This window comes from Pygocentrus nattereri, chromosome 24, assembly GCF_015220715.1.
Source record: "Pygocentrus nattereri isolate fPygNat1 chromosome 24, fPygNat1.pri, whole genome shotgun sequence".
NCBI lineage: Eukaryota > Metazoa > Chordata > Actinopteri > Characiformes > Serrasalmidae > Pygocentrus > Pygocentrus nattereri.
This window is the reverse complement of record NC_051234.1, coordinates 3,807,078-3,879,166: the sequence shown is the minus strand read 5'-3', so window position 1 is coordinate 3,879,166 and position 72,089 is coordinate 3,807,078. Positions and strand designations below refer to the sequence as shown.

General features: G+C 42.2%; 3 protein-coding genes across 7 annotated transcripts; all 3 read left to right on the top strand.

Moving 5' to 3' along the window:
* Positions 1-25,615: 25,615 nt before the first annotated feature.
* On the top strand, positions 25,616-32,905 carry LOC108433882. Its single transcript, XM_017708729.2, has 3 exons — positions 25,616-26,354; positions 28,774-28,870; positions 30,663-32,905. Exons 1-3 carry the CDS (start codon positions 25,751-25,753, stop codon positions 30,817-30,819), a joined length of 858 nt encoding a protein of 285 aa, XP_017564218.1. The 5' UTR covers positions 25,616-25,750; the 3' UTR covers positions 30,820-32,905.
* Positions 32,906-38,435: 5,530 nt separating this feature from the next.
* Positions 38,436-52,560, top strand: rpz (rapunzel). Of its 4 annotated transcripts, none has more exons than XM_037533881.1 (3): positions 38,436-38,454; positions 43,495-43,587; positions 48,490-52,560. In XM_037533881.1, the coding sequence occupies exon 3, from the start codon at positions 48,528-48,530 to the stop codon at positions 49,209-49,211; it is 684 nt and encodes a 227-aa protein (XP_037389778.1). In that variant the 5' UTR covers positions 38,436-38,454; positions 43,495-43,587; positions 48,490-48,527; the 3' UTR covers positions 49,212-52,560. The 4 variants fall into 4 exon arrangements, with proteins under 4 accessions (XP_037389778.1, XP_017564214.1, XP_017564217.1 ...); XM_017708725.2 differs by lacking the exon at positions 38,436-38,454 and adding an exon at positions 39,572-39,653; XM_017708728.2 differs by lacking the exons at positions 38,436-38,454; positions 48,490-52,560 and adding exons at positions 39,572-39,653; positions 46,671-47,862.
* Positions 52,561-59,542: 6,982 nt separating this feature from the next.
* On the top strand, positions 59,543-63,142 carry LOC108433879 (protein rapunzel-like). 2 transcript variants are annotated; one of them, XM_017708723.2, is made up of 3 exons: positions 59,543-59,811; positions 60,335-60,374; positions 60,693-63,142. In XM_017708723.2, exons 2-3 carry the CDS (start codon positions 60,356-60,358, stop codon positions 61,877-61,879), a joined length of 1,206 nt encoding a protein of 401 aa, XP_017564212.1. In that variant the 5' UTR covers positions 59,543-59,811; positions 60,335-60,355; the 3' UTR covers positions 61,880-63,142. The 2 variants fall into 2 exon arrangements, with proteins under 2 accessions (XP_017564212.1, XP_017564213.1); XM_017708724.2 differs by lacking the exon at positions 60,335-60,374 and having other exon boundaries at positions 59,547-59,811.
* The last annotated feature ends 8,947 nt before the right edge of the window (positions 63,143-72,089 follow it).

The following is a 72,089-nucleotide window of genomic DNA, read 5'->3' as shown; positions in this document are numbered from 1 at the left end:
GGGTTTTTTAAAAATTTAATCCCACTAGATGTATTTTTCCATTTTTCCTAAACTCTAGTTCGTCTTAAAACAGAGAAAACTCTAAATGAAAGAAAAAACGAATTCGAAGTTTCTGAAGAAATAGCATAGATGCTTGTTTGGTTTGTTTTGCCTTTGAAATTCTTCGTTTCCATTGCTGACGTGCATTTGCGGCTCATTTTTACACAATAACAAATATCCAACAGACAAATTCAGACTCAACTGATAACTGTACAGTGTCCAACATGACAGACTGTATTACTTATCTGGTTTAACGGAATGGCCATGCGAAGCAGGCAAGTGAAGACGCTCTTAAGAAGCGTCACTCCTGTGGTGGGAGAGATATTTATGGTGTCAGAAGTGTGATAGCGCTCCCTAGCAGCCTGGAGAGGAATGGCAATTCCATGAACTCAAAGGCAACTGGCGGAGAAGACCAAGTCTGGTCAAAGCTGGCAGCAAAGATGAGGGAAAAAGCAGCGTGGCAAGGACCGCCGGTGAGGATGGCAAAAGAAGCAGTGAGATGATGCTCAGCAGTGTAGCCTGGATGGCAGATGCTTGGATCTGGACACTGGCCATGGCCCTCCAGCGACACTTCGAGTGGGTGCTGGCACCATGGGTAGCCAGACAGCTGCTTCTTAAGGAGCAAACGGGCATGCTGGTGGTGGTGCTGGGTGTGATGACTCAGCAGGCATGTCCAGCATTCAAGAGGGCAATGAAGCTGAGTAAAGGTGTTCCTTATAAACATGGAACCATTTAATTTCCCCAGTTAGCCTGTGTGTGAACTAAAGGGAAAGAGATCCGTCTTTAGGAGGTATAGAAAGGGGGAATACTGGCCACATTTCTCCATAAGAGAAAGGGATAGATTGATTATACTATGAGAACATACATTTCAGGGTATGTTCTAAAGGGGGTATAGGAATGTACTGCTCTGAGAGAGGATTGGAGCCATGTGTAGATGGAAGCATTTGTTTTGACCAGGACAGTGAACATTCCGAAGCCACTGCTGCAGAGAGACCTGACACTGCTCAAACTTGTGAGGTCACTGGGACAGCTGACCTTTGTTGGGAGGACTATGTAACATCTCGCTACTGGCTTATGCTGACGTAGGAGCAAAAGAAGCGTGGCCATACAAAGACACTCTCTGGAAGCGCCACACCTGTGGTAGGAAAGACGTTTATTTTAAACAAAGTTGTTGTTGTTAGCTTAATGATGTGAACGTGTGTGATTGTGTCATTCTGTGCTGCGCTGCGGATAGTGAGTGTGGTGTCAGTGTCTGCCATGAAAGGGAAGGGTATGGACAGAGGTGACCTGCCTGTTTCCCAAATGTTTCAGCCAGGATTGAGCGGCAGTCGATGACTGTTCAGTAAAAGAGCATTCACACAATGTTTCCTGAATAATCTTCTTTCCTGACACCTCAATATTTATGTATGTGTATACACACTGACCAGCCACAAGCAGTTCTTCTGTCTATACTCTTTCCATTTTATCAGCCCCACTTACAATTGTAACCATATCTGCACTTGTAGTTCTACAATTACAGACTGTAGTCCATCTGTTTCTCTGCATACTTTGTTATCCCCTTTCCCCTCTGTTTTTCAATGGTCAGGACCCCCACTGGACCTCCATAGAGTAGCTATGACTTGGGTGGTGGATCATTCTCAGCACTGCAGTAACACTGACATGGTGGTGGTGTGTTAGTGTGTGGTTGCACTGGTATAAGTAGATCAGACACCGCAGTGCTGCTGGAGATTTTAAACACTGTGTCCACTCACTGTGCACTCTAATAGACACTCCTACCTTGTAAGTCCACCTTGTAGATGTAAAGTCTGAGACAAACTGTGCTGCTGTACAGTTTGTATTGGTCATCCTCTAGTCCAGAGGTATTTGATTAAAATTCAATAAGATCCAGTCAAAGAAAATGTCCTCAAGCGAAGGTCCGGAACATCATAATGTCTAACTTGCATTATGATTCAGTGCCATATACTGTTGACTGAAGTAGCCTAGTAGGAATATTAACATCTTATACCGTCAACAACTGAATATCAAATCAAATAAAGTCCAGTTCGGTCAGATTTCAACAACATTTATGGTCAGTTTTCTGTTTCTAGGTCACTTCCCTCTGACTCACTTTCTTCTCTGACTGCTGTTTCTCGCCTCATCCCTTCCCTGTGTGCGTCACTCACTCGAGTCTCAGTGCTCAACGTAATGCATAGATCTGATTGGCTGAGTAGCGTCACGTGTGAGATTAACAATTAATGCGATTGGTCTGTGAGTTTCCCGGGCTGCTAAACCTACCATAAAGGCTAGAAAAGCTACGCAGATTAAAACAGGACCACCCGGTCGAAATTAAATAATTCTCTTTAGTTCATCGGTTATAAGTCCAGGTCCGCATAGGACTGTCTCTGGGTCTGGACTCGGACCGCAGCCCACCTATTAGTGACCTTTGCTCTAGTCTTTCATCAGTGATCACAGGATGCTGCCCAGAGGACGCTGTTGGGTGGATATTTTTATTTGGTGGATGATTCTTAGTTACACTAAGTGACACTGAGGTGTTTGAAAAGCACTGTTGGGCCTGATCCATTCTTACCAGCACAACACATACTAACATGACACCACAACGTCAGTGTCACTGCAGTACTAAGACTTTGAACCGCTTTGGTAGAATGACCCATGTAGAATCATGACAACTCAAGGAACCTTTCATCGCAACCAGCGTTACCTAGTGTTCTTCTACATGTTGCGTGCAACTACACCTTTCCACCAGAGAGGTCTCCAAATCCCCAAATCTTCTATAATGTAGCTTCATTTTCAAATAGCCTTTGAAAATGGTTCCATATAGCACCAAAAAGGACCCCACTGTTGTTATCTTTTGTGGTACAATATAGAACCTTTATTCTATACATAACGTTGAGGTTTTTCATTCTGAAAGAGAGTTAGCTAATATTTATCAGCATGTTAAAATCTTTGAATAGTCTTAATTCAGAAATACAAAAACTGGGGCATCTACACCCCAAGGTGTGATATGATAGTAGAATTTCCCTTTCAGAATGGAAGAACAATGCAAGGCTTTGATCTTGATAATGGCAGCACCATGTGGGCTTTAATGGTCCAAAAAGCTTGCATTCTATGGGAACAACACCAGCACCCTGGGCCTCCAGTGTGACCCCTTGACTCGTGCGCCGAAAGCTTCTTTGGAAGGAGGGATGGGACGACCCGGCCAGGACAACAGAGAGAGCACAGCAGCTGATATTGTCCCCTCTGTCCCACATAACTTACAGGCTATTTGTTTTGGCAGAAACGGCTTGTGAAGTGGGAACACTCTGTCCAAAAGCCTTGGACAGGAAAGCTCTGGCTCTTCACGTCTCTCTGGCGGTAACCAAAGTGCGAAAGAAGCATCAGGGGGATCAGTGTGATGTGTTTTCATGTTGTCCTTTAAACAAAAAAGTAGCTCACATGAACCTTGTTTGACTTTACACCGAGATAACAAGCAGAATCCAGTGCAAACAGGGCACAGTGCTCTTTTCTGTAGTTTTCAAAGTCGTTTCCAGCTGCACTCTGTCATTGGTCATGACATTCTGCCAAAATCAATCCATCATGATAAAAACAACAGCATTCCCCATAAATGTTGCTCCTTGGAAGCATCCTCAAGGGAAAATAACAGTTGTTTAATACTGCACATGTTCAATTACGGTCTTGATCTGTAAACTTTACCAATGACTTTGCACAAGTGGTAATGGGAGCTTTTTCAGATTCTGAAAGCAGGCAGATTTGTGCTGGTTCAGGACATCAAAATCTTCCTCTAGAAACTCCTCTCGTCCCATTTTTCCCGGTGGATTTGAATAAAATATCACAGAAAATGCTGAGACATTCACTCAGAGAAATGAGCGTTAAATGAAAACACTCAGATATTCATCTGAATCGTGAAATAAGTATGACCATAAAAATAGCCCCCTCGTTCACTCTGCTTGACCCAAATCTGAGCAATATATAAATCAAAGAAGCTTTTATACTGTTTTCTCTCTTACCCACCTCAAGCCCTTCATGGTATATGACTGACATAAAGATAGCGACCAGGCACCGGGATGTTTACAGTGCAATTATACACTCACCGGCCACTTTATTAGGTACCTAATAAATTGCTTCAATTTCAGTTGCTTGGTCACATGCATAGGTAATCAGCCAATCACACGGCCACAACTCAATGCATTTAGGCATGTAGAGGTGGTCAAGACAACGTGCTGAAGTGCAGACCGAGCATCAGAACGGGGAAGAAAGGGGATTTAAGGGGCTTTGAACGTGGCGTGGTTGTTGGTGCCAGACGGGCTGGTCTGAGTATTTCAGAAACTGCTGATCTGCTGGGATTTTCACACACAACCATCTCTAGGGTTCACAGAGAACGGTCCGAAAAAGAGGAAATATCCAGTGAGCGGTCAGTTGTGTGGACGAAAATTGATGTAAGAGGTCAGAGGAGAATGGGCAGACTGGTTCCAGATGATAGAAAGGCAACAGGAACTCAAATAACCAACCGGAATCTCTGAGGAACCTTTCCAACACCTTGTTGAAAGTGTGCCATGAAGAATTAAGGCAGTTCTGAAGGCAAAAGGGGGTCCAGCCTTTTACTAGCAAGGTGTATCTAATAAAGTGGCCAGTGAGTGTATGTTATAGTTGAACAGTGATATCATTTCAGTGCTAGGAATGCTAGCTTATGCAGAGACCTTGTAATTCGTAACAAAGAAAAGTCATTTATTTTTCTCCATAGAGAAAATCTGCTCAGACCAGACGTTCGTAATATGGGCACAACACTGACTATAGACAAACATAACAATGAACTAAATGCTATTTTATGCTAAAATGCTGCTTCAAGACTTATTACAGTGCCCTCCACAAATATTGGCACTGCTGGTAAACAAGAGCAAAACATAAATGTAAACAATATAAATGCACACAATGTGGACTCTCTTCTTCAGCTCCTTCCACAGGTTTTCTGTGGGGTTTAGATCAGGGGATTGGGACAGCCATGGCAAACCCCTGATTCTGTGCTCAGTGAACCATCTTTTGTGTTGATTTTGAGGTGTGGTTTGGATCGTTGTCCTGTTGAAAGATCCAGCCACGGCCCAGTTTAAGCTTTCTGGCTGGGGCAGTCAAGGTTTGATCTAATATCTGCTGGGAGTTGAAGTCCATGATACCACGATACTACACTAAACAAGTTGTCCAGAGCCTTTGGAAGAAAAACAAGCCCATAACATCACAGATCCATCACCAAACTTCACGGTGGTCTCATCTATTTTGGTTTCGTCTGATCATAGAACATGGTCCCGGCGTGACAGTAATGTCTGTCAAAATGTAGGTGCTTGCGTTTGTTGGTCCTTGACAGCAGTGGCTTTCTTCTGGCAACCCCCACAAACAACTTGTGGTTGTGTGGGTGACATCTGATTGTGGTTTGGGAGACAACAAGACCAAACATATGTCTGCAATCCCCCTGGAGATCCTTTGGTCACTCAAACCATCCTCCTCACTGTGCGTGGGGTCAGTATAGACAGGGTCAGGTTCTTAACATCTCCAGCTGCTTTAAGCTTAATTATTGCCCTGATGGTGGAAATGGGCATTTTTGACTATTTAGCTATTTTCTTGTGGTCATTTCCTTCTTTGTGCAGCTAAAAAAACTTTTCTGACTACATTCTCAGGTCTATCTTGTAGTGATGGATGACCGGAGGAATTTGGCCTGTGTTTCACTTCATATTTATACCCCGATGAAACAGAAAGTCATGGCTCACCAATGAAGTGTTTCTGGTCACTCAGGTGAACTTTAAAACATAAAATACACACATTTCTTTGATATTAATTCATGATGTGATTTATTTGTTCTTTAAATCATTGTATTTCAAAGAAAGATTAGGTTTTCTTAATATTTTGACTGAAAGATATATAATAATAAGAATAAGCAGCGATAGTTTTTTTGCTCTGGTTTACCAGTGATGTCAATTCGTCAAGGACACTATATTCAAAAGGTCCTATGAACTATTCATTATTTAATGTGAAACTAATATGTACGTTATGTTTACGGCTGTTAACGGATGAATTCGTTGAAAATTGTGTGTTACTGGTGTGTGTGCGAGTGTGTGTTTTGTATCTAGCGCATTATCAGAGGCCTGTGTTGAGTTTTGCTCCGCTCCGTAGGGCAAGAATCCCATTCCTGCTCTCCTTTCTCACCCCGGGGCTCATATTTGCCCCACTTCACATGACCAGCACCGGTGCCTGATGGAACCCTCAGCTTTTCATGTGAGAATGGCCCACTCTCCTCCCCGCTGACATTTTGCAGCTGAATGCCAAACGGAGCCGAGGATGGTATGTTCGACACTGACCTGTCCATGACCCCTCGGCTGCACTTTACACTCCCCCATTGGGCGTGTCAGAGTGGGCCAGTTTAAAGGCTGCAGTGAATGTGTGATTGGTGAAGTGTTACTCGTGTATGTGTGTGGTGTATATGTGTGTGTGTGTGTGTATGTGTGTCAAAGAGAATGTGTGCTTTTGTGTGTGCATGTCTGCACTGTGCTTCACTGTTTATGGGTGCTGGGGGGGGGTGGGGGCGGTGGGGGTGGGGGGCGGGATTGTGTGTGTTTCCTGGACAAAATGTTCTGACTGCAGGAGAACCAGAGAAATTTCTTTTTAATAAAACTGAAAGGACACAACATTAACTTTTGGTTACTTTTAGATTTAGGATAAGTTAAAAGTTGCTATTACTTATAGCTACTATATATATATATATATATATATATATATATATATATATATATATATATACATATACACATCTTGGACATGTTACATATAGGTTCTTGCATGTATAATACAGTATACTTACATACTCTACAATGTAAAGGCCTGAAACCACCCTATTGAATTTCCAAGTAAAATTAATTTCAGCCACTTTAAAACTAAATCTAATATGATTTTTTCAGTATGTAGTGTTCCCACACTTTATCTTCATTACAGCTTCCGTTCTTTTTGGGTGACTCACCTTCACGTTTTTCAGGTAAAATGAAAATTTCAGTGTAAATATTTTTTTGCTCTTTTATTTATGTTTATATGGTTACCTTATGTGAATAGACTTTATGTGAAGGTTGTGTGAACGTTATGTCACTGCTGTTGGAAGAAAACCTTGCATCTCCATTTTTGTCGTTTTTCAGTTTTTAACTTAATTTGAAAATACCCGTCGCCCTCTACATTGTGTGTAAATTTCATGGAGAATGGACCAGAAGAAGCAGCCCAAAACGGCTTGGAAACGATTCTGGTTCCATTGACTTACATTAAAAGTAAAGTAGGTTTTTTCCTTCTCCTGTAAAGTTACCCGACAAGCTTTTTCGCCAACAGCAGCGATATATTATCCATACAGTAATAAGTAACAAACTGTACCCTTGTTAAGATATTATCTTATCTTATTTCAAACCCACAACATCGAGTCATCTTCTCACAGCAGAAGGATGGAAGATACACCTGTGGATGTTTTCAGATCTGAAGCAGCTTGATTTTCTCCTCTCTCTCAAATATGAAAGCTTTAAGTGCTGTTTATCTGATGGGGGCAGTTTTGGTGGTCTAGCAGGTCCTTCTGGTGGTGGATAGAAGCCTCATTGTATTTTGTAATATTTCTTTTGAAATTCTTTTTTTTCTCACTAATTTCCTGTGACTGTCTCCTTCCTTATGCATGTGAATGATCTCATATGTATTTTATTTTTCAGAAAAATGAATGCTTAATGGTGGGTTTGCAATGGTAATGAAATAAATAATTAAATAAAACGGTGGTCTCTGACATTTGCGCAGTGCTGTATGTATGCATATCCATCCATCCATTTTCTAAGCCGCTTCTCCGTCAGGGTCGCGGGGGGCTGCTGGAGCCTATCCCAGCGGTCATCAGACGGAAGGCAGGATATATGCATAGAAAACATTTGCACATCATAAATGTATTTCTGGGTGAAGAGAATGTGGCTTAGAGAATGTGCATGCTTCTGTGAATGTAGAGCGCTGTGAAAAATTAGAGACCACTCTTTTTTAGGCAGGGTCGACCTTCATGCCTTCAGATGACTACCCTTGTGTTTGTACGTGTTTGTGTCTTTGTTTGTGCGTAAGTGTGAGAATGAGAGTGTGTGTATGTGTGTACAGTGTGTGCGAGTGTGTGTTACATGCCTGTGTGTTGGTCCCAGCGTCAGGCTCTGAGGGAGATGTGTGACCGGCCATCCTCAAGTTGAGGGTTCATCCTCAGTTCAGAGGGAGTTCAAACACCGGTCAGCAGGATACTTTCTCTCTCTCTCTCTATCTCTCTCTCACTCACTCTTTTTTCCCTCCACTGTTAAGCAATCAGGCTGCACTAATACACTGATGTATTAAAATCTACAGCTAGCTTATTTTTACAGCCCCTGCCAGTATGATGGTCGGATCGTTACAGTTATCCTCTGTATACAGGACGCAGGAGCAGATCGAAGCACACTGTACATATAAAAATCTAATTTACATGGATTATTTTCCCCTTACCTCAAATGTAGTCAGTGAATAATGATGTTTTGCACTGGAGCTTTGGGGCTAATAGCCAACAAGCAATGAAATCTTCTACCTTTTAGATGAAATATTGACAAAAGTATATAATTGAAAAGTATGCTACAAGTAAAAAGCTACAGTATCTCACAAAAGTGAGTACACTCCTCACATTTCTGCAAATATTTTATTACATCTTTTTATGGGACAACACTATAGAATTATAACGTAAAGTAGTCAGTGTACAGCTTAAGTGACCTTTATTAGTCCCACAACAGGGAAATTTCACCAACCCATCTGTTGAAGTGAAACACCACATACACACTAGTGAACACACACACTAGGGGCCAGTGAGCACACTTGCCCGGAGCGGTGGGCAGCCCTATCCACAGCACCCGGGGAGCAGGTGCCTTGCTCAAGGACACCTCACTCATGTACTGTCAGCTCTGGTGATCAAACTGGCAACCTTCCGGTCACAGGGCCAGTTCCCTAACCTCCTGCCCATGACTGCCCCAAGCTTGTAGAGCAGTACAGATTTACTGTCCTCTGAAAAGAACTAAACACACAGCCATTAATGCCTAAATAGGCAACACAAGTGAGTCCACCTCACAGTGAACGTGTCCACATTGTGCTAAAAGTATCAATATTTTGTGTGACCACCATTATTATCTAGCGCTGCCTGAACCCTCATGGAATTCACCAGAGCTGCACAGGTTGCTACTAGAATCCTCTTCCATTTCCATGATGACATCACGGAGCTGGTGGATGTTAGACACCTTGCATTCCTCCTCCTTCCACTTGTGGATGCCCCACAGGTGCTCAATTGGGTTTAGGTCTGGAGACACACTTGGCCAGTCCAACACCTTTACCTTCAGCAAGGCATTTGTCATCTTGGAGGTGTTTTTGGGATTGTTATTGTGTTGGAAAACTGCCATGCGGCACAGTTTCTGAAGGGAGGGGATATGCTGTGCTTCAGAATGTCACAGAACATGTTGGAATTCATGTTTCCCTCAATGAACCACAGCTCCCCAGTGCACTCATGCAGACCACGATGCTACCACCACCATGTTTGACTGTAGGCAAGAGACAGTTGTCTTGATATTCCTCACCAGGGCACTGCCACACAGGCTGGACACCATATGAGCCAAACATATTTATCTTGGTTTTGTCAGACCACAAGACATGGCTCTAGTAATCCATGTTCTTGGACTGCTTGTCTTCAGCAAACTGTTTCCGGGTTTTTTTGTGCATCAGCTTCAGATGAGGCTTCTTTCTGGGACGATAACCATGCAGACTGAGTTGATGCATTGTGTGGCATATGGTCTGAGCACTGACAGGCTGACCTCCCACTTCTTCAACCTCTGCAGCAATGCTGGCAGCACTCATGCATATATTTTTTTAAGACAACCTCTGGATATGACGCTGAATACTCAACTCAAGAAGTGGACTCAACTTCTTTGGTCGACCCTGGCGAGGCCTGTTCCGACTGGAACCTGTCCTGTAAAACCGCTGTATGACCTTGGCTACCATGCTATAGCTCAGTTTCAGGGTGTTAGACGTCTTCTTATAGCCTAGGCTTCTTTGTGGAGACCAACAATTCTGATTCTCACGTCCTCAGAGAATTCTTTGACATGAGATGCCATGTTGGATATCCAGTGGCCAGTATGAGTGAATTGTACCCAAAACACCAAATTTTACAGCCCTGCTCACCATTCACACCTGGAACCCTGAACGATGACACTAGGGAGGGACAACGACACAATTGGGCACAATCTGGACATGTTCACTCTGAGGTGGACTCACTTGTGTTGCCAGCTATTTAAACATTAACGTCTGTGTGTTGTTCTTTTCAGAGGACAGTAAATCTGCACTGCTATACAAGCTGCTCACTGACCACTTTGTTATATCCAAGTTTCATTTCTATGGTGTCGTCCCATCAAAAGATATAATAAAATATTTGCAGAAATGTGGGCGGTGCTCTCACTTTTGTGAGATATTGTATATACTTTTGTTTTAAGCTATGCTAACACTATTTATCTACGCATACAGTGTCAGAAATCTCATAAGTACATCTGTTTACTTACAATTTGACCTGTAAATGCTGCAGTTTGTATGATGCAAATTCATAGCTAGAGCTTCCATTATTTGTTAGCTACATTAGCCTCCTAGCTCAAAGCAAAACAGAAGAAGCACATTTTGGACAACAAATGCTTGATCTGATTGACTGTGTTTGGGGTAAGAGTGACATTTACTAGCCATGAAAACTGTATTTGCTAACGGTAATAATTTTCAAAAACATGGAAAACTAAATCAAAACTACAACGTCCACTGCAAAATGAACAAAAACGAACTACTTTTATGCAATAATGTTTATATTTTCACTGAAGAATAGTTTAGAAGTGGATTAAAAACTAGTCCTGACCTTATCAAGCCGGCGGGCTGATATGCTTGCTGTCTGAGTAGTATATACAGTGTATAACAATGGTGTTGTGGAGATCTCACTAGCAGTGTATAGCTTTGTATAACATGCATGATTTATATAGAAATCATGTGTTTTGGAATGTTTATCCTACTCTTGTACAGCTTTTAGAATAACTTTAAAAATGAAAATTAAAGCTGAAACCAATCAAAAATGCAAATATATGCTTTTCATAAAATAATAATAATAAAAACATTATAATAATAAAATTTCACCAAACCTTCAACTTGTTTTGCAGTTTTGTTCTGCATCGAAATCACAGAGAAGCAATTAGTAAGTGACATCACTCCGCTGTCATGTGGATGGTTGTGTACATGTACACATTACTGATGTGGTCCTCAACAAAAGCATGTGCTTAATTCTGCCACTCCGGTTTTTCCACCAGTTTTGACAGGGCACAATAGAAAGGTTGAGGTGCAATTTAACAGATATGTCCCTCTGCTAATCAGTGTCCTATGAGGCCATTTGAAGTCTTGGCTAAAAGCAAAGGGCAGATCTTCATTCAAAGATGAAAACCAGAGAAGAATAGCACAAAATTCTTTGGGACCTACAGTGGGAGCTGCACACAATCAGCAATTCACTTTCCTCTTTCTAGCAGCTGATTGGCTGGCTGGTTGCTTGTTGTTCACTAGCTGCTGTATTCCTTGTGCATTTGTGTCCCTCTTACAATGCGCTATGTCAGGTTTATCACAGGCAAACTGTTAAGTGTCGCCCTGTTTTTGCCAAACAAGGTGTAGCCAAAGTAAAAGGAGCACTATTCTCACATGCGCTGGGCTACAGTCATGATCTTTGTCTCATTTGAAAGAGAACAGTCTCACGTTTTTCCCAACACTCAGAAAAAAGGTATGAATTACTGACACGGAGTAACAGAGGCTAGAATGGTGGACTGTATTTCCACCTGGCTCACAGATCTCTGAACTGATCTCTGACTCTTGCCGTGTTATGAAGACCACACGTTTTGGATTATGATGTCTCGAGGACAAGGATCCCACAGATTTGCTAGCGTTGTCTGCATTGCACATTGCTGGACAATTTGATGCATCAAAACGACGGTACAGTGATCTAGGTGAGTTTCACTAATGATGAAAACCAGCAGCGAAAAAATTTGCCTGTTAACTACATTAGAACAAAAACAAGTGTTAAAAAACATGAAAGCCAAATCAAAACTAACTAAAACAAAATAAAAACAAGAAGTAATGAACTTCAAAGGTATAATAATCCTGGCTCCATTTAGCATCAATGGCAACAATCACTATGTTGGATAAATTCAGCCGACTTCTCCAGGCTCCGCCCACAAATGTGTTCGTAGCTACTGTTGCGAAGTTTAACAGAACATTGACAAAGTCTCATTGAACCTAATGAAGAATTGTATCATGCAACTACGATTTTGTCTACGAGTGCCTTTAATTTCATCCATCCATCCATCCATCCAACCATCCATCCAGCCATCCATCCATCCATCCATCCATCCGCTTCTCCGGGGTTCGGGTCGTGGGGGCAGCATCCTAAGCAATGAGTCCCAGACCTCCCTTTCCCCAGCCACTTCCACTAGCTCTCCAAGGGGGATTCCGAGGCGCTCCCAGGCCAGAACCCTCCTTTTAAAGAGGGTATTAAACTAACACTTTATGTCTTTAAATGAGTAATTCACAGTAAAACACGTTTTACTCCAACTACTGTACCTTGATCTTGTTCGAAAACAGATTTAAGGTGGCCTTTTGATTAAATGCAACAAAATGCATTTTTGATTTTTAGCCATTAGAAATCATTATGGTACAATATTTAAATATCATTACATAAACGCTTATTTAATGATGCAGTTAGAGACTGAAATACATCAACGCTTTGCATCACATCTAGATTCTTTAATGACAGGTTTGAGTCTGCACTTCATTCAACATCAATGACAAAACCGTGTAAAAATGTGAAGGATTGAAAACTGACCCGTACACGCCACAGTAACAAATGTGCTATGAAATTGCATTAAATTCCTCCGCTCATGTCAACGAGCCAGAAGTGAAAAATAATTAAGAAAAATGTAAGACGAGGCATTTTAAGGCATTTTGAAAGGAGGACCTTGGCTGGCTGTCCACTATTGCTGTAACGTGCTTGTATGAAAAGCACCCAAGCCAGCACACAATTACATGGACCCCAGCAGTATACAAACGTGAGTACTGCAAGATTAGCCGGTGGTTGATTGCGATGTACCCGACGCATCGTATTTGAATAAGAGCTTGCAAACCTGGCTCTTTGCCTGGCTGCCTTCAATGTGTATTGCTGAGTTTCTTTTTGCATGACAGATCGAAGCTGTTCTTTATGGTCTGAGTGCGACCTTTGTCAACCCGGCGAATTAGCTAGAAGCATATCAGCTGCGCTGGCCCTTTTCTGCACTGTCCTATTAGCTGAGTAAAGCAAAGCGAGGGTCCCCCTTAAGTAACCTTATCTTGTAATTGGGTTCAAGGTTAAGTGACCCGGGAGCAGCGAGGTGCAGGGTTAAGGTCGGGGTGACACGGGACAGGGCAGCATTTAATCACGGAAATCAAGGCCCAAAGCTTCGGCTGTCTGAGGTAGCCCAGGGTCCGGTCTGAAGGGGCTGTTGCCGAGCAACCTGTGCTCCAGACAGGGTCTGCTAGGCTTTTAACCTCGGCCCAAATCGATACAGACAGCACCGTGGCTAATATTCATCTTACAAATGGGAAAATTAAGCGAGGGCAGGTCCCAGACTTTCCCCTTACTTGCCCCGAGACTTTCACCCAAGCCGTCTAATTGAAACGTATGCGGGGTAAAGAAGGGGGACGATGAATGGAACGTGGCCCTGACAGCTTTTCACTTGAATGACTCCACCACATTAGCTGCCCACTGAGAGATGAATGGCTAGCGGTGACTTGGGTTCAGCCGGAGTGACCCGAGGGCTGTTCCATGGCCAAGGGCGAGGAAATAGAACAAGAATAAAGTGGTGGAGAATAAATAGATCATAAACATCTGCCTCGTAGGCCAATCCATCCCACTATGCCTCCATCTGTTGCTCTGCATCTGGATCATAGAAAGTAGTTCAAAAAGAAAGAATAGTGCAAAATAATAGTATTAAACTATTCTACAAAATTCAGTAGACTTGTACCAGATATAAGACTTTTCAGTGCAGTCATGGCTCTAGTATGCTTAGAATGCTGTGGACAAATACACGGGTCAAACTTGGTCAATTATATTCCATAACGCAAGCACGCTCAGCTCCTGAATACAGCTCAGTGTAAATGATAGCAAAGTAGCTTTTCTGCTACCTACTGTCTACAGCAACATATGTAATGTATTTAACCAACCGCATATTTAAATAACATATAACAAAATAAACTCTTCATTATTCCAAAAAATCTTAAAACTCCGAAAAGTCTTAAAAAAGACTGGCCCCATGTTTGGGAGATCATGGGTCAACCCTCGGCGATGCCACGATGTGACATCAAAACAAACTTGCCACTTCTTCTCTAAGCAAGCTGAGCTGTCCAAGAGGGGTAGACCTAGCTACCAGGGGGAATAGGCAAGAAGAATTGATGATAAAAGTGGCTAAAAACTTGTATTTTATAACTTTACAGAAGAAGGAAAAAACATACTTTACTTTTAATGTAAATCAATGGAACCAGAATTTTTTCCAAGTCATTTTTTGGTCCATTCATCAAGAGTTTTACACACGATGTAAAAAGCAATAGATGTTTTTTGAATTACGTTAAAAACTGAAAAACAACAAAAATGGAGAGGTCTTTGTTCTGACATTTTATATAAATATAGCATTAGTTTTCAGTGGTGGACAGTAACTGAGTAACTGAGTAAATGTAATTAGTTTCTGTACTTTAGTATTGTTGGTGTATCTGTGCTGAAGTTTCTCCGTTCTGGGCGACTTTCTCCTTTCACTCCACTACATTTCAGAGTCTAATATCCGACTTTTTCCTCCTACATTTTGAGAAATCTGTGGTTCCTTTTGGTTTCTGTGTGTATAAAAACGTAACATGTCAAAACGAAAGAAGCGCAAAGCCAGAGCACCAATCAGGGCCCAGCGGTCACTTTGTTTAGAGCTGGTTTTGACCTGTTGGTCATACCGACCCAGTGCAGCACACGGTTCAACGTCAGCGCAGCAGCGTAAAACTTTGGGAGAGTCTGTTCAACATAAATGATGAACTAACCTAACTTTGTGTAAATAGAGCTCAATATAGAAATATGTCCACATATGCAGTCGAGACTGACGCGGCTTTTTTCTGAATTTCTACAAACACCATTTCATTTTATAGTAAATGAGTTTGGGCTGGTTTATGTTTATGAACAGACGCCTACAGATCAACATAGTAAAGGAGTTCATCTGTGATCCTGAGTTTAAAGCCAGTTTTTATTCAACTTAAACTTGGAACTAAGTTGTAAATAAATCTGAAACTGAAACTTTGCTTGTGTGTAAAAAGTGATTTCAGAGCCACTCGGTTCTCCCTGATGGAAACTGTTTACCTTCAGTGTTTTGTGCTTATGATTATTTTAATAGACGTCAGCGTCACTAATTAATGACGTTCTATTAAAAGACTGGTTTACCAAGAGAGACGCTGGAGGACTTTCACCTGAAATGAGTTCATGAAGCCAGTCTGGTTATAAAAATGATAACAGGACATCAGAGCCAGAATTACTCTTTTAGTACTTTTACTTTATACTTAAGTACATTTGAAGGGAAATACTTTAGTACTTTTACTCAAGTGGAGGTCTAAAGGGAGGAACTTCTACTTTTACTGGAGGAATATTTACCTTGGGTCTCTCTACTTTAACTCAGGTACATGGTTAATTAAAGTAGCCTTGAACAATAGCTGATAGTGCTAAATATAAGCAACATGCCATTGAGCCAACCGCAATAGATCGGTATCAAATAAAAAAAAGGTAACAATGCAGACAATATCAATAAACACAATATCAGTTCATGGTAAGAAGCCTATTGCCTGTATGTGTTTGAAGTTGCCCTCTTTAAAACTGTAAATCAATGTCAGTAAAAACTGAAATTCTGGCTGGAAAAGTGGGGCGAAAACAACACAGGATGATGCCTCTCTATCCCTCGTTTTGGGGATGTTAGAAACAAATTCTGGTGACTGCCAATTGCCAGCCTTTGTCAGGGCATTAATTAGTGATTAACCCTCATTAACGGTGAGCTGCTGACATCTGGTCTGTGTTCTAGTCACTTAACGTACATCTACTGTTATCCTCCCATGATGACAGTCCACAGTCTGCATCACTGCGAATCACTTGAATGTCTTATCAGTTGGTCCGTTTGTGCCAAAGCTACAAAAAGCAAGTCCTTGATAACAGAAAATCATGGATAAAACCATAATAATAATAATAATAATAATAATATGTTCAATTTATATAGCGCTTCTCACGAACATAAGAACACTTTACAGTGGAGGGTAGAAAAGGCCTAACACTTTGAAGAAGAGTAGTGAGCAATAAAGAGGAAGGTTTTAAGCTGAGCTTTAAGAGAAGAGAGAGTCAAGCAGACACGAAGAGACTGAGTTTGAGAATTCCAAACTTTGGGAGCAGTAGCAGCCTCCACAGTGGAGAACCTCCGCACCTTCCGAAGTCTGAGAGTTTTTGTGAGCGATTTCCAAGACAGGCTCAGTATGTCTCCCTGAAGACGGTCCATATGAAGCTGAAGACCAGTTACATGCTTACCTTGTGAAAGTGTAGAAAGCCTTATTAGTTGCAGCGCACGCAAAACCTGGAAACTGCAATCAAGCCATGTGAGGTTCTGAAATAAGGTATTGATTTCATTGAAGTTCACGTTATCCTAATGAATGACGTTCATGCAACATTTCTACATCAGCATGTACAACAGTTACACAGTGTGGTCCACTGGACAGGCTGCCTGTCCATCATAGGGCACGCACACACACATACACACACACACACACACACACACACACCTAGGAGCAATTTTGCATCTCCATGTCTTTGGGACTGTGGGAGGAAACCCACGCAGATTTGGGAAAAACATGCAAACTCCACACAGAGAGGACCCTGGTCACCTGGCCGGGGAGTCAAAACCAGGCCCTTCGTACCCACAAATCAACAAAACGTAATCTGACCAGGGGCGCCCAAACTTTTGCACACTCCTCTTCAACACTGTTTTTAGAATTCAGATCAACTGATCTCCAGAATCTCCGATCTCAGGAAGGTTTCAGAGTTAGATTAAGCATTGCCTAGAGCTTAAACATTTTTACCATCATCAGTGGCGATTTAGTCCAACACTAGCCGTGACCTTGCTTGTAATGTATAATAAGGTCAGCTCCTGACCTCTATCGTTTCCCTCGTTTACTGGCTGCCATCTTTGGCCAAAACACTGACCCCTACCTTAAATACACTTCACTGAAGCTGACATATTTATTTCACTATAAATCACAATAAATCTCCCAAATTCCTGCTGCCCAGAGATGGGCAATGTCGGGGGGTAAAAAACAAATTATGAACCCAGGTTAACACAGCAGGTGCCACACTGGCCTCAGCACATCACACTTTTCAAGGAGGCCTCAGAAAACAGCTGCAAACACAGAACCCTCTAATGAACATGCAGGTTCAAATCTGGAAGATCTCTGGGGGTTATACTATCTTCCAGAGTATACAGGTCTAACTGAACTGGGCTGAGCCCCGAGTCACACACCCAGCTGATGTACAGTGCTGTGCGAAAGTTTTAGGCATCTAAGCACATTTTTAAACAGTTGACCTCCGCAGTGAGTTTATCACAATATACATTAGAATAAAGTCGTATTCATAATTCAAATAAACAGAAAAACAATAAAAAGGAACAAGAATTTCTTGGGTCCATATTTTTCCTGGACACCTTCACAGCCGCCACAGAGACTCGTTAATATCATCAATTACATCATGAGCTCAATTTACTGAGCACTGATTGGTCAAACCAGGAGCTGCTTTTTAACTACATATAATACTGGGCTTCCTCGAGGAGAGGCTTGGAGATGGGTCAACACACACAAACATCCACAAAATCATCAATCAATACATTTTGTTTATTCAAATATTAACACTTTTCTCAGCCAATAACCACAAACTACACAAATGAATAGATTTTGAAAATGAGTATTAGGTGCCTAAGACTTTCACACAGTGCTGTATATTAGAAAAAGAGCAATCTACAGTAAGATTTCCTACTTTTCCTTCTTTTGGTAACAGCTGACAGGCTGGTCCAGTTAAAGCAGGTGGAGAGCAAGTGGTTCATTTGATTTGTGCACGCAGTCATCCAATGGGACAGCTTTGCCATGACCTCTGAACTCAAAGGTTTCCAGTTGGCTGGATGGGGATGCCACCTTCACTTGACCCCTTAAACTCTGTATGGTAATTCCACAGTCGCGAGGCAGGACGGGGGCCACACAGAGCGCTTTCGAGGCCAGTGCTTAATCACAGTTCCATTTACCTTCACGACCTTCTTCTACATTTCTCTGTTCTTCAGTACAGCCCACCTCTGATGTATACCTCATCTAATATCTGATATTGAGCAATACACCCAGACGATGTACGTGCATGTAAATGTAGTTGATCTGCCAGGTTTAATCCTTCACAGCTGGCTTCTTTAGCTTTGCACTGGAGATCTATGAGGCTGATGTAAATAGCAAGCAATGGATTCTCATAGAGCATCAATCAGCTTTGTGAAAACTGCAGGCCTAAATCGCCGAACCCTTCAAACGGCACTGAGTGTTTAAACAAAGTTTGCAAATTGAGGTTGTGTGTTCCGTTATGGTTAGAAACATTAGTCTTCAAACTTCAGACACTGATTGACTACATTTGAGGTAAGGGTGGGGGAAATGATGTACAGTACTGTGCGAAAGTCTTAGGCACCCAAAATACACACTCACTTTATTAGGTACACCTGTTCAATTGCTTGTTAACACAAATAGCTAATCAGCCAATCACAGGGCCACAACTCAATGCATTTAGGTATGTAGAGGTGGTTGTGGTTGTTGGTGCCATATATATATATATATGTAATAAATAATGCTTTTCTGGATGTGAGTGTGTTTGTTGACCCATCTCCAAGCCTCTCCTCGAGGAAGCCCAGTATTATATGTAGTTAAAAAGCAGCTCCTGGTTTGACCAATCAGTGCTCAGTAAATTGAGCTCATGATGTAATTGATGATATTAACGAGTCTCTGTGGCGGCTGTGAAGGCGTCAAGGAAAAACATGGACCCAAGAAATTCTTGTTCCTTTTTATTGTTTTTCTGTTTATTTGAATTATGAATACGACTTTATTCTAATGTATATTGTGATAAACTCACTGCTGAGGTCAACTGTTTAAAAATTGCTTAGATGCCTAAAACTTTCACACAGTACTGTGTATATGGTAGTTTTACCAAACTTTCGCTTTAAGATGGTCATACCTGCTCCATGGACCCCCCAAGCAGGCTTTAAAAAGTTCAAAGATGTTAAAGATGAGAAACTGCTGATGTGATCAGACGCAGTGGTCAGCTACCGTTTGGAGGAAACCGATGGGACTGCGGTTAAATCCGCCTTAGCTTACAGCTGGATGGATTAAAGGGGCTTCCTGTCCCCTGGCTGACCTTCAAAACCAGGGCAGATGTCCTGCACCCCTCGAAACAAAGGCTTCAGGTGACGCTTCTTAACTAGAAGGCCTCTTGGTATCCCATCTAAAGAAGGATCTTTTTTGAGCATCATCTTTCAAGACATATGTGATGGTCACACAGCTAAAATTCTGATAGCCAATGCTGGTTCCTCTCACTCTGAGCTGCATCAGGGCGTTTCCTAAAGAAAGGCTGAAGTTTGTCCTCACTACTTTTGTCCTTTTCATAGATAAATGTATGTAAATAGTGCTAGAAAGCAGATCAGCAAGTCTAAGATTACTTGTGTGTAATCTACAATGTGACAAGATTTAAGGCAAGTTTGTGATGATTTTGTAATTAAGCCTGCGTTACTTGTTAGCTATGTTAGTTTTGTAGGTCCAGTGTTAAATTAAGAAGCAAATTTCAGGCACCAAACATGTCTTGGCTTCACTTGGGGTGACAGGGAAGTGGAAAAAAGTGTACATTTATCTTTCGCTATTACTTTTGCTTAAAGACTGTGAGATGTTTTCACATGTCTAAGCACTCAACAGTGGACAGGCCACCCAAATAGGTCCCCATTGATCAGGGAAACCACATGAGGAGATGCAGGGATTAGGTGCTATTCAGGGTCAGATTTAGTACTTAGAAGGCTTTGTACTCTCAAGCACATGCAAAGTCCCGTACACCTAACAAAGGACAAACATCATTGTCTATATACGTTCAGTTCACCACACGGTGTAGAACTGGAACTTTGCTTTAGCGGCTTTAAATATGTGAGAATGCCCAGTTTGTATAAGATGACCACCAGACCCTTCAGTATTTCCGTATGTGGTCACTCTCTCTCTAATGATGCAACACCATTTGAAAAATACCAGGCTTTCATTTGGATGTGTTTCCTAAGTTGCTTTGACACGTTTAATCCGCTCATCTCCGAGCATTCTTCAGACCTTCGGCTGTTTGCGCTTCGCCCACTCGCACCATCTTTTTATCCATCCCCTCATTCTCCCTCCTTCTCTCTCTGTCTCTCTCTGTCTCTCAGTAGAAGGCTGTCAGAGTTTTTTAGAAGGCAGCGAGCTGTGAAATCGCACAAATTGCTGTTGCTTTACGTCTGGCCCCGGCGAACAGAGGGAGAGAAAGAAAAACGGAGGGAGAGAAAGAGGAGAGAGAGAGAGAGAGAGAGGGGAGATTTTCTGCTCCAACACTTCTGAACCTTTCCTGCCTCCCCCTTCTTAATCGCACACACGCACAGCTGCAACATGGCAACCCCCCCCACCCACCCACACACACACACACACACACACACACACACAACACCCTCCCCATTCCATCCACTCTTAACATACAAGCCCCCCCACAACCTCCAACACACACACACATCGACACGCACCCCCCGTTCCCACTTCACAACACCTCCACCACTTTGCTTTACAATTCGGGTCACTTCACAGAACAACTTGGCAAAGCAGCCTCGAGAGTGATAAAGCCCTCAGAGCTGCGAGTGCATCTGATAAAAACCAACACTTCCACCATCCACTACGCAAAGGCCACACAGCCCTCACTGGGAACTGTGCACGGAGGCCCCGCGCCTGAATTCTGCCCTCTTCAGCACAATCATTAAGAATTTCACATATGCTCCTGCGTTCAAAGGTTTCACACTGTTGAAAAAAAGTCTTCTCCTCGCCTCCTCAAGAGCACCCATTAGCTGTACTGACATTCTGTTAGATGATATGATCAGTCAAAACACTGTTTAGGGGTCTCAATAGTAAAGTCATGCACTTATTAGTACATCTAATAGCAGCGTCTGCTCTAAAACACATTTTCCAAGCATGCGTCCTTTCCTGCCCTGAGTTTAGTGCACGCTACACACAATATTCCTCCAGTAACACACACTGTTCCACAGCGTGAAAAGGCCTGTTATCACTATAAAACGCAACCAAACGAACAGCTGCCAGTTGAACGTCACTGGGTGCTGATGCAGGATCAGTTTAACCTCCACATTCTCTGTAACCGAACCACGTTCTGCCCTCGCTACACCCTTAAGATGGCTATTCAAGGGCTCTTTAGTAAAGGCAAAGGTTCAGGTGTTCTGAGCAGAACCATTTCATCACCATATATAACCTTTGTGAAAATGGTTCTATACAGCACCAAAAAGGGATTTTCTACTGATGTCATTAGAAGAACCTTTCTGGTGCCTTTCTGATTCAAAGAATAATTTAAGCAGGCCATCGATTCTGAATCATTGCCTTTACTTACTTAAAGAGCCCTTGAATAATCATCTTAAGGGTGTAGTGAGGGCAGAACGTGGTTCGGTTACAGAGAATATGGAGGTTAAACTGATCCTGCATCAGCACCCAGTGACGTTCAACTGGCAGCTGTTCGTTTGGTTGCGTTTTATAGTGATAACAGTCCCTTTCACGCTGTGGAACAGTGTGTGTTACTGGAGGAATATTTTGTGTAGCGTGCACTAAACTCAGGGCGGGAAAGGACGTAAGCTCAGGCGTACAGAGTGACGTTAGCTCGGAAAAAATGTTTTAGAGCACACGCTGTAATCAAATTCACTAATAAGTGTATGAATTTAATATTTAGCCCCTGGTTTAAATCAATACGTTATCTCACAGAATGCCATTACATCTAACAGATGATTTTGAAAACGTGTGTAAAGTTCGGTTTTTCAATGATGTGGAACTTTTAAATTGAAATGTATGTGAAGTTCTTAATGATTATAATGAAGAGGGAGGAATTCAGGCGCAGGGCCTCAGTGCACAGGTCCCCCTTTTTCAGTATGTAAATGAGGTCAGCAGGTTAGCTAATAGGCCAACAGGTTGCTTCAATAACATTAAATTAGATTAAGTGACCCTTATTAGTCCCACAACGGGGACATTTCACCTCCGCATTTAACCCATTCCTGCAGTGAAACACCACATGCACACTAGTGAACACACACACTAGGGGGCAGTGAGCACACTTGCCCGGCGCGGTGGGCAGCCCTATCCCACAGTGCCCGGGAGCAGTTGGGGGTTAGGCATCTTGCTCAAGGACACCTCAGTCATGTACTGTCGGCTCTGAGGATCGAACCAGCGACTTTCCGGTCACAGGGCCGGTTCCCCAAGCTCAAGCCCATGACCGCGCCATTAAGAAACAGATAGAATTGCATAGCACTGGCATTAAATGTGACTAAACCAACCCACTGACATCATCTTATAAATTTGCTTTAACCAACCGTTTGATTTTTCTCCTCCTGTTAATCTTTTGCAGAAACTGACCTTGAAAAATCTCATTGTGCTTTTTTTTCAATGTTTTGCTGGTATATTTTGTCTGTTCCAATTTGTTTGCAAACCTAAGAAAAGCACAAAGAATGAAATATAGTGTTATTTTTTTTACATTTAATTGACACTTTTTATATATAGATGTAAAATGACATGGTAAAGAAAACATATGACCATAAGACCATTAGTGCAAATTATAAATGAAGACTAAACATTTCAGCCATCAAGCGTCCCTGGAGTTGAAGTTCCATCACATGTAAGCAGCCAAAGGGTCAACAGACTGCTAGTTTGCCTGTCAGATGGCGCCCTCTGAAGGACAAATACGAATGGGGCGAATTAAAGAAAAGACATCACCATGGGTAAACTATGACTTTTCAATCATTCCATAAGATCTCATTTTAATATGATTTTTTCATCATTTCCCTGCTAGAAAAAGCAACACAGACAAGCACGGCGGATCACTAAAACCAGCAAATCGCTGTTGTCAGAAGAAAACCTTGTATCTCCATTTTTGTGGTTTTTCGGTTTTTGACAGAATTTGAAAAAACGTGTCACCCTTTACATGGTGTATAAATTTCATGAAGAACGGACCAAAAGAAACGACCCAAAATGACTTGGAAAGAATTCTGGTTCCATTGACTTCCATTAAAAGTAGAGTAGGTTTTTTCTTTTTCCTGTAAAGTTACAATTTTGGAGATACAAGTTTTTCTTCTGACAACAGCGATACACTGTGTTTTGATGCTGATATGCTGGTCAACCAGCATGACCATGCTAGGGTGACTAGCTAAACCAGCACCAGACCAGCATAAACCAGCACAGATCAGCTTGAAATGCTTGCTGCTCAAAACCATTTTATTAGTTTTATTATATATTCCTTTTATCAATATCAACCAGGTGTGAGGATACTGATACCCTAAAGTGCCATTGTGAAAAAATGGCTTTGCCGGGAAGACAAATTTATTAAGGTCCCACAATGCCATTATGTTTTCTGATTGATTTCAGCCTTCCCGATTTGAATGGTGTGACTTTCTCAGTTTTTGGTCACTAATGAAGCCTCAGTCTGTAATATTATCTCTCTCACTTGTTCGGGTGCTGGTCATTCAATAAAAGCCAGTGACTTACAGACATGAGCACAAAGTCCTGCTCCTTAACGTAGTATAAAATTTACGTTATCTAGAAAGCACACATAAATACGGAAGTCCCATATGGAGCTCCGCTGGTGACATCCTCTGTAAATAAAAATAATGTGTGGCCACGACTTAGTAAGGCATGAGAACGAGAACACAGCTTAGTAAAGCATGGCCACGCATTAGGATCTCGTTCCTATGCTTTACTAAGTCATGGCCACGCATTAGTTTTATTTATATGGGGTGTCACCAGTCCCAAGTGGCCATTAGGTAGATTTTTCTGGGATTCTTATCTTGAGATAACGTGTTAATTATCTTGTGATCTCAAGATAACAAAGTTGTTAGATTCACTTTATTCACTATACGAAACCACCGGTGACATACATCATCAGCGTCATGTGCGTTTTTATATGTAATGTTATATGTAAGCTTTTATATGTAATAACGGTAAAGTAGTCATAAATCTGAGAATAATATTTATTTGTCTCTCTGCCATGAATGGATTAATATAAATGGATGAAAACACATTTTAAGCCACAGTTTTATCATAAAACTATCATAAAATCTGATTAATAGACACTGCAATATATACACTATTACTGTAAAGACACTTTTCACTGTAACACTGATGCAGCTCAGAGTTAGTTAGTCTATAATATGTGCTGTTAGACCTCACACCACTCAGTGCCAGCTGGCTGTAAATACAGCGACTCTCATATGACATGTAAATATGTAAATATACTTTTATACTTTATTTAATTTCACTTGTACTTTAACTTCTGTCTAGATTTATTTCTATTTTCTATTTTTCTGCATAGTTTATGTGTCATTATATGTGTTGCTACTGAAACACTGCAATAAACTCCAGGATCATTGTCTGTCTGTCTGTGTGTCTGTGTGTCTGTCTGCCTGTCTGTGTTTCTGTCTGTCTGCCTGCCTGTCTGTCTGTCTGTGTTTCTGTCTGTCTGTGTGTTTGTCTGCCTGTGTGTCTGTCTGTCTGTCTGTTTGTCTGCCTGTGTGTCTGTCTGCCCGTCTGTGTTTCTGTCTGTCTGTGTGTCTGTCTGCCTGTGTGTCTGTCTGTCTGTGTCTGTCTGCCTGTCTGTCTGCCCGTCTGTGTTTCTGTCTGTCTGCGTGTCTGTCTGTCTGTGTGTCTGTCTGCCTGTGTGTCTGTCTGTCTGTGTGTCTGCCTGTCTGTGTGTCTGTCTGTCTGCCTGTCTGTGTGTCTGTTTGTCTGTCTGTGTCTGTCTGTTTGTGTGTGTGTGTGTGTGTGTGTGTGTCTGTCTGTTTGTTTGTCTGTCTCTCTGTCTGTCTGTGTGTCTGTCTGTAAAAGTGAAGGGACATCAAGCAGCTCATATCTAACTGCTTCATGCAGTGACTCTCTGTGAGGGAGCTTTTAGAGGTGGACGTCTGGTTCCTATCACCACCATTGTGAAGAGTTCTGACCGTGTAAGTTTCTGTAGAGCGAAGCGCTTCACACCAAAGCTCTCAAAATGAGTTCGTTCACATCCCAACCATTTCATTATGTAGGTTGTTTGTAAATTAGGTGGAGTTCCCCTTTAAAAACGGGCTATCTGCTGTTCCTCGCTAGGTGGCGCAGCAACGCAAACGCGGCACAAACCCTCCGGGCACCGGAAGTAAACAAGGCACCCGTCAAACGCGGCAGGTGGGCTTGAGGAAAGCCGTGAAGCTCGTTTAACGGAACTTTCTGTCGTTCCAGGTTTCTGAAGAAGAAGCTGAGCTAACTCGCTGAAATGAACGCGGCGCCAGACACAGACGCGTCGTCGCTTTTCGGCGGCGGCGGCGAGGCCGCGGAGGTGGAGGCGGCCGTGCGGGCAGCGGTCATATCCATCATGAAGGTGTTCGTGGAGCTCAGCGACAGGAGGGCGAGGAACTACCAGCTGAAGCTGGCCGAGGTGGAGCGGGAGAACCTGCAGCTCAGGCTCAGGTTAAAGGCGGCTGAACGGCGGCGCTCGGCGTCTTCCGGGGAAAGCTACGAAATCTCAGCTAACCTGACCTTCTCACCTGAGTCCAGCCAGAGCCTCAGCACGGGGGTGGACGGAGAAGGAGAAGGAGGAGGAGAAGCGGGCTTTTCTCACAGTGTGTCGGAGCAGGAGGCTTCGGACTGCAGGCTGTATAAGGAGGAGGCCGCGTATGAAGACACGTTTTGGATCAAGAATGAAATTACAGACGAGAACCCCGCAGTGGACTTTGAGTACCATGTTCTAGCACACGTGGGCAGGACAGTGAGTGGTCAACCACAGCAGCAGACCATGTCTGTGGAGAGATGTGGGGCGTGCAACAGCTTCAACCACTGTGTTCAGGAGGGAGATGCAGCCCTGACGAGCCTGGAGAGAAGTATGCACACACACACACACACACACACACACACACTCCACTTACTGTAGACCTGCACTCTGTAGTTCTACAGTTACAGACTGTAGTCCATCTGTTTCTCTGATACTCTGTTACCCTGTTCTTCAGTGGTCAGGACCCCCAGGGACCCTCACAGAGCAGGTACTATGGGTGGTGGGTCATTCTCAGCACTGCAGTTACACAGACATGCTGGTGTGTTAGTGCGTGTTGTGCTGGTATGAGTGGATCAGACACAGCAGTGCTGCTGGAGTCTTTAAACACCTCAGTGTCGCTGCTGGACTGAGAATCGTCCACCAACCAAAAATATCCAGCCAACAGCGTCCTGTGACCACTGATGAAGGACTAGAGGATGACCAACACAAACTGTGCAGCAGCAGATGAGCTGTCGTCTCTGACTTTACGTCTACAAGGTGGACTGACAGGGTAGGACTGTCTAGTAGAGTGGACAGTGAGTGGGCAGTGTTTACAAACTCCAGCAGCGCTGTGTGTATGTAGGTATATATGTATGTATATTTTTCTATCACCCTGACAATTTATGGTAATGAATTTTAGATTAAAATACCAGGTACTGACATTAATTGAAACGTTCCAGTTTGGGAAGCATCGGTTATAAATTTTATGGCCAAGTCCAGTTTTTTATAGCCAAATTGATATTACAGCCAGATTCTGTGAGCCTTTTTTAAACCGAAAGATGCTGTTTCCGTTAATTTTTATATTAAGAATTGCTAGAATTAAACTACAGCGAAGTCAAATGAGCACATCCGTCAGTTATTTGTTTGGAGAAAAAAAATAATCTGCCTGTTTTAAAATCTTGGCCGGTTTGGATTGTGCTTCCCTGTTAGAAATGTCACGATGAAATCGCTCACCTTGCTGGTGATTATTCCTCAAAGCACTGTATGATTCCAGTAGATCCCCACTGCTTTACAGTTGTGAGGTTTATGGTTTCCCAAAGAGTTCTAGGTGATGTTCTTGAGGGTCAGCGGTGCTTGACTTGCCTTGTTCTCAAAAATCCACGTTATTTTACTTCTCTAATCTGAGAGCCCACGAAAATCCATTCTTTGATCTTGACATCACTCATCCTGGGACATGTATTCTGCTGATATGTCAGTCTAAATCCAGTGCTAATTTGATCCGTCTTGTCAAGGTTCTTCATCAGGACAAATGTAAACGCACGTTCTCCTGACCAAATGCTTACTTGAGTATAAACGGAGAAGCAGAAGTTAAAATAAAAACACAACCACCACTCAAAATCGGACTGTTTGATTTCTGTGTGTATAAAAACGTAACATGTCAAAACGAAAGAAGCGCAAAGCCAGAGCACCAATCAGGGCCCAGCGGTCACTTTGTTTAGAGCTGGTTTTGACCTGTTGGTCATACCGACCCAGTGCAGCACGCGGTTCAACGTCAGCGCAGCAGCGTAAAACTTTGGGAGAGTCTGTTCAACATAAATGATGAACTAACCTAACTTTGTGTAAATAGAGCTCAATATAGAAATATGTCCACATATGCAGTCGAGACTGACGCGGCTTTTTTCTGAATTCATACAAACACCATTTCATTTTATAGTAAATGAGTTTGGGCTGGTTTATGTTTATGAACAGACGCCTACAGATCAACATAGTAAAGGAGCTCATCTGTGATCCTGAGTTTAAAGCCAGTTTTTATTCAACTTAAACTTGGAACTAAGTTGTAAATAAATCTGAAACTGAAACTTTGCTTGTGTGTAAAAAGTGATTTCAGAGCCACTCGGTTCTCCCTGATGGAAACTGTTTACCTTCAGGGTTTTGTGCTTCTGATCATTTTAATAGACGTCAGCGTCACTAATTAATGACGTTCTATTAAAAGACTGGTTTACCAAGAGAGACGCTGGAGGACTTTCACCTGAAATGAGTTCATGAAGCCAGTCTGGTTATAAAAATGATAACAGGACATCAGAGCCAGAATTACTCTTTTAGTACTTTTACTTTATACTTAAGTACATTTGAAGGGAAATACTTTAGTACTTTTACTCAAGTGGAGTTTGAAAGTGTGTGTGTGTGTTTAATTCAAAGTAATTGAGTTGAAGAAAATTGCTTGTTACCACATTCATTTTATTAGGCTGAACGTATTTTTCCTTGTTTTATTATTTTTTTAGTTCAATCTGATTTTGTGCTTCTCTTTTGCAGTCACCCATCTTAATATGTTTAGAGCAACCTGTATCACAATCTGAAGGTGACTGGAACATACTAAGCTTGGAGATTGCAGTAAGAAGGCAGTCCCAGTCCTTTTGAGATCAAAGTACAAATGTGGGTCACCTTAAAAAAAGTGCACTGTTAGTTTTTGTAATTCTTCTTCTAAAAAAAAAAAAAAAAGGTGTGAATTGTAGTGAAAGTAGTGATGATTTGTGATTATGTGCTTACAGGGAGGCTGAACAGCAGCGAGAGAGTGAGGCAGTACAGAGCACGGATCCGTGCCGACCCCGAGAAGTACCTCATCTTAAAGGAGAAGGAGCGCTTGAGGTAGTGATGTCATTAAATAACACCAGTCTTGGTTCTCAGTCTTGGTCCTGGAGGCAGGCCTGTCATGATCATGACATTTCAGCTGATAATTGACAAACTGACGTGATTGCCATTAACCGTTAAGTTGTCTCTTTTTGTTCTTTATTAAGAGTTCAAGCCAGTGGAGGCCAGATAGTTTTGCTTCCAAGCTGTCGCCACTGCTCTCTAAAGGTGTTCTTCACAAACTGCTGCCCTCTAAAGGCATTAGAGCAGTCAAAAATTAGAAGTGTCTAATTTTTCAGTCTTTACATATATATCACTGCTGTCGGAACAAAACCTCGTATCTCTAGTTTATGATGTTCATTTTAAAAAGCTTTACCAAAGAAATGACTCAAAGTTAGATGGGGGGGAAAAAGTCTGGTTCCCTTGACTTACAGCACTGGGCGAAAGTCAAATGAAATTTTCAAAATCTATTTATTTGTGTTTATTTGCTGAGAAAAGTGTTAATATTTGAGTAAACCAAATGTATAGAATATTAATTTGTGGCTGTGTAGGTGTCAAGGAAAAATATGGACCCAAGACCTTTTGTTACTTTTTATTGTATTTATGTTTATTTGAATTATCTTGGTGTGAAAGTAGAGGAGGCAGTGGACAGGGCAAGATGGAGGCAGATGATCCGCTGTGGCGACCCCTAAAGGGAGCAGCCGAAAGAAGAAGAAGAAGAAAGATATTTATTTGAATTATGAATACGACTTTATTCTAATGTATATTGTGATAAACTCACTGCTGAGGGAAACTGATTAGAAATTTGCTTAGACGCCTAAAACTCACACAGTACTGTAAATTAAAAGAACTGCTTTTTTCCTTTTTCTGTGAAGTTACAAATTTAGAGAAGAGATTTTGTTCCGACAGCGGCGATATGTTTATATGTATTTGTTGGGGCAGTCGTGGGCTGGAGGTTAGGGATCTGGCCCTGTGACCGGAAGGTTGCCAGTTCGATCCCCAGTATCCTTGAGCAAGACACCTAACCCCCAACTGCTCCCCGGGCACCGTGGATAGGGCTGCCCACCGCTCCAGGCAAGTGTGCTCACTGCCCCCTAGTGTGTGTGTATTCACTAGTGTGTATGTGGTGTTTCACTTCACGGATGGGTTAAAAGCTGAGTCCCAGGTTACTCCCTGCTCCTTATAGTGCACCACATATTAAAATAATTACTCCTGCACCCATAAAGTGCATAACATGGCTTAAGACTGCATGTAAGTGACATAATCAATATGCAGATACCTGCATGTGACTGGATAAGCTGTAACACAGGGCTGCCCCAGAAGCCACGCTGCTGTGTATATAGTGCTCGGTTCTGACAGTTGACGACTTCTGCTCTTTAGCGTTGTGCAACTGAGGCCCGTGAGCCAATTGAGACAGACCTTTGTAGTGTTTATCCTGTTCTTACACATCCAGTTCACCTCAGTAAGGGCTTGTTAATTAGTTCATTGGTTGCATCAGGTGTGTTTGGAGCAGGACAGTCTGTAGAATGTGCAGACCAGTGTTCCTCTCTAACTCCAGCACCAGGACTGAGAACCACAGAATTGCATGACAGAGTCATGGCAAACTGGCAAAAGGGAATCTTTTGAAGTAGATCTTTTGGAGTATTTTATGGTTTTATATATATCTTAATATCTGTACATCTTAAATCAACTAAAAAATGATTTCTTCTCATTTTGGTTTTATTATGCTCTGTGGAAAAATAATTGATGACAAGTGGCAAGAAGTGGCTCTGTGATGTGCTGGGTGTTTGAGAGTCTGCTCACTGTCCAGGTATCTACAACGGAGAAAGACCATTGCAGATCTATCTGAACCCATGAAGAAGCTGAAGAGGAAGGCTTGGAGAGAGGCTGCAAGGCGTCACCGTGCCAGGAAGGTAGCCCAGGCTACTCTCGCTCACGCCCACGTGGCAGTGCAAAACAATGTGTGACAAAGACGCTTTATTTATTAACACTTTCTCTGCACTGTAAAGACGACCTGTGCTTAATATGTCCAGGAACACAAACGAACAAGGTCAGTTTTATTTCAGGTTGACTTGGTGCTGCGGTGTAGACTGTGTGTTTGTGGAGTCTGTAACCACTGGGCAAAAGTGCACCAGCATATTGTTGCTGTTGAGACAAAACCTTGTATCTTGTAGAACCCTGCATAGGTAAGAAACGGTGAAACCAAGTGATTGAGGTGAAAAAAGTCCAACAGTGTTCACTAAACCGTGAAACTTCAGTGTCAGTGCTTTGTGCATTTTATACAGAAGCACTTAATGGAACTAAATCTAGTACAAGATATGATGTAGAACGTTTGAATCTCGAAACGTTCACGATTGTCTCGCAGGTTTCCAGCAACTTTTTACATTGACTTCCATTATAATTTAGTGGATAATTAATTAATTAATTATAAGTTAATTATAATTAACTATGATTTCTTGTTTTCTCCTTCCCCTGAAAAGTTCAACAGTAACAATATATAAACTGGTAAACATGTTCCCAATAATAAGGTTGTACATACGTGTTCATACTTGCTGTGTGAAATCTAGTTGCATATGACATTGTTTAATGAAAGCCTTTGGACCCCCAACACATGCATGACTTCCAAACACAAACCTGTTTGATACTGTATAGTACTTTGTGTCCTCTGACGAAAAAAATGTTTCTTTATTTAAAATGTATCGGATGATCCTTTTATGATTATTCTCCAAATCTAGATATTGGTATGATGAGATTTATGATTTTGAAGGTGTCAAATATCCATACCATGACGTATTTCAGAGTGAAACACAGTACACTGCAGAAAACGGTCATATAATATACTCAATAAATCAAATTTGTCCTGTTGAGATTCTCGTAAGCTTAAGATTATTTACCTTCTTACTAGACATTTTTAGTTGATTTAGTTGATTTTATTTAGTGTAATTCTCAATACAGTGTGATTTCAAAAAGATTAATCTGATTTCCAAATGTTATTTCACTTGGAAATCATTACAGAACAATGCAGTGAACTGTAAATGACTTAATGAGCATAAAGGTTATGTAATTTCATAAGTACTCAATATGAACCTCCTCCAGCTGTACCAACAGCATCGACTCCACAGTCAAACTCATCCCGTACTGGATTGAGCGTGTCGGGTGTCGCTGACGGCTCTTTCCGTGCGATTTCGGAGATCATCCAGTGCTGTGGAACCAACGACGAACGCTCTGAGCTGTTGGAGCTTCACTGCCCACGAAAATCAGGCTGCACAGTTCTGACGGATTCACTCTTATTGACGTGGGGAACGCAGAACGCTCTGCTCAGGGGTCTCAGCTCCTCTCAGACTGAAGAGAGCCATCATCCAGTGACCGTCAGAAACTCTCTGCCCCCCCCTTTCAATTAGTATGTGATTGGTTCCTAGGCACCTCACGGTTGTAAAAGCATGGCACATTAAAATCAGATTAATCTTTTTTGAATTGTATATTGGCAGGTAATATTGCTTGTTCTAGAAATGTGCTTAAAACCAGCAAAAGTATCTGCCAGTGTTGAGAGAATTTAACTTGATAAAATTACCTAAAATAAGTAAAAATGTCTAGAAATAAGCTAGATTATTTTATAAGTGCACAATCATCTCAAAATGTGAAATATTAGATATATTGACTAGATCGAAGATCATTTCACTTGATGATTCCAATTTTTGCAGTGTAATAACAACATCTCTCGATGATAGGTGGGAAGGGGGCATGTAAACATTACAGGTTAATATTATTTTACCATGCCCCCTACTGTATGGTGATGCAGTCAAAACTGAGGAGGCTTTTTTAGGAGGGAGACAAACACCATTACATTTCATCTCTTAACCGATTCATGAGGAGTTGTTAATCTAACTAGGGGTTTGAACTAGGCTAAAAAGTACATTTTGATTTTGGGTTTACATTTAATGTTTCGGACAGTTCTGCTGTGTAGGCAGTGTGATGGTTTGGATAACATGCCAGTATCAGCAATGAAGATACCCAACATTGAACAAACAATAAAGCTTTACTGATGAGTTCTGATATCTTTGTTGTTGCTTCATTACTATTTTACCACCATTTGAAAGGTGCAGTTGTGTGAATGAATCGGCCTATATATAAATAGGCCTTCATCACTGGTCACAGGATGCTGTTGGGTGGATTGGGTGGACATTTCTCAGTCCAGCAGGGACACTGAAGTGTTTAAAAACTCCAGCAGCCCTGCTGTGTCTGATCCACTCAGACCAGCGCAACACACACTAATGCACCACCACCATGTCAGTGCTGAGAATGATCCACCACCCAAATAGTACCTGCTCTGTGAGGGTCCATGGGGGTCCTGACCACTGAAGAACAGGGTAACAGAGTATCAGAGAAACAGATGGACTACAGTCTGTAACTGTAGAACTACAGAGTGCAGCTATACAGTAAGTGGAGCTGATGGACAGTGAGTGTAGAAACGAGGAGGTGGTCATAATGTTATGCTGGATTGCTGTGTGTGTGTATATATTTTATATATATATATATATATATATATATATATATATATATATATATATATATATGTTTGTTTATTTATTTATTTATTTATTTGCTCTGTAGAACAGACACTTTAAAAAGTAGGTGCCACTTCCCAAAATTGTAGCTCTATTTTGAGCTATTTAACCTCCTCAGCTTCCGTTCCCATGACGAAGTGTTCACAGTCCCCACCACCACCCCATCTTCCTGTTCCTCAGTCCTGCATCAGCTATGAGGGGATCTGGCCTTCTAGCTACAGACAGAAGCTGCACAGAACTCCAGCCCAAGTTCTCTGACTTCTCCCTCCCTCAGTCAGTCTTCCCTCACACTACCACCACATGTTGAAGGCCTGGTCTGAACTCACAAATGATCACTTTACCTGAACCCACTGCACATCGAAGCTACCATCAGTGGAATCTCTCTCTTTAGGCACCTGAATGCAAATGAAATAAGAAAGAAATGCTTAAACACAGCCCTTTAAGCAGGGTTGTCCAGAGTTTTTGTCTTGTGGTGAACTAAGGTGCCAAAAGACAGTACAATGCATAAGTAAAGAAGGCAGGTAGGATTATGGGTATTTTACAACATTACACTCTGGTCTCCAACCCTGGTCCTGGAGGACTGAAGTTCAAACCACACCTGCTCCAGCCAAATAACTTCTTCGGAAGTCCTTGATCGGCTGGATCAGACCTAAGAGAGCAGGAATGAGGAGGGGCAGTGTATTAGATACAGGTAGGAAATAAACTTTACATGGAAATATATTTCCAGGAGGAGGCTTGGTGACCACTGCATTATATTTATATACCACTATATTTCGTTACTAAAATACTTCATAATCACATTATTTAAAAGAAGAATTTAATAAATAACTTACAGGCCTGGCAAGGGATGGGGTTAGGGCACGTGTCAATTTCTAGTCCTCACGAGCCAAAACACTGCATTCAGGCATCCCTACAGGGCAATTTTGTCCCAGACAGTCCTGAGTCAAGGTATAGGTGGGATTTTATTGATGTCAGCCTAATGAACTTCACCATAAATAACAGTCAATTCAAATATCTTTTGAAAAGTATAAGCTAAAATCAAGACCTGTTTTATTGTAGTGTGGATTAAAGCTACACTATATTTCCAAAAGTATTCGCTCGTCTGGCTTCACACGCTTAAGAACTTGAGTGACATCCCATTCTTAATCCACAGGGTTTAATATGATGTCGGCCCACCCTTTGCAGCTATAACAGCTTCAACTCTTCTGGGAAGGCTTTCCACAAGGGTTAGGAGTGTGTTTATGGGAATTTTTGACCGTTCTTCCAGAAGCGCATTTGTGAGGTCAGACACTGATGTTGGACGAGAAGGCCTGGCTCACAGTCTCTGCTCTAATTCATCCCAAAGGTGTTCTATGGGGTTGAGGTCAGGACTCTGTGCAGGCCAGTCAAGTTCTTCCACACCAAACTGGCTCATCCACGTCTTTATGGACCTGCTTTGTGCACTGGTGTGCATTCATGTTGGAACAGGAAGGGGCCGTCCCCAAACTGTACCCACAAAGTTGGGAGCATGAAATTGTCCAAAATCTCTTGGTGCTGAAGCTTTAAGAGTTCCTTTCACTGGAACTAAGGGGCCGAGCCCAACTCCTGAAAAACAACCCCACACCATGATCCCCCCTCCACCAAACTTTACACTCGGCACAATGCAGTCAGACAAGTACCGTCTCCTGGCAACCGCCAAACCCAGACTCATCCATCGGATTTCCAGACAGAGAAGCGTGATTGGTCACTCCAGAGAACACGTCTCCACTGCTCAAGAGTCCAGTGGCGGCGCTTTCCACCACTGCATTCAACGCTTTTTCATTGCACTTGGTGACGTAAGGCTTGGATGCAGCTGCTTGGCCATGGAAACCCATTCCATGAAGCTCTCTACGCTGTTCTTGAGCTGATCTGAAGGCCACATGAAGTTTGGAGGTCTGTAGTGATTGACTCTGCAGAAAGTCGGTGACCTCTGCGCACTATGCCCCTCAGCATCCGCTGACCCCACTCTGTCATTTTACGTGGCCGACCACTTCATGGCTGAGCTGCTGTCGTTCCCAATTGCTTCCACTTTGTTATAATCCCACTGACAGTTGGCTGTGGAATATTTAGTAGTGAGGAAATTTCACGACTGGACTTGTTGGCGTCCGATCACGGTACCACGCTGGAATTCACTGAGCTCCTGAGAGCGACCCATTCTTTCATTAATGTCTGTAGAAGCAGTCTGCAGGCCTAGGGGCTCGGCTTTATACGCCTGTGGCCATGGAAGTGACTGGAACACCTGAATTCAATGATTTGGATGGGTGAGTGAAAACCTTTGGCAATATAGTGTATCTTCAATTATACACTGTCATTTGGACTTTAAAAATACAAAGCTATTTTTTCACTGGGTGGTGCGATGCAGTGCGGTACAATTACAAATCATGATTTAGATGAGAATTAAACGTTTGATACTTGAGTAGCTGAATAACAATCACAACCCTACAGGGCAGTCTAGAGGCTACCAGTAAATACAGATTAAGCGTAACTGGACTTGGGTAATGGGGTCTCACCAGCTTTGAGAACACTAATCATTAATAGCTATAAATGATTGCATATTTTCCCTGAGGTGCGTTTATAATATTTGTGTGGATTTATGTACCTAAAAACATTTTTTTACATGACCATTGACCTATTTATTAAACCTTACCAGACTGATTTTGTTACTGTGCCTGTATGACTGGTGTATGTAAAACAGCTCTGTTCTATTTTTATTTTTCTAGTCATATTTGTTGTAGCATCAGTGGCTGTGCATGACTACTATTCTGAGTCCGAAACCCTCCAGCAGCACAAATGGGTGCTGTAGGCTGAATAGGTGGATTTATGTAAATCATTGGTGTTTATGACACCACAAAAACAATGAATTCCAAACAGCATCTTGGTTTTCAATAAGTAAATTGCAGTTTTCCATGATATGGGCCCTTTAACCGGTCATAAATGCAGTGAACTCTGATGAGATATGTTAATATGTGGAAATTCTCAATAGATTTTCCAGCTTTAAAACAAAACTCTTCCACTGGTCATCATTTTACTTCCGTCTGGGCTGAAAATTCAAATCAGGAGTGTTAAAGCAGGAAAAACACAAGGACAAAGACAGTTGTATGCAAACTTTTAGGTGTTCCTGCGTATTTCCTTGTTGAATTACATTTTTTGTTGAATTTCTACGTGAAATAACACGTTCTACAAAGAACACACTTTAATACACAGTTACTGTGTATTTGCTGCTTTTACTATCCTGGAAAAAATAATATAGTGTATATAGTGCAAATGTTATGACATTTTATATATTTTTTTAAAGTTAATAAATTGAAATTGTGCACTAAAATTTGCACAGAAATATGTTCTATGTAGAGGATGTGTGTCTTATTCTCACATAGAAAGCCAACAAAATGTCACTTGGCCAGGCGTGGTCACACTTTAGCACACGACTGTACAGCGGTATTGACATATGACTGACCTACGCGTCTATATGACTAGAAATACACACATCCATGTCACCTCTCATATCAAATGAAAGCAACACTGTTCACACTGTTCAGGGTTATTATTTTATCACTGAGAGCAGAATTCACAATTCCAACGGGACAAAAGTACAAGGACGAAGTGTATTTCATTTTTTTATTGAAAAAAATCCGAAGAAAAATACAAGCTCCGTTTTCAAGATTCAAAAACATCTGGAAAAGTTATATATATATATATATATATATAAAATCCAAGTTATCTATGCCATTTCACTAATGCACAAGTATGCATGTGCGATCATGTATTTTAAATACATTTTTGAGAAACTATTTATTTAATAAAATAGGCTGCGTACAGGAGATGTGGATGTGATTAAGTTCAATGGATAAAATCAGACCTGGTGGGTGGCGCTGTCGCCTCACAGCAAGGAGGGCCTGGGTTCGGGTCCCCGGCCGGGCAGCCAGGGCCCTTTGTGTGGAGTTTGCATGTTCTGCCCGTGTCTGCGTGGGTTTCCTCCAGGTTCTCCGGTGTCCCCCCACAGTCCAAATGCAGTCAGGCCAATCGGTCATGCTAAATTGCCCCTATGTGTGAATGTGTCTGTCTGTCTGTCTGTCTGTCTGTCTGTCTGCCCTGCCATGGACTGGTGACCTGTCCAGGGTGTATCCTCCAGCACCCCCTGCGACCCAGAAGGAGAAGCAGCTTAGAAGGTGTGTGTGTGTGTTTCATCAGTTTAATTACATATAAATATATTTGTATGTATGTCTAAATGACAAGAATAATACTAGTAATTAGTAATAATACTAATAATAAATGAAATATTGCTTTCTTTCTCTCTCTCACACACACACACACACACACACACACACACACACACACATATATATATAGTCCATGTTGTTGACCCTGTCTGTGACAACACAACATCTGTTGATGTTAATGACCTTGCATGCTAACCGCTAATGGCGCAACTCTCCAGCCAACGCGCGTCTTTCCCAAGCCTTTATGGCTGAACGTAAACAGGGATTTACGCTAAGCACCGGCAATGCAGCGCCCCAGAGCGGCGGGTGGGCGGGGGAACGTGTGGGGGGTGTTCTTCTGGGGACACATGTTCATTGTGTAGCGTCTGGTCCTGTTTGTCCGAGTGAAACATGAGCCGCACGGTCAGTTACTCACACAGCATCTGCTGTCAGCGGCGCTCCGAGCACCACCTGCCCGCCCGCTCATCGCTCGCTCTGCGCGCTCTGGGCTCCTTTGTGCTGAGGCACCGAGCGCCGCTATGGGACCTCCATCTGGCCCGTGAGGATTACACCAGCCACGCGTGTTATTTTTAGCCCACTTTGCGCATGGTAGCGTCCATTTGGCCTATTTTTTTGCCTGTCCACGAACACGAGCCCTCAGTGAGGACCTGGCGCTTCCAGTCTTGTGGGTTTAAAGTGGGCTGAGCGCAGGGGGCGAAGAAGGGGAGGTGGACACGTCCAGACTCGCATCCCAGACTCGCTTCTGGCACTTAGGTTGTTCTGCCTGCTGTCTTCTGAATTTTGTACTCAGAGTCTCAGAATCGTGAGTTTCCTCCTCTCTTTTTTCATAGAATCAGAAGAAAAGGTATTATCTGAGGTGGGGTGCCATAATTGGTTGAGCTGCTGTGCTGTTTTCTGTCTCTGTATTCATAAATAGCCCTCAAATGAACACAGATATCTGCCTATAACCTCTTAATCTGGGCTACAGGGATAGCCTGAAGAGTATATTACCCTAATACACTTCACTAACACTGCAAGTAACAGGCAGGTGGTGCTCTGCTAGCTTTAAGTGCACCATCATTGGCTGCAATGTGACCACAACTGGTCCAAACCTTCCCTCTGTGCTTAAGTAAGAGCTTCCCAAAGCACTGCTAGTTGGTATTTTATTCGTATATGACTCAACACTTTTTTTTCTAGCGTAAAATTGTCTTTAAATGTATTCAGGACGGCTCGGAGGGTGCACTCCATAGCGTGCCATCCAAACCCAGACGCTGCAGAATTGTCATATCTGAAACATTAATAGACAGAAATAAATTCCGGTTTGGCACATGTCAGCCCTGACCGGTACATGTTCACAAATGGTGAATCCAAATGAAGTTTCTCATTTTAAACAAGAGTCTTTGCTGCTCTAATGTAGTGCAGTAATAAGGTCTTTTTCTATGGATATCCACCTGCACCCTCATAGACTCCCTTTGGCTCAGTTAGACCCAGCACTCCTAGTGCACGTCTCACGTTTTAAGTGCCCCTTTTCCGGTTCTTCTGCTTTATTCCTACAAAATTATCTCAATTTTAACTCCAGATTGCCTTATAGTACAAATTCTGACCTTTTGGAGCAAGTGGCACTGTCTGGCAAGCTCTCAAAGGCTCTTTGGAGACTCTGTGCGCCTCCAGCTGTCTCCAGAGTCACAGTTGCCTTGTTGTATAGGCTATTTGACTGCTGGGAGGCTGGAATATTTGAATGTCATTGGGGGAGGACGAGGGTAGCTTGAGGAGGGGGCTGCTCCATTGAGGGTTGCATGCATGCTATTTGACAGGAGCAAGTGGAGGCTTGTGCATGTGTGGTGCCTAGTGGGCCCTTTTTGAGCCACCAGGGCCTTCTATATGGCTCCAAAATGGTATGGTCCATTATGAACACCCCTGTTTTGAGAGCTGACATGGAAGTGGCCTTGTTGCAGGGATTGCTGGGAAGAAGAAGTACAGTCGAGATTGGGAATTTGGAGAGGGAGGTAGCTCTCTGAAGAGGTAAGAAAGGCTATGATGTCCAAAGGCTAGGCTGCCAATGGATGGATGGGGTGCATTGTGAGACACTGTTTCTTACATCCATGCCAGTGGATGCATGTTTAGAGGTGGTATATTGGGTTTATACTGGGTTGAAATGAGGATATTGAGCCAAGCATGAGTAAGGAAACATGGAGAGGCTGCTAGGGGGAGCTAGAGCTAAGCTGGCCAGGCAGGCTTGACTGTGATCTGCTTCAGAGGGGCTGGGGACCCTCTGAGATACTCACATTGGTAGATAAACACAGGAAAAGACGTGCATTGTTGTCTTATGGCTGTATGAAGTTGTTTTTCGATTGTTCTGTCTTGGTCCCAGGGCTGCAGGCCAAGGGGAGTGCCAAGATTAGCAGGCAGGCTAAGCTCTGTAAAAGAAAGAGAGGAAACCGTTGCAAAGGTGGAAAATGAGGAAGGAGAGCCATTCAAAGTAAACACATCTATGCAAATGAGCTCCTCTAGCACGGTTTTGTGTCATTTCGTTAGTCAAATTGGACGGATTAACTCCCCTTATGTGTATAGACAGAGAGCTTTAAAGATGGCCGCTCCTCAGTAGAGTGAGGGCAGTTGAAGTTGCTTACTTCCTGACTCGAGCCTCGTCCTGCTGGGTTCACCACCGTGCTGAACCTTCCTGACATGTAAACATGTTAATGACATATTTAATTGGCACATTTTAGGTTTTTTGTACATTTATAAGGCCCATGGGTCAGTGGGGTGGTGTGCTGTGGCCTAATCTGACTTTTTTTTGTTTAGAGTAGAAGCCTCAGCCCTCGTGGTTGCCTTGTTGTGGAGGCACCGTGTCTGTAGATAGTCGGGGTAGGCAGAGCTGGAAGCTGTTTAACCGTTTAACCGTTTGATTGTGTGTAAAGAAAGACTAGTTTACAGTGTCTCTTATCACCAGGACTACTCTTTCAGACGGCTGGTGGCTCACATGAGCTGACAGGATTATACTCAAGTGTTACTCAATCCTAACGATGCCTCGTCGACGAAGGGGGCGTGGGTGCGTTAGTCCGTTACACCACCAAAAGGGTTAAAACAGGTTCACAATGCTTGTTATTGCATACAAATGTCCCCCAAGTACTCCCTGTTTGCTTAAATGATGGAATTACCGTTATCTAGAAATATCACTTTCATTTTCTATATTAATTTAATGTTCATAATTCAAATTCTCACCTAATTAACCCTTTCATTGCCTGCCAGTCCTGAACATTTTGAAAAGGAAACCCATCTCCGGACGCTGGATGTGCAAGTGCAAAAAGGCCTCTGATTAAATTTGGCACATGTTCTGTTTACAGAAGTTCGGTTCAGCCTCTGATTCCACGGGCAATGCATCGTTTCACCTTCTCCTTATTAATTCACTTCAGACGGAGCCCCGAAGCGAGGTCATATTTGTAGTCTGAAGCAGATTCAGTGAAATGAAAGGCCCAAGCAGACACTGAAAATGCAGCTGTGAGAAGTAAATGAAGGAAAACATGAAGAACCTTTTTTTAAAATATCCCATTTTGTGCCTTATTGTTTTATTATTCACACTTTAACAAAGTGCTTATATGCTTTCCAAGGAATCACATCCCTAAAAGCTGCTGTGTACGCCTTTGAGGCCCGGTGCCTAAAAGTATCTGGGATGTAAAGGGTTAAAATTGAACTCTCTTGGTGGCCTGCCCGGTCAGGTTGTCTCAGTAGTCAGTGTGACAGATTTTGGACATAAATGCAAAAAATGTAAATCACCGCCCCCTCTGGTGAGTTTAGGGAACAGGCGTGGTAATTTTGAAAGCGGCCAACATGCATGTTATTGCAAAGTAGAGCTGTTGGCTACATAAACCCAGAGAAAAGCCACAGGCCTGTATGGAGCAGCCCTGAGGGGAGCTTTACAGTAGAAATCTCACTGCAGGCAAAGGCACACTCTGGGTCAAAGGCCTACCCCAGTGGTATGTAAGTAGGTGTGACCTACAAGTGTCTGAGTTGGAGCCGAGTGCAAGTCCTGTGCACTCCGTTTGGCATCTGTCATTTTTCTGCTTCACTTCCTGAGCCTTGGTGTGGATGAAGGGTTGATAAGACCTCTAGGGAGCGTGCTGCACAACCAACACTGTTGTCTTTACAGTCTGTGTTTAATAAGCATGGATGATGTTGCTTGTGTTTTTAGGGCTTTCTTCCATGCTTGAATTGAATTCCTCTAGTATTTTTAATGTAGCTATGCAGAATTTCCTGATCTGTCAGTCTTTAGGATTCTTTGTAAAAACTCTGAACACACCCATCCCAAACATCTCCTTGCGTGACGGATCATTCATTCCATTCTCAAATAGCATCCTATCCTATAGCCCCTAAAACCCCTTCGTAGGGGCTTGGGGTTTGGTTTATCCCAGTCACGGCTGTTGTCTTCACTGCTGTTGATCAGTAATGTGATGCCTGCTTAAATTTTAATGAGAACTGTTCCTGCGTTCTTTAAGCACAGGTCAACATTAGCCTTGATCAAAGCTGTTTTTTCAAATTTACCATCTGTTTTCTTTCAAACGTCTTCTTGTAGGTACTTCATGTAGGACGTACTGCAGTTAAACCCCAATGAGTTCAAAGCTTCAGTGTTTGAAACAATTACTGCCTGTTGTTCCTTGATTCAGAACAATGTCCTAGAACATACAGAACCTTCCCTCAGTACATTTCAAGATCTAGACTGCTAACCTGAAATGTTTTTGGCCTGAAATTGACATAAGGTTTTATTATTTCAGTATACACTCACCGGACACTTCATAGGTTTATAGACTTTCACCAAGGTGTTGGAAACGTTCCTCAGAGATTCTGGTTGGTTATTTGAGTTCCTGTTGTCTTTCTATCATCTGGAACCAGTCTGCCCATTCTCCTCTGACCTCTCACATCAACAAGGCATTTTCGTCCACACAACTGACCGCTCACTGGATATTTCCTCTTTTTCGGACCGTTCTCTGTGAACCCTAGAGATGGTTGTGTGTGAAAATCCCAATAGATCAGCAGTTTCTGAAATACTCAGACCAGCCCGTCTGGCACCAACAACCACGCCACGTTCAAAGCCCCTTAAATCCCCTTTCTTCCCCGTTCTGATGCTCGGTCTGCACTTCAGCAAGTCGTCTTGACCACCTCTACATGCCTAAATGCAGTGAGCTGCGGCCGTGTGATTGGCTGATTAGCTATTTGTGTTAACAAGCAACTGAACAGGTGTACCTAATAAAGTGGCTGGTGAGTGTATACTAAAGTAAGATTTCCCTGATCAGCAACTTGAACAAGAGGTCTCTGACACACAAATGAAGCTTATGTTCTTGCGCAATCTGCATCTCACAAAGGAAAGCTAAAAAGGCAATGGGTGGGAGTGCAAAACGTCCTGACGCCTCTCCGCCTTTTATGCTGGTTCATGGTACATAATGGAGGACAACTCTGATCTTCTCCTTTTTACCTTAATGCAGTGTCAGACCGCACTCAGCATGGTGGTCTGAAGGCTTTATCCATTAACTCTGAAGTCTCATTAACTCCTAACCTCCTTGTTCCTCTTGCATTGAGAGGAACAGGATCTGAGCTGCATTATTGAGACATGCATTGATTTTAATTGTACTTTCATTTTGGAGCAACAAAGTGAAACATCCACCCAAAATCTGCCAAAAATAAGATTCAGTCCTGTGCTGTTACTTTAATCAACTAGAGGAGCGTATCCACCCTATGCTCTGGTCTCCACGGGAGAACCGATAAACTACACTGCATTTTTCTTCTTATATGGTAAAATGTGTAGTTCTGTGAAGCATGTTTATCCTAATCAAAGGCCATAAAGTGATTTCTTGTAATCTATTTTTCACAGGAACTCCTGTCACCTTTAGAAGTAAGATTTCCAGGGAAGCGTTGTTCCAGGGAAGAGGGTGACCTGTGTACACGCCGCAGACAGAACTGCAACGTAAGACTTTCCGCTAACCCTGTTTGAACTCGTACAACCGATTGTGGCGACATCCACTTGTGTTTCGCAGAAACTGAAACTGTTCCCATGCAAGAGTAAATATCTATGCCATGAGTTTGAAGATTACTGGTTTAAAAAGAAATGCCTTAGTACAATCGCAGTCTGGCTTTTTGTTCATTCAGACTTTGACTTTGATGGGAAAGGCCATGGAATTACTTCTAAAGAGCTGGTGTGTTATAAGCAAGAAGAGCAATAATACAATAAATGCCAGTCATTGACTCCTGTAGCAATTCCAACTAAAGTCTGATGAGGCTTTATGAATTGATCAGTAGATCAGCCAAGACATCCAAAGTCTGCTTCTTTAGATTACAACTGGAGTTATGAGTCTAATGATGCTAACAAACACTACAACTCAATAGTCACCCAAACAGCCCAAATCGTTTCTGTAAAAAAAAAAAACAAAAAAAACATCCAAGTCCCCAAAACATCTGCAGACTTGCCAGTGTTGGTTAGAGCGCAGTAAGACCTAGTATGGGCTATAAAATGAAGAAAACCACACAGCTATGGGAAGCCAATTCAGAGGGCTGCTCTTCACTTGGAACTGATCTTGGATCAGGTTCCTAAATATTTATCACAGCCATTCTCAAAAATACTGATTCCAGATTAGCGTTCTGATCAGCGCCGGAGGTGGTTTGCAAATACAGACCCTGTTGTCTGAAGTGTCTGCCTGCAGTTTTTATAGCTCACAGGAAATCATTGTGTCTCAAAGCACATCAACAAGTCAGTGGGGTCTCAAGGAGGACCAGGGTGAAATAAGCTGGTATATTTTTCTAAAAATCACTTGGGCTATTAAGGTGGGTTCCAGTGTTTACTAGCAATGCTGGCCTGACTGCTCCAATTCTAAATTAAAGCAGCAAAATTTGGACTAATTTTGGACTAACCCACACAAATGATTCTTGACTAAACTATGAAAAAGGTTCTTCGTTCACATTTACAAAACCGATTATTTCAAAGAACCGGCAGGTTCTCTAGGGAACGAAGTGTTTCTTTTAGTATTGCTGCATCTTAATTTGCACGTTCCGTGAGTCGACTCTTAGTGGCGGTATCGCTGCCTTCCTCCTGACCTCTGCTGTTGCGCCTTTTTGCGGAAAGAACTTAACCACGAGCTCTTTGCTGTCACCTCTTGACACTCACCCAAGCACAGTGACCTTGAAAAACAGCAAGGGATGCTCTGCGGCTTCATTGTGATTACGGTGGAAAAAAACACTATGAATAAAATAAATTATCGTCTCGGCTCATGAATGAGGCAGAACTTGATTATCAAGCTCAGACATATTTTGTCTACAGACCATCAAGCGAAACTGGACTGTCAGAACAGACCAGACGGTCAAAGAATGTGATGTCCGTCACAGCCGTTTAGGAAGCAGCTGCGTGACACTTTCAGATTGCCAGTGCTCTGCTTCCCAGTGGGTCTTTACATGTCTTTACCCTCTTTACATATCATTTAATCTGGGAATCACAGCTTCAACCTAAACACTTCAACAATGCTATTCATTTCCTGCTCTTCTTTGGACTGCTTGGTTCTTGCTGTGCCTAAATGTAGTGTTGTGTTAAGTAAGTGAGTACATACTCTGCAGTTGCTGATTTATGGCCAATTGAGGCAGAGCGAGTCGCAGCCATTTTCTGTGCGGAGAGAGGGATTGCGGAACAGCTGCATTTTTTCCCTCCCTAACCCAATCAGCATTGCTCAGACATGAGTCACTCCCACACCCTGCCCTTATACGGCACAAAGGCAGGAGCTTTCTCTCCAGCCGGAGACTGAAATGGTGGCTGCCTGTACAAAAACAGGAGCAGCACCATTAGGAAGGGAACAGCTACGGACGTAAAGCAGGTAAGATCCTTAGATTAGCCCCCTTTTTATACAGCTTCTATCCGCATGCCTCATGTGAAGTCATTTCGTGGTAATCCTGCTGTTTAATGTAGTTACGTCAGGCTGCATCTGGTTTGTTTTTCCTTGTAAGCTAAGCAGTTTAGCCTGAAAAGAGGCAGTGCTTCACTGCTAGACCCACTCTCTACACTGTGCAGCGTATCGGCTGACTTATGTGAAGAAATACCTTGTCTTTTTTGTCTGTACACGTTTTCTGTTTAAGATATGCAGTACCAGATTTCTGACTAATGTAAACACACTGGGTACAAAACATAGAGAGTAGCCTTTAGTTAAATCGGTTTGGTCTGGGAATAAGAGGCAGTTTCATGGGATTTGCATGCATCCATGCATGCTTGCTTGAAAATTGATCCTTACAGGCGATTGTAAGAGCAGCCACTGTGGGAAAGGAAAAGTTCCTGCCTTTTTTTCTGTTCCTCAACACGTCAGGAAATGGTACAAGCTTCCTCTCACAATTCAAAGCTTTTGAAGAGAACTTCAGTAGTTCTGGTAGTGGTGAAACGGGTTAAGCTAACATTGGGCCAAAGATTGTTAACGGGTGAACTGCATTACCACCCCAGCTTGAGTCCGATACAAGATGTAATCTGTTCTGGGAAAGTGTGGCCATAACGATATTAGGAGAAGATGAACCTCTTTCAATGGTACATGCCATATTTCTCGTCTCCGCTAATTCAGAACTGGACAGCAACCTCCTGTGGGGGAGACCGGGCCGGGGTATACTGGGTTGCTTTTCTACTAAAGTGTTTGCTATTGGAAAACCCTAAAACAGCAAAAAATGAAGAGGAACCGAGATCACACTAAAGCACACTGTGGCTCTGGAGAACATGGACAATGATTTTTCTTACTTTAGTGGTTGGCGATGCACAGTTTTTCTGATTTTTGAGTTGCAACAGACAAAAAAGACATTTAAAAAAAAAAAAAAAAAACTTACCAAAAACTTTAAATGCAATTTCTATTCAGTGTTTGTATTGAAACATGCAGTTAGTTGGTTATATCCAGCATATGCTCAGAAAAGTATATTGTGAAGTAATTTATCACAATAAAATTAAATATCGTCATATTGCCCGCCTCTGTCTTATCACAGTCATAGCTTGGTTCATATGTTTCATCAACCATCTACTATTCCTTCTTCTTTCAGAATCGCAGGGGACCAAAGACTACCTGGATGAAAAGCCGCTGACCCTCTGTATTCATGGCGGACAAGGAGCAAATCAAACAGACTGCAGTCAAGGTGCTGGGCTATGTGGAGAAAATCTCCTCCTTCGCCTCCTCCATAGACCCCCTTTTCGGCATAGTCACCTCCCTGGTCGGGGTTGTGAGGAAGGGTCTGGTGGAAGAAGAAGTTCATGAGGTGGACAAGGACTTCCGTCAGATCCACGACAAGCTGGAGAGCATCTCGGAGAAGAACAAGCAGACCCTGCGACAGATCCGCATAGACGAGGTAAACGAGACCTTTGGCAAATACGAAGAATACATCAAGCACCAGTACGGCGCCTTCAACACTATGGTGGAAAGGGTCAAGGTGGATCCTGAGAACGCAAGACGTTACATGCGAGACTTTGAGAAGATCTACCAAAGGGACAAGAGCGACTTAAGTTTGGATGTGTACTATCGTGGCGTCATTGGGGCTGGCACGGTGTTTGGGAGGCCCCTGCTGAATGTTTACTTGGAGAACTGCGACAGGAACAGAAAGGTGATGGAGGCCAGGTGCTCTCACCTGGCTCATCTCTTCCAAATCGGCCTCATAGCGTTGATGGCCTACACCACAGTCACTGAGGATGATGAGGACGAGGTCAGGGATAAATGGGCCCAAAGGGTCATTGACATTCAAAAAAAGATGCAAGAGATACTGGACCAGTGTCAGGAGGAGAACTGACCTCAAATGCACTGAACCATTACTGAAATATAGTCATCTCATTTTCTGAAGGTTGGTAGTGGAACAAGCAATCAAATAATGGAACAAGCAATCAAATAATGGAACAAGCAATCAAACAAGCCAAAGTAACTTATATGGGTAACGAGGAACCTTCTGATTTCTTTGTCGTCTTTCCTATACTGCTTGTGTCCTTTTTGTATAGCACTTAAAAGATTATTTACTTCTTTTATTTACTTTAAAAAAGATTATGCATGCGAAACCATCAAGCAGGCTGAAATGCCGAATCGTAAAGTGTGGCTGAATGTATAGTAAAGCTGGAAGCTTTGCTTTGACATATTTTTGTATTTTATTTCACATTGCTGTACTTATCATTGCTGAAATATTGAGAGATTGCAACTGTGTACCACACTGTTTGATTTATTTGCACAAAAATAAATATTTGCCGTTTCAGGTACATACTCTGATTTTGGCCTTTTTTTGCTATTAGCTTTGGTTTGGAAATGGGATTTGCTGCATGTATCTGTTGAATACACAGTGTTGGAATAATTTATATATTATTATTATTTTAAATTACATCAGCTGTTATCAGTATGGCTGTTGTGGAAATCTCTGAATGCGTTCAGAAATCTTTTTAAGCGCATGTAGTTCGTTCCTAGTTGCTGGGCTACTCACCGTAGCTGGATATGTAAATAGATATGTTTTGCATTCAGTTGGGAAACAACCACTGCAGGCACTACAGAGGATTAGACGTTACAGTGTCAACTACCGTGAGATTCTTCCAAGCAAAATGACATTGCTATGAATGGTATAATGTGGCTAACCTCCCCTCATAGTGATGGATTTGACCTCATACAAGGTGGCCATTCTCTTATTTGTAAAGGAAAGATGCCAGACTGGATTGTGTTAAGGTATACCAGTGTTATTTTGCTTCTCCTACATAATATAATGCATACAGTATGTCATATTTCTGCCAGTTCATATTAGTTTTATGTTACCTAAATTGTCATGTCTCATTACATGCTTTCAGGTAAGATAGCAGACTTTATACGATGGCTCAAACGATTCTTTTCTTTCATTATAGGCCTTCGTTTTTTTGAAAAGAGCCTCTGTCTGTTTGCCATGGCTGACATTGTGATCTTAGAGGACCGAGACAAGCTGAAGAGAGGACTGGTGAAAGTCCTGGAGTGCGTGGCTACAATCTCGTCAGCGGCTGCCGTGGTGAACCCCATCTTTGGCGTGGCGGGCTCGCTGATCCGTGTTGTCTTGCACCAAATTGATGATGAAGAGATCCAGACGCTGAAGCGCGAGTTCAGCAGTGTGAACCGGGCGCTGGATGAGATCTCCCAGCAGAACCGAAGTGCCCTACTGCAGATCAAGAAAGAGACGCTGGACGGCCAGTACTGCCGCGTTGAGGAGAACATCCGCAACCAGTTCCGCAAATTCATGGAGATCGTGGAGGCACGGCCGGAGTACCAGCAACACAAAAAGGACGACTTTGAGGAGAGCTACGCCAACGACATGGGCGATCAGAACCTGCACACACTCTACGATGGTGTCATGGGGAAGCCCAAGCTCTTCAGCAGGCCCATCCTGGAAGTCTACATGACCCATTCCCAGGGCGACCGGCGGGTGATGGAGCGCCTGTGCACCCGCCTCACCTACCTCTTCTGCATCGGGCTGATCGCCCTCATGGGCTACGCTGCCATCATCGGGGATGATGAGGAAGGCTTGAGTGAGGAATGGGCTGAGAAGATGGAAAATGTGCAGGAGAGGATGCAGGAGGTGCTGAGAAGATGCAAGTGATTCTTCCTCCTTTTTCTACACACCGGACTCCTTATGTATCCCCTAGAGCAGTGGTCACCAACCCTGATGCTGGAGATCTACTTTCCTAGTTTCAACCATAACCAGCTCCAGCTAATTTGCTTTTCAAGATGTTCTTGATTGGCAAAATCAATTAGTGTTAATTAAGTAAAAGATATTTGGTGAGCCTTAGGGCACTGGTCACCAACCATTTTCCTGGAGGTCTAGCTGTTCTTGAAGATCACCAACCACCAAGCGTAATCTAACAGACCTGATCCAGCTGATTGAAGAAATAAAAAAAAAACGTTGCTTGCAAAAATGAAAAAGAAACAGGCACCAATTTGCATAATGCTAATAACACTTACTTGGTGGTTAAAGGCTTCCATTTGCTGTTAGACATATTTGCATATCCGGTCAAACTACTCCCTTAAAGTCTTCTGAAAAGTGTTTGATTCAGCCAAGTTGAGTAGATTTGGGTTCCAACTAAACTATTCGGGAAAGCAGATCTCTACAAGGGGGATGGGTGACCACTGCCCTAAAGGCAGTGTCTCACTGCTGCCCCCTTTGGTTTAGATTTATCTTTACAGTCTTAACGGTTTTCTCCCTCTCTTTCTATCATATTCCTTATTTCTCTCCTTTGTCATCTTGTGTCGTCTCTGTGTTACAAATAGCCCCTTGTTTTTGATTGTATGGACACACACTGTGATTCCGTCTCACTCCAACCAACCTGAAGTCTCCAGAGCTTAAAAACAGTCCCCAGGTGAACATGTTAGGATAGCAGTTATGAAAAAAGAATATGTAAATATTTAGTAGGGCTGGCCCGAACACGGTATGGTTGTTACTGCAGTTCAGAACATATACAGTAGGCACCAATTATATACAGTGCAGTGCAGAGCCTGGGATGAGGCGTGAAATTATCATGTGTCCAATTAAACCAGGTGTAATTTTTTTTTTTTTTAACATTCACATATATTAACTGTTCTGTCTTCTAAAGGCCTTTACCTATGACCTCTATTGTAATTTTTTTCTGGCTTAACAAAGAAAAAGTTTCCGAATAACAAAAAAACGAGGGGAAAAAAAAAACATAACCCACGTAACAAACAAACACTCGACTGTTCAGATTATTCGGGCCAGCCCCAGACATTTTACCCTTGACAGCTATGATAATGGTTATTTTTGAGGGCCGGTGGACAAAACCTCTAAATCTCTTTAGTAAATGAAACTGAATTAAGTTCTTTCAAACTGTGTAGCATTTTAAACCACATATTCATGCACCAAAACAAAAGCAGAGGGCTTCATGGGCCCTGTCCATACTTGCAGATTTGAGGATGGCTAGCCTGTCTTTCAGGTGCATGGTATCACTACGTCACGTTCACACCCAGCAGCCTGTCTGGGATTGGTCTTATGAAATCCAGTTGTTCACCATCCTTTCTTGCACTGCAGGTGGTTCTGCTACAAAATCGAAACAAGGCCAAACCCTGACTCTGTGAGGCTACCTCAAGCCTAATACGATGCTGTCTGTCATACACCAAGCACACAGAATGTATTAGTACTTGGTGTATTTGGTGTTTTGTTTAACACTAAGTAAGTACCCTGCATGCACTACGTCTACGTCTACCTAATACTGCTCAATTCAAATGAACCTGGTGGTGTTATTCCCACAGACCTGAAGCTACAAGCCACTTTCCTGGACATGTATTAAGCCTTTGGTGAACCACCGCTGGGAACTCTTTTTGTCTATGTTTAGGTTTAATTGGTTTGAGAAAATGGTCATACATCTTTACAGGGCATGCATTTGCTGACATAAGCTTAAAATGCTTGAAAGAAAACACTATAATGAATGAATATGTATACATATAAGTCTAACACTACAGAAGCATCACTAATTTGCATTGGCCAAACTTAGTTTTTGCACTTACTCCAGCCTTTCTGCCCTAAACAGAGATCCTGTAACATCATCATCACACGAATATGCCATTTATGAAGGCATTATTACCTGGAGTACACATGCTGGTCTAAGTGCTATGATGGCTCATCCAGAAAAGCCACGTGCATTTGTTTTAACACAAAAGATCCTAGAACTTTAGTTTTTAATAGGAAAAATGTGAAGAAGAGCAGCTTTCCGTGAAACGTTCGTCACATAGGCCGATGTGTTCGGTCAGAATACTGCTTTGTTTTAGCATTGTGCACTTCTGTGGTTGTCTAACCTCCTAAAATGGGAATCCCATTGAATTTTCAAAAAATAAATCTAATGTAATTCAATCATTTCAATGTAAAGAAAGTCATCCACAGTGGCTTGAGTCATAATCACAGTGGGGGTGATAGGAGCCAGACGTCTAGAGTTTTATCACAAAGTTATTACATGATATGATTACAAATAACCTGCCTGATGCCTGATGCATGGTTTTATTTAGGATACGATTTTAGGGTAAAATGCATTCTTTAGGGCAAGCTGAATGGAGTGGTACATGCAGGTTTTCTGGAAGGCAGAATAGTCGCCAAAGAAAACATACATTTTTGGGATTACCACTATTTTACCGTCAAAAACATCCCATGTTAAAAGTCATGATTATTTTGGTTAGTAAATAAAGTGGCTCTATTTGCACTGCACATACCCCATCTCTGGCTCCCATCACCACCACTACAAAGAAACATGAGGTAAATTTCTCTAAAATGCCACATTTTGCATCAAACCCCTCTGTCAGAATTACATTAGAATTTAGAAAAATTGGTGGAATCCCACTTTAATGCTGAAACAGATGAGTAGCTTTCTGAAGTGCTTTTTAATTTTAAATTAGCCGTTTTCTTTGACTAGGGATCATTTTGTGCCATTAATTGTTTCTCTGGTTTATATTCTGCCTGTTCATGTTGTATAACAGTACCTGAATCAAATAACTCCATTAAAATGTGCGATATACTGCTTCAAGTGTGGTGGGCCATTTAACTAAACCATGCCACTAGTGCCTCCTGTGTACTTAAATCAGTTACTTTCTCTTCTCCTTGTCTGTGCAGCATCACGTAATGGGCTGTTTAGGCTATCTGTCCTGGTTACAGATCACTTTAATGTATGTATATGCGCTTAAATTCAATTATTATGCACTTTCAAAATAAGACGAACAATAACATGCTTTTATGAGACGTCTCATTGCCTCTTGGGGCATCCTGACATTACTCGATGTTCCGGGACTGAATGCAAATGAGTGAGGAGTGCAGTTTGCACTGGGGACAGGTTTACTGACAATGAAGATGCTTTCATGGAAATCTATATATTTGTTATTTTTTGTTGCTGTTCAATATTGTATAAAGTACCATACAGCACTACTATTAAAAATGACATAAAAACCAAGAAAAATGTTTCTCTGATTTTTGTACAAGAAGATTATTTAACAACAAATGAAATGTGTTGCAATTCTTATGGAAACTGATTATTATGGTTGTATTGGTTAATACAGAGGCAGCGTGGTGGGTAGCACTGTTGCCTCACAGCAAGAAGGGCCTGGGTTCGAGTTCCCGGTCGGGCGACCAGGGTGCTTTCTGTGTGGAGTTTGCATGTTCTCTGTGTGGGTTTCCTCCGGGTTCTCCGGGTTCCTCCCACAGTCCGAAGACATGCAGTCAGGCCAATTGGACGTGCTAAATCTTGTGAATGTGTCTGTCTGGCGACCTGTCCAGGGTGCATCCTGCCTTTCGCCCGATGTCAGCTGGGATTGGCTCCAGTTTCCCCCACGACCCAGAAGGAGAAGCGGCTTAGAAGGTGTGTGTGTGTGTGTGGTAAATACAAGTAAGCAGCTCACAGGAAATGGCATCATGGCTGAAAAGCATGATTCAGATATATACATCATTGCCATGATAAAATAATCAATCCAACACAACTATTGTATAAACAAATTGAAAGATAAAATAGTTGTGATGTAAAATGTGATATATTTATCACTGTGATAGGATGTGTACTTGAATTCTATGCATTACTTTTTCCGATGTGTTTTAAAAAGCAAGGCCGTTTCTAGACGAAAAGCTGCTTTTTCTATTACGCTGTCAGATCTTTCTTATGTATACGAGAAGAGAAATGCAGTTACTGGGGTCTTAGTGGGACAGAAAGTGGTCAGTGCTATAAATGGAAACACTGCAGTGCCAGATTGTGGTCATAAGACATGTGACGTCAAATAGGCCCTATGCTGCAATTCCACTTACTGCCTCTAGATGGAGACATTCTCTTTACAACCCAAAGACATAAACCTGCCCTGAACTGGAGCTGCATTTGATTTGTCTACGGCAGGGGTGCGCAACTCAACCCTGGAGGGCCGGTGTCCAGCACAATTTGGAGGTTTTCCTACTTAAACATACCCACTAAACCTGTCAGTTAACAGATAAATGCAATCAGGTGTGCTGTAGTAGGTAAATCACCAAACTGTGCTGGACATTTAGGCAGGCCTAAGACAGAAGAGCTCATATGTGAATAGAATTGCTGGAATTAAACACAGAACCACCGTTAGAATTATACGGGAAATATTACATTCATTACTTCATTTCATAGGTAATGCCAAGACACAATAATTAATCAATGAGGTGAGTTTTATCACTCAGTATAGTTTTTTGGTCACTTGGGGCTACTGGTTTTTAACAAAGCAACGAGAAATCCAAATTTGATTGTGAATAAAAGTATGAAAATTATATGCCATTAAAAATTATATTGATGCTGATGTACAGTGCTGTGTGAAAGTTTTAGGCATTTAAGCACATTTTTAACCAGTTGACCTCAGCAGTGAGTTTATTACAACATACATTAGAATAAAGTCGTATTCATAATTCAAATAAACAGAAAAACAATAAAAAGTAACAAGAATTTCTTGGGTCCATATTTTTCCTTGACACCTTCACAGCCGCCACAGAGACTCGTTAATATCATCAATTACATCATGAGCTCAATTTACTGAGCACTGATTGGTCAAACCAGGAGCTGCTTTTTAACTACATATAATACTGGGCTTCCTCGAGGAGGAGAGGCTTGGAGATGGGTAAACAAACACACAAACATCCAGAAAATCAGTTTATTATATAATCATTATTAATTAATATTCTATAAATTTCGTTTATTCAAATATTAACACTTTTCTCAGCAAATAAACACAAAGTACACAGATTTTGAAAATGTGTCTTGGGTGCCTCAGACTTTCACACAGTGCTGTAAAAACACTTCAGACCAATCAGAACAATTTCTGTGACTTTTTTTCTTATGATACTAAATTGAGTTGAAAGTGTATGTGAAAGGGTTAATAAAAAGCACACATTAACCCTCTGACTTGGTTCCCAGCTTTGGGCCAGCCTCTGCAGATGACACTGTCATAATTCCCTTTGCCAGTAGAGGTCAGTAAGGACTGCAGGATCTCCTCTGCAACAATATTGACACTATATTTAAGCGAGTTATTTCCTAGAACAGTAAAAGTCATTTAAATCAGATAGTAAAGCTTCCCATAACGTTCCTGTGAATGTCATTTGTATTCAGAAGCTTATTACTTTTCTACTTTTGCCATTCTATCCAATTGTGGGCAAGTGGACATGTTGATTTTACTGCTTTTAAACAACTCGAATCGTTTCGGTTGCTGTATTTAAAGCTGTCAGCAGATCTATTAAGGGGGACTGTCACTGTCTTCAGGTGCGTCCTCGACAGCTCATCTCCCTCCACTGCTGTCTGACTATCTACAGTGGCGCTTCAATGACTGCTGAAACACAGAAAGTCAGGGATATTTGGCTTTTGGGTGAAATTTCAGGATAAACCTAAAATGCACTCCTGGTGAACTTAAGGTGACCTTCACAACTTGCTGTTCTCTAACAAGGAGCTTAACGGCAAAGTGGTGGTGGTGGTGGTGGTGTTACAGTGTGGGCAGGTGTGTCCAGTCAATACAGAACTGCCCTACACTTTGTGAACGGAACAGTGACCCAGTGGCCCAAACTGCTGAATAACATCCTTAATCCAGTCACTGCGCCTCTGCATGAACAACACAGGCCTCATTTCATCTTCATGGACGACGATGCTCCAGCTCACAGAGGCCGCATCATTAGGGAACGGCTGCTGGAGACTGGGGTACCTCAAACGGAGTGGCCTACACTTTCTTCAGACCTGAATCCCATAGAAAACCTATGGGATCAGCCGAGTCGCCGTGTAGAGGCTCGTAACTCTGTACCCCAGAACCTCAATGACCTGAGGGTTGCCCTTCAAGAAGAGTGGGACGCCCTGCCTCAGCAGACTTGTGAACAGCGTGAGATGTCATTGTTGGCTGTAATTGATGCTCAAAGGCGCATGACGATTTATTGAGACACTGAGATTGTTTGTTGGGGTAAGTTATACCCACCACTGCTGTTGGCTTTTGTTTCAATAAATTGTTTGAGATGAGGAAATTACCATCGCATGCTTCTACTAAAATGCCCTACTTTCATCATATAATATCACTGTAGTGCCAAATACCCCTAACTTTGTGTGAGTAGTGTATATAGTTCATTTACGATCCAAAACCACCAGTGAACCTGCATGTGTCTTCTGAGATTTCACATTTTGATAATAAAAAAATAGTGGTAAATCCAATAATAACTTTGCTCTGGGGACTATTTTGCCTTATAATGCCTTGCATGTACCCCTCCGCCATAAATTACTTTAAAAATATGTTTGGGTCCAAAATTTTTTCTCAAAATTGTTGTAAAACAGTGTCTCAGACATCAGGCAGTGTATTCACAACCATGCAACATAATCATTTTCTGTAAAGGAGGTTTTGGTGGTTTTGAAGGCCAAACAATTCTCTTTTCTCTAGAATGAGAATGTGTTTTATATCAATCCACCAATGACTTTATTTATACTTTAAACATTGAGTTATGCAGACATTTCCAAAATAGGTGGAATTCCCCTTTAATTCAGATTACCAGCACTAGCCTGTAGCTTGACAACAGCAGCTGGACAGATAACAGATTCAGTGTTGCTCTGTCAGACAATGGAACAGATGTTGCTCTTTCTACATGAATCAGTGATGCACAACAGTCTCACTATAACATGTTTTACTGTAATATCACGATGCTTATATTCACAGTATTACCTGGACTATATCATGATTAGAATGACTGAAATGTGAACACAGCTTGCACCTGTGCTGGAAAGGCAAACTCCGCTATTAATATGTATGTATACTTTTCTCAGTCCTTCACAAAGTCCTTCTGTTGGTTACATTAATGCCCAGCTATTCTGCCTCGTTCCCTAAAATGCATTTTCTCTCTTGTATCTCAGTGGAGCTTCAGCCGGTGATTATGTGATGGCAAATTGAACTCGTTTTAACATCCGATTTTTTTTTTCTAAAATGATTTTGATGAGTGAGTTCTTTAAAATAGATTTGGCACACGTCTAAGGTCAGACACAAAAACATCCTCCCATAGGCTTCCACAGGGCATAGAACAGATTGGCTCCGTCTAATTAAGCACATGAGCAGTTTAATGACGTCACATTTTAGCATGCTTGTGTGAATGAGTGTCTGTTTTGATTCTGACATTTGAATATTCACCCAAATTCATTTTAGAGCTAGTATCCTGCCTAAATAGGGCGGTACGGTGGCACGGTGGGTGGCGCTGTCGCCTCAAAGCAAGAAGGGTCTGGGTTCGAATCCCCGGCTGGGTGACCAGGATCCTTCTGTGGGGAGTCAGCATTTTCTCCCCGTGTCTGTGTGGGTTTCCCCCGGGTTCTCCGGTTTCCTCCCACAGTCAGGCTGACTGGACACGCTGCATTACCCCTAGGTGTGATTGCTCCTGTCCTGCCTGCACCGGTCTCTGACAGCGAAAACTTACCCATGGACTACAACTCCCATAATGCCCTGGACTCGTTTATCACATGTCCCACAGATCACATGACTCTAACCAGGTCTCAGTCACCGGAGCTGTAGATTGCCTTCACCTGTTACCACTAGTATATATTCCCCTTTGTTCGCTGTTTTACTCGCTGAGTATTGTTTCCCAGCTCTATGAAGTGGTCTTGTTATGACTGTGTATTCTCCGTGTATGACTTTTTTGCCTGTTTCTCCGCTTGTGGTTTTTGCCTCGCCTCTGATATTGGTCTGCCACGCTTCAAACCCTGGACTGTTACTTCACCCTGATATGTTTTGGATTTTGTTCCTTTACTTAACATTGAGACCCCGGCCCGTTTTTGACGGCTCTTTTGGACTGACCCTTTTTAATAAAGCCTCATATCCGCGCTTGTCTTCTCCCTGCCCGGTCGTGACTCAAAAACTCAGAGTTTTGTTTAAATGTTCTATCATTCCTTTTATAAACAGAAATTAGCACGACAAACTAATTATTATCAGTATTAGTGTTATTAATATTACAGTATTAGTTTAGCCATGTGAAGACAGTCATCACTAGTCCTTATGCTAAAATGCTTTCGGATTGCTCCACATTATTTGAGTGGATCAGACGCAGCAGTGCTGCTGGAGTTTTTAAACACCTCAGTGTCGCTGCTGGACTGAGAATAGTCCACCAACCAGAAACATCCAGCCAGCAGCGTCCTGTGACCACTGATGAAGGACTAGAGGATGACCTCCACAAACTGTGCAGCAGCAGATGAGCTGTCGTCTCTGACTTTACATCTACAAGGTGGACCAACAAGGTAGGAGTGTCTATTAGAGTGGACAGTGAGTGGACACAGTGTTTAAAAACTCCAGCAGCACTGCTGCGTCTGATCCACTCGTACCAGCACAACATACACTAACACACCACCACCACCACTTCAGTGTTACTGCAGTGCTGAGAATGATCCACCACCCAAATAGTACCAGCTATGTGAGGGTCCATGGGGGGTCCTGAGCACTGAAGAACAGGGTAACAAAGTACCAGAGAAACCGATGGACTACAGTCTGTTATTTTAGAACTACAATTCCCACCTACAGAGTAAGTGGAGCTGATAAAATGGACAATGAGTGAAGAAACAAGGTCATAACGTTACACCCGATCGGCATATATTTGAGCAGAAAATCACTATCATTTGAATATCCCACATTTTGTAGAGTAAATCTTATTTAGCTCCCACTTCTGGTTAGTATTTCACGACAGTGTCAGATTTCAAACCCAACACCAATAAAAAAATGTCTAATTCTTCAGTTGAAGGTATGAGATATAGGCCCAGGTAGAGCACAGCAAAGCAGAAGAGCTGACTAAGTGTAAAATTAAAGTCAATCATGACCATTTTCACATGTCAAGACTCAGACATAAGCCCCTCGAACATTCTTCAAAATCGAGTAAAACTGGTTTGTAGACCTCACCTCAAGGAAATGGAGGACAGACTCGTTGATTTAAGAGGCCACAGCTCTAGTTTCAGTCATGGGAAAGCAGAAAACAGCGTCTGCTTCTTTCCTCAGTCTGTTTTATTTCTCTTTCTCCTTTAATGTAGGATGCTAAGCTAACCTGAGGTAACGTCACGTCGCCCTACCTGCCTGGTCTTTCCCATTTTTGCCATATTTATGCCATATAACCCTGAAAAAGAGTCTGATTTTAAAGCTGTTTTCTACATATGTGACTTAATTGATGCTTAAAAGCCTTTTTAAAGTATTTATCGCCGGTTTTCAGGGTCAGAAACGGCCAGCTTTTCCTGACAAGAGCAGACCCAACACCAACATCAAGCTAACATCAACAGATCTACCCTCCGTGTAGGCGTGTGCCCGTGCGTAAATCCGTTCACCTCACTCACGCTGTTAAATAAATACATGGACATAATGGACCAAGGTCACTCTCAGCCCTTTTTAGCGCACTGATACAATAAGACGCCAGGTTTTATAGATGTTCCACATAAATATAAGGTCATATTGCTGACGGATAACTGACGCAGGTTAAATAACTGGTGCCCACCACAACACACCAATCCCTTTAGATCCATTCTCACCAGCAGAGAAGAAAAAAAAATCATCTTCTCCACCCGTGAGAACCTTCTCCAAATATCAGAGCAGAAAATATATATTAGGACTCCACCATAAAGCCACATGAATACGTAGAAGCGCTTACCTTCTGCATTAAAGTGATCCAGTCGCGGCGCACGGTGTGGTTTGGATGCGGGCAGCTGCGGCGCACCGTGCGCAAAACCCTGCGCTCTGCGGGGATCACGAAGCGCCTGTGCGCGGAGCAGCTCGTCGAATAAAGCCCAAGTCTGCGGTAAAAAACGTGGCATTTCTATCTCGTCAGCTATCAGACAGCAGCAGGTTTCGGCCGCCTGGTGCCAAGAGCGCTCATGGCTCGGGGCGCGCAATCTCTCTCTCTCTCTCTCTCTCTCTCTCTCACTCTATCTCTCTCTCTCTCTGTGTCTCTCTCTCTTTCTCTCTCTCCAAATGCATCGTGCCTCGGTCTGGCGTGTCATCCTCGTCAGAGCTGAACAGCAGAACTTGAGGGAATTTTTTGGAGCAGCTGTTCGTCCAAACAACCGTGAAGGGGATCTGCGCTGCTCTGAGGGTGAAGCCTGCTGACCGTGCCGTTTAAGGAGGGGGTGCAGATACATATTCACACTCCCTGGGCTAGTTTCAGAGGCTGAAGCTTTTCCAAGGTGTGTCCTTCGGACGCCCCTGCGTTTACCAGTCAGGATAAACAGCATTCAGTAAGTGCGAGCATTTTTCACTGGATTTGACTGGAACTCCTAATACCGGCTTGTATGATGACAGAAAGCGCAGGGAAGCTGTTGTAGGGAGGATATTTAATGCGTCATGACTGTGCCTGCTAGAAATATCAATTATTCATTCAGGTGTTAAAAATAAGGAGTTGTGTGTTTTATTCTGGGGTCAGTTATTGAATGTTTTTTTGCTGTGGTTTTCTAGCTGTTTCAAATTGTCTGTGGGGTCATTTCTCATTCATTTTTGGAAGAGCAGTTATGTTATATTACACTATATATTATGATTTGAGCACATCTATGCCACTGTTATGAGAGCCAGTAGGCCTTAAGTCCAGGGCCAGTGTTGAATGTTGATTTTGCTGCTCTCATTTAAACTAAAATGCTGTTTTACTAATTTAAAACCACCTCCTTGTATCTCCACTATCCAGTTGATCAGCTCCACTTAATGTATAGCTGCACTTTGTAGTTCTACAGTTACAGACTGTAGTCCATCTGTTTCTCTGATACTCAGGATTCTCTGGTCAGGACCCCCATGGACCCTCACAGAGCAGGTGGCGGATCATTCTCAGCACTGCAGTGACACTGACATGGTGGTGGTGTGTTAGTGTGTGTTGTGCTGGTACGAGTGGATCAGACACAGCAGTGCTGGTGGAGTTTTTAAACACCGTGTCCACTCACTGTCCACTTGATTAGACACTCCTACCTTGTTGGTCCACCTTGAATGTGTCTTACCCAGAAATACCACTCCTGTTTGCTCGATAATGATTTATGAGTTTTTATTATGTTTTATTCTCCTGTCATGACAGCTGTTGCTTTTAGGCCTAGGCTACATGTTCCTAAAAGAGTTTGCTCTGTTGTTCCTTTTGTAGCCATGCCAAGTCCTCTGGAGAAAGTCGTGGCACAGAAGAAGGAGGCCATCGAGGCTGTTATGGAGGTCTTTGAGAGAGGGGCGGAGGTGCTGGCCAGCACAGTGGGGGAGCTTTTCCCGCTGTGTGAAGCCGCTGCTCCGGTCCTGAGGCTAGCCCTGGACAACGTGCAGAGCAAAGAAGTGTTCTATGTCAAAGAACAGTTTCTAGCCGTGAGAAACAGGCTTGATGTAATTTCATCTCAGTTAGAGGACATTGACTGTGAGATTAAGAAGGGACGCCTGGACTCCCAGTACTTTTCCGTGGAGGAGAACCTATGCAATCAGTTTCGCAAGTACCTGGACATCTTGGAGGCCAAGCCCCAGTTCCGTGAGGTCAAAACCCGGTTGTTCTTGGAGCATTTTAGCAAGACAGGAGGTGAGAGGAACCTTTACGTTCTGTATGACGCTTTAATGGGGAACAATACATTCGGAGGATCCATTCTGGAGGTGGTAGAGAAATATGAGGCTAGAAACAGGAGGGTCCTGGAAGATTTCTGTGTCAGGATGAAGGAACTCTTCTGCTTGGGGTTGATTGCCTTGCTGGGCCACTGTGCTCTCACCCGAGGGGAAGACTTAGAGCAAGAGAAGATCCGGGAATGGAGCGAGAAGATTCAAGAGGTGGAGAGCAAGATGAAGGCCGCCATTGAAGAATGCGTGACACTTTTCGCTGAGCAGGCTAGGTTGGACGTCCAGAGGATGGTCCAGGAGAGAGAAGGCAAGAGTCTCCAGGATACTGCCCAGGAGCTGCTCAGTTTTCTGGTTAGGAAGTACGATTGGGTCAGGTGGTCAGTCCGCGTCGTCAACCATTCAGGAAGCAGCTACCGCAACTGGAGGGCCGGGGACAACTTCCAGTACATGTCAGGACAAGGCTGGTTTGATGTTCTGCAGGTGAATGACACTAACGTGGTGGTGTCCTACTGCAGCAGCCCCCAGCCTCTTCCCAAGGAGAGCATCCAGCAGGTCATGGATGGTCCCGCTAAGAAGGGAGATGCCAAAGCTGTGGTCGAAGCTCTGGAGAAGCAACTGCCTGGGTTCGTGGTCCATGCTGTAAGCCGTCATAAGGAGAGCTACGCAGCATGGAACTTTCCAGAAGACTGCCATCACTGGGAGAGACATAAAAATGTGACCTTGTGCATGCATTCAGATTAGCATAGAGGCCAATGAAATGGTAATGTGGAATATATAATAATACATATGAAACACTTCAGTGAAATATTTACTAGGAAATTATTGTATGTTCATCTCTATGTATGACCTTCTAACAGCTACTTGTATTCGGCACTTGTATGTATCACAATAATCACTGTCTAATCTCTATGTTCATTACTCAGGCCTTGATAGCAGAATATAACCTGTACGCGTGTCATTAACCACAGCATGTACGTTGATATTCATTGGATTGTTTATTTAAATTATCTACATTGTCTTGTTGGGCTGTCACTATTATGTTAGCATTTGTTTAGATGATCATTTTCATGGCTCTTCGAGTCATAACCAGGAGGCGTAGCTAAACTTGGCCTGACCTCCAAGTGGGGACCCATTTAAATACTGTCAAAAGGCGACAGCAGCATCACGATCTAACCATTTGGCCTAGATGTCTACGTCTAGTGCTGTGAAAGGTTGGACTCTGGTTAGTTATCCTATACCCATGATGGCCTGCTGTCAGTTGCATTTAGTGCGTTATGATGAAACTGGCCAACTGGTGGTCGTCATCCTTACTCGGGTGATGTTCCCGGGCTTTAAGGCTTGCTAACTGCCCTCCAACCACCACCCACAAATTGAAGTTCTGCCTGCACCACTGGCCCATACAATAAAAATGGTCTTAACTGAAGAATGAAAAAATATGTGTTGGATTTCAAAGATTAGAAAATGCTTTATTGGAAAAAGATAACCAATATTAATGTAAAATATGCATTATTATCACTGCCAACAAACCGTTGACTATAGATTTTAATTGATGAGTAATAGTGACAGCTGTAGTGTCCTGTAGCATTTCAATGTGTTTTTTTTATTATTATTATTTATTATAGTATTAAATGCATGAAGCTCGGTTCTCAATCCATCTCTTCAATATAGAACACTGTGTTGTAAGGCAAACACTGAATACTGGATTTGCTAGACGGCTTTATAAGCAAGAGTAAGAAACAGGGCTTTAGATTACACTGGCCATTCTCATGGTGTCAGGCCTGCCAAAGTGCTGCCCCATTTTTGTCTGTGCAAGTCTGCTGTCTCAGCCTGGCCTACATAGATGTGAAAGTGGACATGAAAGATGTCTTGTCAACCGTGAAAAGGACAGCCAAAGAGAAAAGAGTCGGCAGCTCAGGAGTCCAACCCAGATGCCTGGTTCTCCTAGCTCCCTTTGTGCTGTAAACCCTGCTGGCTGCAAAAATAAAACAAACTCTTTAGAAACTCTATGGTCAATGGGCGGTTTTATTCATTATATCCCAGAAAAAATATGTGCTGTAATGTACAACTGAACGATATTAACAAAATACCCAATTGGGATTATATTGCGTCATATTTCAGTAACAATTTATTTCAATGCTGCCTAAATAAGGACTTTGTTACACGTTATTTTATGCATTGATTAATGCATTTATGAAGTAATACTTCATATTTATAATCAGCTTATGCAGAAATATTAAGAAATAAACTAGTCCTCTGACTTACAAGTTCCTTTACTTGGGAATGATGCTTCATAACAGTGTTATAAATGGACCAAATGTCTGTCATTTTAGTGTAACAGCAGTTTATGTCAGTCTACGTCTATAAGCTATTTATATAGACTATAATGTCAAAAGTATTCGCTCGTCTGGCTTCACACGCATATGATCTTGAGTGACATCCCATTCTTAATCCATAGGGTTTAATATGATGTCGGCCCACCCTTTGCAGCTATAACAGCTTCAACTCTTCTGGGAAGGCTTTCCACAAGGGTGTGTTTATGGGAATTTTTGACCGTTCTTCCAGAAGCACATTTGTGAGGTCAAACACTGATGTTGGACGAGAAGGCCTGGCTCACAGTCTCCGCTCTAATTCATCCCAAAGGTCTTCTATGGGGTTGAGGTCAGGACTCTGTGCAGGCCAGTCAAGTTCTTCCACAACAAACTGGCTCATCCGTGTCTTTATGGACCTGCTCTGTGCACTGGTGTGCAGTCATGTTGGAACAGGAAGGGGCCGTCCCCAAACTGTTCCCACAAAGTTGGGAGCATGAAATTGTCCAAAATCTCTTGGTGCTGAAGCTTTAAGAGTTCCTTTCACTGGAACTAAGGAGCCGAGCCCAACTCCTGAAAAACAACCCCACACCATGATCCTCCCTCCACCAAACTTTACACTCGACACAATGCAGTCAGACAAGTACCGTTGTCATGAAGTTTGGAGGTCCGTAGAGATTGACTCTACAGAAGGTTGGTGACCTCTTTCCCTATATGGCCTACCACTTCGTGTTTAGAAGTGCCCCTTTCTTTCAATGTCTGTAGAAGCAGTCTGTAGGCCTAGGTGCTTGGTTTTATACACCTGTGGCCATGGAAGTGATTGGAACAACTCAATTCAATGATTTGGATGGGTTAGGAATACTTTTGGCAATATAGTGTACACTTTTCAAATATGTTATTCAACCCTTCAAATAAAGTGTGACTCATATTGTGATATGCCTTTCAATATATTAATATCATATACGTCAATCATTAATGTAGTGGTTTAAGACCTGCACTGTTTTGATCAAAATACTTGTATTTGTTGGATAACATCTGGAACTGTGACTGGTCAGTATGTTCACACTAAGCATTTAGTGATTTCTTTAAGGGTTTACACACATACTGTAACCTACACTGGGGACAACACTATTGCAAATGCCTCTATTGCGATGAAAATGAACAAATATTGCGCAGCCCTACTGTGATTTATTGCCTTTGCTGTAGATTACAGCTACAGCTACCAATCAGATTTATATATGGCACGCATAATGCAATTCTCGTTTCCTGTTATTGTTTCACAATATCGTGATTAACAAACCTTTGTTGACATGGATTGCTGTTAAATCTATGCGGCGGACACATACACCACTCAAAGCTGCGTTTAATTTAATTACAGCATTTACACATAAGTCAGCATTTCCCACCATCCAGGCCTGCTTTAATAGATGGAGAGTAGCTCTGTCAGTAAAGGGCAGCTGAGGCCTAGAATGCTGAACTCAGCTTGTTGGAGCCAGTCATTAAGGCTGCTGAGGTGGGGAGCTGGGGAACGATCCATCATTTCTTTGTCAGTCAGGAGAGGTAGAATAAGGGCTTAAGGTAGTAAGCTGCTCTATAGTAAATCTATACAGCCGAAACAAATGGGCCTGTGGTCTTTGAACCATGTGTCATGTAAACCATCCTTGGGTGCAGTTATTTGTATATTAAAATATTCTGATGTTGGCAAATTGATATGGACAGGACGTGTAGTCATCTCTCATTTGAGGTAATTCTTCTTTCAGGGCCCTGGCTAGATATTAGAAATCTAACAAATAAAACAAGCATTAGTTCATTAAAAAAGTATATATATAGCAGTTCACTGTGACCAGTTGTCCAAATTCTGTGCCATAGCTTTTAGGGGCCCATATTCTTTCTATGTTGTATTTTTTCCCACTGAAATCCCTGTGAATTTGTGCGGATGAATGTAACTAAAAACTCATTTTCGTGTGACCATTTTCCAACTTCTCTTTAACCCTTTGAATTCACCCATTAATTTTTATTTAAAATTCTACATTTTAAATGTCCTTTGGCCATGACCTCACCTAAGCATGAAACAGGAAGAAAATGTTCAAATTGTTACAGTTATATGGCTAGAAAGTGTGTTTTCATCACTTAATTTATCCTTTGGCCACTTGGGACAACGGATTATTAACTAAACGATGGAACATTTGATGTGTTGTTTATGAAATTTAACATGTAATCAGAAACATTCAAATATGTACTATTAGATGTCCTTCCAAATTGTAACTACAGTGCCAGTGCTACCTAATAAGCAACATAAGCAGCTGCTTAGAGCCCTGCACCCACCAGGGCCCCCCCAACAACTTCTCTATTTTTACTGTACTGTACTGTTTTCTAAGACGGGGAAAAAGCAACTGGTTAATCATCTCTCAAAAAAGAACATACAGATCTGGAGGTGAAGAATGGAAGAAAAAGAGAAGATGTGAAGAAAAAGCTTAAAGATGTAGAGTCAACCTTTCAGATTGTTTATTGAAACAATGGAAGTCATGTTCTCCAGGGCATAGAAGCAGTTATCAAACCTCTGATCAAGAAATAAATCTTGATGTTAGTGTATTGTCTAATTACAGGCCTGTTTCAAACCTACCATTTATATCTAAGATCTAACAACTTAGTTCATATCTACATAAGAACCATATATATGAAAAATTCCAATCTGGATTCAGGCCACATCACAGCACTGAGACGGCGCTAGTTAAGATAACTAATGATCTTCTTCTTGCCTCTGATCAAGGCTACGTATCCCTAATAGTGCTACTTGACCTCAGCGCAGCTTTCGATACAATAGACCACAATATTCTCCTAGAAAGGTTAGAAAACATGGTTGGAATCACAGGGACGGCCCTATCATGGTTCCAATCTTATTTAACAAAACGTTATGAGTTCGTCAGTGTAAACAATTTATCTTCCAATTATTCAAAAGTAAGACTTGGAGTTCCGCAAGGCTCTATTTTAGGACCATTATTATTTACTCTATACTGTACAGTTACTGTTAGGTACAGTTATAAGTAACCATGGCATTAACTTTCATTGTTACGCAGACGATACGCAACTGTACATATCAGCCAAGCCTGAAGACAAATACACATTAAAGAAAATAGAGGACTGTGTAAAAGACGTGAAAGGCTGGATGTTACGTAATTTCCTCCTACTGAACAGTAACAAAACAGAGGTTCTTCTTCTGGGTCCAAAATTGGCAAGAAATAAATTATCCTAGCTATTACTACTACTAATACTACTGCTATTAATATTAGTAGTATAATCATTTGTAGGTAGTGTGACCAGAGAAGGATCTGTCCCCCCTTGTGAGCCTTGGTTCCTCCCAAGGTTTCTTCCTCAGCTCTGAGGGAGTGTTTCCTTGTCACCATCACCCCTGGCTTGCTCACCTAGGGGTTTTTAAATTCTTGTTAAAACTGTCTTTTCTGGAATTCTGTGAAGCTGCTTTGTGACAACATCAGTTGATTTGATTTGATTAGAAGCCAAGGACCATCCAGATTGTTACCAGTGTAAAGTTCAAAAGCCATGACCTATCATTTTACAGGGGTTTTATGAAGTAACTTGCACATCTGCGAAAGCACCATTATGGCTAAAGGAGATAAACAAATTCTGAAGCAATATGCTGCCTTTTAGACATTGTCTTTTTCATGGAACATCCATACTTATTTCAGCATGACACCAACATTATGCACGTGTAACAACAGCGTGGCTGCGTAATGAGAGAGTGCAGGTGCTAGACTGACTGAAAATGCATTGTGCATTATAAAGTAAAATATGACAACAATGGCCCTGTATGGTTGAGCAGCTGAGGACTTGTATAACAGAAGAATGGTTCAAATTCCACTTTCAAAACTGGATCAGTTTGTGTCTTCAGTCCCTAAACATTCATAACGTGTTGATAAAAGAAAAGGCGATGATGGTAAACATGCTGCTGTCCCAGCTTTTTTAGGAATGTGTGGCTGGCATGAAATTAGAAATGAGTGCATATTATATATATATATATATATATATATATATATATATGTGTGTGTGTGTGTGTGTGTGTGTGTGTGTGTGTGTGTGTGTGTGTGAGTGTATATATATATATATATAGGCAGTTTATGCATTAGTGTATTTAATACTAATGCTACACTTTCAAATATAATTTTAATGTTTTCCTTTTTCACAGTAGAATTCACAACGAATTCCTCTAAAAGTTTGGGGATCAGTGGTAGTTTTAGAATATTAACTTTGCTGTTACTTTGTATCAGATCAAAAAGAGCATTAGTGTGATCACTGATCCCTAAACAACAGTGGACTAGTAACTGATGCACAAAATACCATCATGGTTGGGAAAGTAGTATTTAAATGTAATCTTCCCAATAATAATAACATGTTATAACAAAAAAAAAAAACAAAAAAAAAACTTGTGAACTGTAGGCGGAAAAAAATAACAGCGAATTAACAAACAATAAACAAAACCACAAGGAATGCTGGGAAACTCCACCCCCAGCAACTGCCATAAATATTGACTGGAAACTCTTTGCAAGTGCAATGTTATACCCTCATAAACGCAGGGCTCTGGGTTTTATTAACACAGAAATCTCAATTTTTAACACCGTAATATTTACTTTGTACTACATTTAGTTGTTAGACAAACGGATTAAACAGGCTTTGCGCTTAAGACTAATTCACCGCTGTTGTTGGATCAAAACCTCGTATCTCCAAAATGGTAGCTTTACAGGAGAAGGAAAAAACATACTTTACTTTCAATGTAAGTCAATGGAACCAGAATTTTTTCAAAGTCATTTTGGGTCAACGTAAAGGACCAGGGATGCTTTCAAATTAAGTCCGAAACCGGAAAACGCCAAAAAAGGAGATACGAGGTTTTGTTCCGATAGCTGCGATATGTAAATAACCTCTGCTCTCATTGGCAGCCCTGCATTGTGACAGCAAAGCCCATGTTAAATTAACAAGGCTACTCTGGTGTCAGCATTGGTTCACCTTATTGTTACTAGCACTTTGAAATATTTGTGTTATTTTATTCTTGAAATATTTTCTCGGCGAGCTCCACTTCTGCTTCACTGGACAGACCAACTCGTTGTATTACCAACAACCTGGAGCCTGCCTCAGTGTTCCTTTTGGAGTTTTACAGACCGTGTGGAGGCTCAGCCAATGGAAAAACTCTTGTATTCATTAGCGGTTGAGTGGCTTCTGCTCTGGTTGGTGCTATTGATTTGCAAAGCTCTTATCTCTGATAAAGGTTTTCCTGCGGCTTAGCTTCAACCCCAGCTGTAGCTGCAAGCTGACCAGTGTGTTTCTGACCCATCTGATCAACCATTTCCTCTGTTATGAACATTGACGGGTGGTCATGTTATTGAACGGGAGGCATAAAAAAAACATAATGCCTATCAATAGCTCACCCTTGCTTGTAGCATCCCATTTGGGAGCCATTTCTATAGAAACAATGAAATATGCTGTCTAGCGAACATTACGTAATGCTGTGGCAAGCTAACAGAACAATCACGGTATATTAGAGCACTCGTGCTCTTTTTATCTACCAAACTTATCTTTCCTAAATTACAAGCAGTTACAAGCAGTTATAAGCTTTAAATATCCATGCTACAGGTCCAAATGGCTGAGTACTGCTCCTATTAGAAGGGAATCCCCAGGGCCTTCTAGGCCTTCAGTGAAGGCCTAATGATGTTGGTGCAACTAAAAAGCATGTTTGCAATTTTTCAGCACTTTTTATTCAACATAATCATTTAAACTCCACAGGTGCTGGAATTGTTTCATTGTAAAGTTTCAAAGTGACGATCACGTGTTGCTTTCCAACAGATAGGACTAATTTAGTGGCGGAAAAGGTAAAACCCCCAGGTGAGCAAGCCAGGGGCGACAGTGGCAAGGAGAACCTTCCTCAGAGCTGAGGAACAAACCTTGGGAGGAACCAGGCTCACCAAGGGGGACCCATCCTCCTCTGGTCAGACTACCTACAGAGTTATTATACTACAAATATTAATAGCAGTAGTATTAGTAGTAGTAATAGCCAGGAGTCCATGAGAACATCAGTGTAGGGTAGGCAGCTTGTCCAAGGCAGGTGGCGGTAGCTGGGGCATGGGCAGCTGGTCTGAAGTGGGTAGCAGGAGGGCTCGACAGTCAGTCGTCCTTAAGTGTCCGGCCGGACATGTGGGCAGTCGTTTACTCGGAAAAAGGTATGGAGATGCAATTAGACTGTGAGACTGCTTCAAGGTAATATATGCTAATATGTCAGCCACAATCTTAGTAAAACATGGAACGTCTTTAAGTATCTTCAACTGTCTGTTTGATCTGGAACCGCCTCATATTTTCTGTCCCACCTAAACTGGTGCAGCAGTTACATTTGGGAAAGTTATCATTATAGAGCGGATCAATACAAATTTAAAGTGCTTCTGCATTAAACATTGCCAGGTAATATTCACTGTATTTGACTCAGTTTTGGGCATTTTTAAGCCAATCAGATTTTAGAACTGACCTACCTGCCCCAGGGAGTACTGACGACAGATTACGGCCTGTGGGCTTAAAAAATGAGCCCAAATGGACGGCATTAGGGAGCGTTTCATTCTGTGTAATATATCACACGTACTTGACAGCCTGGGCTAAATGTAAATCAGCCTCATCTTATCCAGTTCTTATTTTTCTTATTAGTAGTTGCTTTTTGGCAGTGCTGGTTTTGTGAGTATAGCTTCTAGTTAAAAAAAATAGGCAATAATAACTATATATATATATAAAACAATGTGGAGGCCAAAAACCTCATTTTGAAGCCTTTCTATCTCTGAAAGAGGAGTCTGAGTCATATGCCGTAGCTGTGACTGCGCCTGCTCTGGTGACAGATGGCGCTAGCAACACATATATTGGCTGAATGCTGAAAGAGCTTCTTGTGTGTATGTCTGGGTGTGTGTGTGCGTGTGTGTGTGTGTGTGTGTGTGTTGTGTCTTCACTGACTTCGCTCATTCTTGTGAGAGTGTGTAGACGCTCTAGACGCTGTAGTTAGAATATTTTGACAAGATATGAAGGCGGTGACGCTGAGCAGAGATTTTCCACTGTGGTAGCACATTAGCTTGTATTACCTTCTACCTTTAAACCAGCTCTGTTAGAAAAGGCCTCCTCTTTAAGTCCATCCTTCTCCAGGAAGAGATATCAGCCAATATCAATATTTCATAAATGAGTGATTTTACGAAGGCCAGCATTAGAGCCGTGGGCCTGAGGCGGTCGATCAATCCCAGGATGCCTTGGTGCGGCTGCATCTGCCAATCGCAGCCTGAGCTAATGACATTATCCATCCGTCAGAGTGGACCATCGACCCACTTGCTGCTCCCTAAGTGGCCTGATCTGATAAAAAGCATTAAAACATTTGTTCGGTGACACACGGCAGCTCATCCTGACCAGGCGTATGGATTGGGCGAACTATTTTTTTTCGCCAGAGGTTTTATAGCATAAGTTTAAAGGGTTTCGTTGTATTTTACTATTATACATTTCACAAGTTTGTGTATATATATATATATATATATGTAATTTTATGTACCAAGATTAATTGTTAAATTCAGACCAAAATCCTCAGGGACACCAGAAAAAATTAGCTTCACTTACTTCTTTCGGATGTGTGGAGTCTTTGGAAGGCTGAAATTATCAGTTTGCTTCCTGGCAGCCAGGAACAGTACAACGTTTAATCATTTTCATTACACATTCCGCTTCAAAGACTCTCTACAGTAACAACACCCCAGATCCATATCACCCTCCATAAATGGCTCTAGGTGGAAATGGCATTCGTATGTGAACATTTTCGTGGTTGTGACATCACAACCAAGAACATTTCAGAATGGACTGTCTTATATTGACTGTGTAAAGTGAACATGTTTAGAAGCTTTCTCAACACTGGTCTAGTACATCAAGCTCTTTTAAGAAAAATGCAAAGCAAATAGTGAGTTTTCATTATATGGGTCCTTTAAAAAAATCAAATAAAGCTTTAACTATTACATCTGGGAAAACAGCAGCTTAAATACAGGTGGCCTAGGCCTACATTGAAAGCTCTGTTTGTCAGTGTGTGGCCTGTACATGCGAATTAGCACTGCTGGTTCATTGTAGTCGCCTCTCTCAGCACAGCAGTAATCCTTTTCACTATCTTTCACTGTCTGTCTCCTAGAAACACGTCAGCACTGAGGAATCTGCCTCTCAATCTCTCTCTCTCCCCCTCTCTCTTTGCCTTTAACTCCCTTATTCTTTCTCTCTCTCTCTCTCTCTCTCTCTCTCTCGCTCTCTCTCTCTCTCTCTCTCTCCCCCTCTCTCTTTGCCTTTAACTCCCTTATTCTTACTCTCTCTCTCTCTCTCTCTCTCTCTCTCTCTCTCTCTTTGCCTTTAACTCCCTTATTCTTACTCTCGCTCTCTCTCTGTCTCTCTCCCCCTCTCTCTTTGCCTTTAACTCCCTTATTCTTACTCTCTCTCTCTCTCTCTCTCTCTCTCTCTCTCCCCCTCTCTCTTTGCCTTTAACTCCCTTATTCTTACTCTCTCTCTCTCTCTCTCTCTCTCTCTCTCTCTCTCTCTCCCCCTCTCTCTTTGCCTTTAACTCCCTTATTCTTACTCTCTCTCTCTCTCTCTCT

What these genes read in the sequence shown, in the direction of transcription:
- rpz (XM_037533881.1), top strand. Translation starts at nt 48,528, where the DNA reads ATGGCTGACATTGTGATCTTAGAGGACCGAGACAAGCTGAAGAGAGGA.
- LOC108433882 (XM_017708729.2), top strand. Translation starts at nt 25,751, where the DNA reads ATGAACGCGGCGCCAGACACAGACGCGTCGTCGCTTTTCGGCGGCGGC. An exon ending in CCTGACGAGCCTGGAGAGAA is followed by an intron (nt 26,355 to 28,773) that starts GTATGCACACAC and finishes ATGTGCTTACAG; the next exon opens with GGAGGCTGAACAGCAGCGAG. An exon ending in AAGGAGAAGGAGCGCTTGAG is followed by an intron (nt 28,871 to 30,662) that starts GTAGTGATGTCA and finishes CTCACTGTCCAG; the next exon opens with GTATCTACAACGGAGAAAGA.